Source organism: Rhinoderma darwinii, chromosome 1, assembly GCF_050947455.1.
Source record: "Rhinoderma darwinii isolate aRhiDar2 chromosome 1, aRhiDar2.hap1, whole genome shotgun sequence".
In the NCBI taxonomy this organism is placed as follows: domain Eukaryota; kingdom Metazoa; phylum Chordata; class Amphibia; order Anura; family Rhinodermatidae; genus Rhinoderma; species Rhinoderma darwinii.
Window position 1 is genome coordinate 626,572,865 of NC_134687.1, and position 72,089 is coordinate 626,644,953.

Genomic DNA, 72,089 nt, shown 5'->3' on the forward strand with positions numbered 1-72,089 from the left:
AATAGAATAAAAGAAAGAAAGGTAGATAGATAGAAAAAAAGATAGATGGATAGATAGATTGTATAGATAGATAGAAATCTATCTATACAGAGAATGTTTTATAGTGTAACTGTTTGTTTTTTTTTCACTGTAATCTTGTGGCAGCAATTCTCCCGAGTCTCTTTTTCTCCTCAAACTGAAACAATATTTGAGGAGAAGAAAAGAGGCAGGAGATTTACTGCCAGAAAACTCAAAATAAAACAAATGTGGTCGCTGTGATTTTCACAGCGACCACATGTTCAGGGACCATCAGATTGGTCCCTGATACTCTGCCCAGTGCCCAGAGCTGTTGGTAACAGCGAGGGCACAGGGCTGTGTGCACGCGATCGCGGGCACAGGGCTGTGTGCACGCGATCGCGTGCACACTGTTTTATAAGCAGAAATGCATGTGATCGCTGTGATTGGTTGTCACAGCGACCACATGTTCAGGGACCATCAGATTGGTCCCTGATACTCTGCCCAGTGCCCAGAGCTGTTGGTAACAGCGAGGGCACAGGGCTGTGTGCACGCGATCGCGTGCACACTGTTTTCTAAGCAGAAATGCATGTGATCGCTGTGATTGGTTGTCACAGCGATCACATGTTCAGGGGCCAAAAGATTGACCCCTGACATTCTGCCCAGTGCCCATGGCTGTTAGCAACAGCCAGGGCATAGAGCTGTGTGCACGCGATCGCGCGTGCACAGTCTCTGAAGTGCGGCCGTATATATACTATACGCCGGACTTTAGAGACCCTGACCGCTGGCCGTATATTTACGGCCAGCGGTCGGGAACCTGTTAATTAATATTGTATTCTCCCATTATGGCATATCTCACTCGTCAGCTTTGCTATATAGACTGGGATAGCATGAGCAGAGTCCTCTCAATATGATTAGAGGGCGGGGGATTGAACTACTACTCTATTGTCCTGCTGGAGGCCAAGATAAGGCAGGAGAGTAACATTATAACACAGATAAGGCTCTGTATGCAGCTCCCCTGGTTTCTGGTGGAGGGGGATGTACTCTCTTCCTGAAATACTCTAATAATCTATGACATTTCTCTGACTATTGACTCCCATTCATTGCAGCTGCCATAGAGCGCATACCCCCTGCTGCTCTGTCTATACAGGAAAGAAGTGTGTGTCTTGGTTTATCCTATAGTTTATTAGGTTAGTTACAGCAGTTTCATGGATATTTATGGTGGACTTTTCCTTTAAGAAGGCAATGTTGTAGTTCAGCCTTCCAGGGGGGAGGAGTTTGTGGCTTCTCCCACCACACGCCATTACTACTTACAGGTAAGCGCTGGTGTGTTGTGTTCTACCTGTTCACGCTCTCGCTGATGTGTAACGCTTCTCTAGTCCTTACTGAGTTTTTCAGGTATGGATTAACTGCGGCAGTGTCTTCTGTGTAGAACAGCTCCAGGTCCGGCGGCGTCTCCTCCGCTCCAGCAGTTCGGCTGCCGTGTAACGATGATTGGGAGTAGCCGCTTCCTACTGGTGCTGGCCATAAAGCAGAATGTAGGAGCATGCAGTTCTCCAACGCTGTATAATGCATCACTATAGAAGACTTGTCCATGGATGCCTCAGGGTCGCTACTTCCCCATGTGTCCGGAAATAGAAGCTTTCTGTCTGCATTATCGTTTACATACGCTGCATGTAAAATATGGAGGTCTCCGGCATGAAGTGTCCCATCCGTCCGCACTGGCTCCAGATGCTGTACACCCTGGAGGGACGGAGAGAAGCTGTGTACAGTCGGAGTGCACCCCAAAAACATACAAACACTGTCCTTATTGACAAATTTTATTCTGTTATTTTTCTATAAAATGTGTGACAACCAAAATGGCCACCAGTCCCAGGGTTGTCACTGAGTTTTCTCAAACTACTAAGTAGGAAATGTCTAATTTTGCAGTAATGCATGATGTTGGGGATGTATATCAGTGAGTTATAGGAGTTAGATGCAATACCAGATGCAGCACATAGACCAGAGTGGCGCTGTTCCACAGATTTGAAGTTTTAAAGGCAGCCATATTGGTTGTCACCCAGTTTTATCGGGAACCGCTAAAACCCGGGGCTTATGGGTGCAGAGGTAGTGGTCAGATCCGGGCCCTGGTGCTTGAGGGGAACAAAAGATCTTACTACTATATAAGAAAACCCCAGTATTATAATGGTAGGTTGGGTGGGAGGGGGCTGGGCTTAATACATAACATTCCATATCTATAATGCTGGCAATGGTGTACTCGTGCTATGGGGCCCACGATTAAACGGTTTCCCAACACCATCATTACTTCCTGCAGCCACCACTAGGGGAAGCTCGCTGAATAGAGGTTTATACAGTTTCCATTGAGTTCAATAGTAGATGTATAAATCCATGTGCTCCCCCTAGTGGTGGCTGCAGGCAGACAAAATTTCATCATATAACTCTATATCTTTGCAGGGGATTTGGAGCTGTCTATCAGAAATACTCCGGTCCATATAAAGATAGGATTACTTAGAGCAGATTATAATTACTAGTCCCCTAACAACAAAAACGCCCAGAAATACCTGCAACCAGTCTGACGACCATTCTGATACGCTGCTGTGTGACGGATCAGGTACGTTTGGCCAAAATAGATTTTTGATCCTGCAAAATAAAACAGTAGCCTGTCAGGGCATGATAGTAGTTGTCGATTTGCAACAGCTGGAGAGCCACAGGTTGGAGACACTTGCTGCACATGTACATTCAATACTCTACACACAGGATAGCTCATCAGTATATGATCGGTAGGGGTCTAACACCCGGAACCCGCACAAATAAGCTGCTCCGGCTGCCTCCGGGCATCGGATGTTATGCGCATGTGCAGTATTCGGAGTTGGAAGCAGATGGCTCTGTACATTACATAGCGGCCGTGTTGCAGACCACTAACTCTGCTCCTATTCGCTTGAAGAGGAGCAGAGCTGCAGCTCGGCCGCTATACTGTGACCGGATCCATCTGCTTCCGGCATGGATATTCGGTTCCCGGATGCAGCCAGAGCAACTGATCGGTGGGGGGTCCGGGTGTCGGACCCCCACCGATCATAAACTGATGACCTATAGGTCATCAGTTGTCAGTGCCTGGGCAACCGCTTTAAAGGGGATGGGGCTTTTGCAAACGTACACAAAAGTGGGCACTTCGGTGAGGTTTTTTTTAAGATGATCCTGGGCAGATAGGGGGCAATATGTTCTACTTTGAACAATCCCTTTTTATTAGAAAGCCCAATGAAAATAGCCAGATCACAGGATATCCTTTGCAGGTAATCTCTTGGCAAGTGTTCAATTCTCCTCTAGCACCACCACAGGAAAAATTAAGTATTACCATGTCTGATTAAAAACAATGTGCTGTACATGTAACCCATTGATAGGCTTGGTGCTCCAGAGAGAGAGAGAGAGAGAGAGACGCAATGTGTAGTCGCTCTACACATCAGTTTTCCAAAATATAAGCAGTTTTATTATGGTAAAGTATGAACTATTAGGGTATGTGCACACACGAAATAAAAAACTTCTGAAAATACGGGGTTGTTTTCAAGGGAAAACAGCTCCTGATTTTCAGACTGTTTTTTTTAGCAACTCGCGTTTTTCGCGGTCGTTTTTGGAGCTGTTTTTCTATAGAGTTAATGAAAAACGGCTCAAGAAGTGACACTCACTTCTTTTTCGCAACCGTTTTTTTACACGGCCGTTTTTCAAAACGGCCACGTAAAAAAACGGCCCGTCGGAACAGAACGCCGTTTTTCCCATTGAAATCAATGGAAAGATGTTTGGAGGCGCTCTGCCTCCGATGTTTATTGCCCGAAAAATGGCCAAAAATAAGCCGTGTGAACATACCCTTAAGATGATGCTGCATTCTGGAGCACCTCATAGTAAGGATGAAATTCTATATGAAGCATCGGTCAAGTGATCACTTACTTGTCTTTCTTATATTTATATGTAAGGCCGAGCACCAACATCAGAAACAAACATGTCCCCAATATTCCAGCCAACGTGCCAATATACTCACTGCCTGTATAGAAAGCAAACAACAAAATGAATCCCTATAACAATATGTAAAGAAATCAATCAGCACAGAATTGTGACCCTATTAAAATATATTTTAAAAAAATGGGTGTTCTTGGACGGTACTGATTATCCTTGTGGAGATCCAGCTCGTAGGGAGTCTTAAGAGCAATGCTCCCTGGGAAAAGTATACAAATCTCTCTGCTGCCACCTGTAGGATTTTCAAAATAAAGTTAGTTTAATGACTGGGATGCAAAAGGCTTAAAGGGAATTTCCATCCAAATCATAAAATAGTCCATATATCAGTAAATCAGCAGTGAGAGCAGTGGTTACAGCCCGGTCATTATGGATCTTCTACTTACTAGGAGATTGACAATTTTCTGTTTTGTTGCTGAGGCCATTTTGGCAAACGTGATAAGAGGAGGTGCCGCCATCTTTGTTTTTTTATTTTTTAGATCTATCTTCTTGGCAAGCGATGGTAAGACTGTCACTATGTTACGGATAGAGGATACTGACTTTTTATCAAAATGGCCGCTACTACCAATAGAAACATAATGACGGAATAGCAGCTTCTGCTCGGACTGCCTCATATCAGGGAGCTAAGGAGTATTTATCCACCGGTAACATGTAAAACACTCGGTATCAGGTCCTGACTTACTCTCGGCCAGAGTGAGGAACTGAATGTGGTTTCCGCTTTTGTTCCCGGCGCTGGTACTTGCTACGACATAGGCGCTGTAAATAGTGCTTGGCATCAAGGAGCGCAGAGAATATTCATAGACGTCACTGTCCACTGTAACAACTAGAAATTGTGAATGAAGTTTATTTCCAGTCGTCACATCATATAATTATCGATCTACTGTCCTGGTCTTCTAGAAGTAACACATTGAAGACTCCTCATAAGACACCCCCTTCCCCCTCATCGTGACCTGGTCCTTCTGTAACCAACTCACCGAACACATTACAATATTCATCCTGCGAAACTATGTACAACATAATACAGTGCAGTACTTTATACGTTACCTGTGTCTCTCTTGCTGTTGTTAAACTACAACTCCCAGCATGTCCTAAAAGTCATTGGGAGTTGTGGTTTTCCTTGCAGAAGAGCATTATTACATGTTACAGCGCTAGGTAGGGCAGGGTCGCCCAGATGCAGAATATAATACAGGATGTAATAAAGACAAGTTGTATTTTCCCCAGCGGCAATTACAGACTCCAGGATCCTCCAGGGATGGGATGATCAGTGGGGTCCCTCCCCTGAGGATTAACTGAATGAGGCTAAGGTGCAGTTCCATTTACAGCCACATGTATAAATGCGGAGCTGTGTCTGTAACAATATGGATGGGCCCTTCATCCTGCTGATCAATAGGGGGTCCCGGGGGTTATGCTATGTGAACATGGCCTTACATTAAAAGAGAAATCCCATGTGTCAGTCTACATCAAGAATTCACTGCTGGAGTTTTTTTTATTTTTACTTTACTTTTTTTTTTACCTCTTCGGAATATTTAACTAAAACTGCCTAAATGTCTACAAGTCATTGATCAGGAAGAGGTTAAAGAGTCCGATAATAGATGTCAGACAAGCTCATTGAGGCTTTGTTCACATTGTGCCTTTTTGTTGCATTATTTTCAATGCAAATGTGTTTTTACAAAGAGTTTCAGCTGTAATCTGTTTTTCAATTTACCCATCTTTTTTAATGCACCTACATTTTGTGGGATGAGTTGTATTATTTAATATCACCACAAGTATGTCGACGATTCACAGTACGAGCAGATAAGGAATGAAGGGGAAGCAGCGCCCGTACGAACTCCGCGGCCCTTCAAAACAGCTGATCGGCAGAGGTGTGGGACTTGCACCTCCACTGATCAGATATTGATGGCCTATTCTGAGGATAGGCCATCAATTTCTTAGAGTACAAAATAGGAGAAATATTACAAAAAGTTCGCTCACCACATATCCACTGCGCTTCCACTGCGCTTCCACTGCGTTTAAATGATGCAAGTTAGTATAAGTGAATCCAAATACTGCAGGTGCTTGTAGATATTCCCAAACTGGTCCTGTGTCGACAGCAGGTAATTGAGGCAATAGTGGTGTATAGTGTAGGTATATCCAGCACTCAGGATAAAAGTTATAAGGTTTATTGGGTCATATTTAAAACAAAAAGGTTAAAACAAAAGATCCCGGGACCACGCTTACGCGTTTGACCAGTGAGGTCCTTAATCATAGCTTGCTATTTTACAAATGAAATCACATATATATAGTGAGTAGCATTGGTCAGGTGACTTCCTATGGGTGGGCTTAAGAATTTAACCATTTACTGCATGTAGTTAGTTGGATGACGCAGACATAATATCGCAATTATAGTATAATAGGTTACAAGGTTTTTTCACCGGGGTGGTACAAAATCGACATTCCAATTGTTGAATATCAAGTAATTTAAATCATTTAATCTAAAACAAAAAAATGTTCCGTTTATTAGAAGGAGCTAAACATACAAACTAATCAGTTAGTGTTCAGATGTGTTGTGTGTTCGGACCCAATTCAGGAACGGCAGCTGGTGTGTTGCGCGTGTATCTTGATGAAAAAAGATGGTTTATTTCTTTGAAGATTGTATAATGAATAGTCTGTTTTAGAGTATGTCAGATGTATGTTTTAAACTAATATTGTTATTAGTTGATTTGTGAAGTTTTTATATATTTGTATTGTATCCGTGGTGCTGAAGAACATCTCCACTCTAAATGATAGTCAAAAAGTATTGTCTGGTGCTGAAGGACAGCTCCCCATTGAATAAAGCTTACGTTGTTATAAATTAGCTACTTGATAGAGAAGTATATTAATAATAAACATTGGTTCAGTGAATATATATTTAATTATGTTTTTATTAATAAGATTACTTTATCTCTATCAAGTAGCTAATTTATAACAACGTAAGCTTTATTCAATGGGGAGCTGTCCTTCAGCACCAGACAATACTTTTTGACTATCATTTAGAGTGGAGATGTTCTTCAGCACCACGGATACAATACAAATATATAAAAACTTCACAAATCAACTAATAACAATATTAGTTTAAAACATACATCTGACATACTCTAAAACAGACTATTCATTATACAATCTTCAAAGAAATAAACCATCTTTTTTCATCAAGATACACGCGCAACACACCAGCTGCCGTTCCTGAATTGGGTCCGAACACACAACACATCTGAACACTAACTGATTAGTTTGTATGTTTAGCTCCTTCTAATAAACGGAACATTTTTTTGTTTTAGATTAAATGATTTAAATCACTTGATATTCAACAATTGGAATGTCGATTTTGTACCACCCCGGTGAAAAAAACCTTGTAACCTATTATACTAAAATTGCGATATTATGTCTGCGTCATCCAACTAACTACATGCAGTAAATGGTTAAATTCTTAAGCCCACCCATAGGAAGTCACCTGACTAATGCTACTCACTATATATATGTGATTTCATTTGTAAAATAGCAAGCTATGATTAAGGACCTCACTGGTCTGAAACGCGTAAGCGTGGTCCCGGGATCTTCTGTTTTAACCTTTTTGTTTTAAATATGACCCAATAAACCTTAACTTTTATCCTGAGTGCTGGATATACCTACACTATACACCACTATTGCATCAATTTCTTATGACTGGAAAACCCTTTAATAAAATCCTGGCTGCATTATTTAACCATCAGCTATTGGGAGTCGAGGAAACCCTCATTCCTTTATTCCCATCACTTCGATGCCACGCTTAGTAATGACTGCGGCATCTAAGAGGCTAAACAGTCAAGATCGGAGTGTACCTTCGATCCCAGTCGTTACAGCAGGAGGCCGTCTGTCAATCACTGCCGTCCTCCCACGTAGGATGGTGTGGGCAGTGTCTTCACTCTGTTGTACATTTAGCAGGCTTCCAGCTTCGTGAAGTATGGCACGTGGCATTAAGGAGTTAAAGGGGGCTTTCAAGTCAGTTTGTGCCCACAACAGAAACCGCAAAATATCCCCGATTATAACGAATTTGCTAACTTCCTACATAAATGACATTATACACTTTTACATGGGGAGGTTTTGGCGTTAGTGGTAGTATTCCTGTCATACTCCTGGTGGTCTAGATTGGTTTTGTGGTTAATACCTAATAGCTCTGGAAGTTGAAGAAGGAGTTACTACTGATAAAGATTATACATGGTAGTCATGGGTTAATATAATTGTATTTATTACATAGGTCCAGAATTATTTTAAATGTCAAATTTCTGTTTGTTTTTTCATAATTTGTTCCAAATCCCCTGGTTTCTTTCACAGATCCGTAGCCTAACATGATAAAATTATTTCTTCCTGCATCTGCCACTAGGGGGAGCTCACTTCATAGGGATTGTTACAGCTCTAATTGAACTCAACAATTAATTCATATACATATGTTTGTAGAAAAAATTACAGCCTTCAACTGGATTTTTTTTTTCCTGACCTACTCAGATGGGAGTTCCAGGCACTGGGTAACCCCCTTTAGTGCACCCCTTAGAGCTACAAATCCCCTTCTTCCTTTTACATAGACATAGATTTACATGATAACATTTTGTTTGCCTCCATCCACCACTAGGGGGAGCTCACAGCATATAAATTTATACAGATTCCATTTAAATACATAAGAGATGTATAAATGCATAATATATGGTATGTTCCTCCTAGTGGCACATGGCAGCAGACAAAATGTCTAAAGCAAATGAGTGAGAGTGGGTGTTGTAACCCTGTAAGCCCCCTTGTGTACTACCTTGTTTGAAAATCTCTTTAAAAAAAGTGCATATTCATGTACTTACCAGATTCATATCCATTAGGAGGCCCATAAACGATAGTAAACGCAGTGATAAAGCCATTCGTATCTTCTGGTCTGAGCGGATCCCATCTTATTGTCGCCTCAGTAGTTTTTCGATTCTCTAGTTTAACATTAGGACCATAAAGGGGAGCTGTGCCCAATACAGAATACATAAGAATACAATCATGAGCAGAGCCGGTTTTATTTAAAAAAATTATGCCCTGGTCAACAAGCAAAATATGGCTCCTGAACTATCGTTTTTTTATAATTTTTTTTCTTGTAATTTCAGCCCATATAGTAACACCATACAACCATATCGTGCCTAGATAATATTGTTATGTACAGCCCCCATAATTCCCCCATATAGCATCAAGATAATAGTGTTATGTACAGTGCACATTACACCGCCATATAGTGCCAAGATAATAGTGTTATGTACAGCCCACATAAAACCACCATATAGTGGCAAGATTATACGGTTATGTACAGCCCACATAACACCTCCATCTAGTGGCAAGATAATTCTGTTATGTACAGCCCACATAAAACCACCATATAGTGGCAAGATTATACTGTTCTGTACAGCCCACATAATACTACTATATAGTGCCAACATAATTCTGTTATGTATAGCACACATAATACCACCATATATTGCCAACATAATTCTGTTATGTATAGCACACATAATACCACCATATATTGCCAACATAATTCTGTTATGTATAGCACACATAATACCACCATATATTGCCAACATAATTCTGTTATGTATAGCGCACATAATACCACCATATAGTGCCAACATAATTCTGTTATGTACAGTCCACATAATACCACTATATAGTGCCAAGATAATACGTTATGTACACCCCACATAATTCCAAAATATAGTGCTAAGATAATTCTGTACAACCCACATAATACCACTATATAGTGCCAAGAGATAAGTGTTATGTAGAGCTCAAATAATACCACTATATAGTGCCAAGAAAATACGGTTTGTACAGTCCACATATTACCACCATATAGTGCCAAGATAATACCGTTATGTACAGCACACACAATACCAAAATATAGTGACAAGATAATATACAGTATACAATTAATACTTCCTTAAAGAGGCTCTGTCACCAGATTCTCAAATCCCTATCTCCTATTGCATGTGATCGGCGGTGCAATGTAGAGAACAGTAACGTTTTTTTAGTTTTTTTTAAAACGTTCATTTTTGGCCAAGTTATGAGCTATTTTATATATATGCAAATGAGCTTTGAAATGGACAACTGGGCGTGTTTTTTTTTGTATGTCCAACTGGGCGTGTTTTTTTTCGTATGTCCAACTGGGCGTGTATTGTGTTTTTAACTGGGCGTGTTTACTTGTTTCACTAACTGGGCGTTGTGAATAGAAGTGTATGATGCTGACGAATCAGTGACCAATCAGCGTCATGCACTCCTCTCCATTCATTTACACAGCAGCATCACGTTCTTACTAGAACGATGTGCAGCCACATACACAAGTGTCCTGATAATGAATACACATGACCTCCAGCCTGGACGTCATGTGTACTCAGAATCCTGACACTTCTGAATCTTTTCTGTGAGATTTCCAGCAAGGGAAACGAAATCTCGTTTACCTCGTAATCTCGCGAGGTTACGCGTGGCTTGCTGGAATCTCACAGAAAAGATTCAGAAGTGTCAGCATTCTGAATACACATGACGTCCAGGCTGGAGGTCATGTGTATTCATTATCAGGACACTTGTGTATGTGGCTGCACATCGTTCTAGTAAGAACGTGATGCTGCTGCGTAAATGAATGGAGAGGAGTGCATGATGCTGATCGGTCACTGATTCGTCAGCGTCATACACTTCTCTCCACAACGCCCAGTTAGTAAAACAAATAAACACGCCCAGTTAAAAACACAATACACGCCCAGTTGGACATACGAAAAAAAACAGGCCCAGTTGTCCATTTCAAAGCTCATTTGCATAAATATAAAATAGCTCATAACTTGGCCAAAAATGAACGTTTTAAAAAAAAAAAAAAACTTTACTGTTATCTGCATTGCAGCGCCGATCACATGCAATAGGAGATAGGGATTTGAGAATCTAGTGACAGAGCCTCTTTAAAGCCCACATAATGCTGCCGTTTAATTCCCAACTAATACCACCATACACCTCTAAGGGTATGTGCACACGATAGCAGGCCTTTACGGCTGAAATGACAGACTGTTTTCAGGAGAAAACAGCTGCCTCGTTTCACACGTAAATGCTCCTCGTATTATGTGAGGCGTCTGTGACGCTCGTAAATCTTGAGCTGCTCTTCATTGAGTTCAATGAAGAACGGCTCAAATTACGTTGCAAAGAAGTGTCCTGCACTTCTTTGACGAGGCAGTCATTTTACGCGTCGTCGTTTGACAGCTGTCAAACGACGACGCGTAAATTTCAGGTCGTCTGCACAGTACGTCGGCAAACCCATTCAAATGAATGGGCAGATGTTTGCCGACGTATTGTAGCCCTATTTTCAGGCGTAAATCGAGGCATAATACGCCTCGTTTACGCATGAAAATAGGTAGTGTGAACCCAGCCTAAATATTACTGGGTGGTTTTAGTTTGCTTATGGAATTCCCACCCTCAAGGGCCCACTAGTAAATGGGGACCTGGGCCTTTAACCAGTTTGCCACCCCTGACGCTATCCCTGTTTACAGGTCAGCATTTGTATGGTGCAGATTAGATACCCTTACCTCCTTCTTTAGTATAGAAATGTGTGGTAAAGGGAGCTCCCACTCTATCCTCTAATATAGGGTAAACTGAAATCTTGTACCGTTTATATGGCTCCAGGATTCCTATGGGAGAAAAAAAAATAACGATATTTTAAGATGCATATTAAGAAATGATGATTGAAATACAGTTTAATCTTATATATGTATTCGGGAGCTCTGTTTTTTTTTAATTTGATGAATAATATGATTCTGTTTGCCTGCAACCACCACTAGGGGGAGCACACTGCATATGGATTAATACATTTGGTATTGAACTCAATGAGAGCTGTATAAATCTTTGTGCAGTGTGCTCGCCCTAGTGGTAGTCACTATGACATTGTCAGGGGATTCAGTTCAGTGCAGCGCTCCCCTCTCACCACAGGCATTATAGTCGCATGTCCTACCCCTATAATAGGTGCACCACTGGATATACGGTAAGCTAAATAAAAAGTTCAGTATAGTAATGTTGTAAGTACATTACTTGACTTATCTTGTACTGGCCTTTTCAGTTGCAGCATAGCATTCTACATACTGCATGAGCTGTGAGCAACCATATTGCAATATTTGCTGCTTGTTCAGTGTCTGCACTGTGCTCTATTGATTTGCATTGTGACTAGGAGAAATCAGAGTGCTTTGTATCATAGGGGCTCAGATGTTAGTCGTGCTCCTGTTGTCAGATTCCAACAGCAAACGGCAGAATTGTGATTGCAGCTCTGGAGTATAGGACTGGTTATAAATCAGAATAACAAATAATGTAAACTATCTGAAAATGTACTCAAGTTATCATGTAGATTATACCTATAAACTGGATGAACCTACACCAGGATTCAGAGGTGTATGAAAAGTAAGCCCGGGAATTTGTAGGAAATAGAAAGAGCGAGCGTATCTTGAATATATTGACGATTTGTTTAGTGCATATAATGGACCTGCTCCCGACCTCAGTTGTGCATGTTCTATATTCTCATCGTACAATAATCTGATACCTTTCTTGATTGTGAAGTTTGATAAATTCTCCACGTATTGAAATGATGTATTGCAGAGGCCTGCTCCCAAATCAAGGCACCAGTCCACCACAAATCTCTGGAAGTGGGAATGAGTAACGGTCCAGGTCACAGTAGTGTCTTCAGCTGCTGTGGATACCTGGACACCGGAGATTACTGCCTGAGCTGTAAAATAAGATTTGCAGTCAGTACTTAATTGGGGAATTCTGAGTTAAAATAGGGGGGGTTCCCTCCATTTAGGATCCTCATTGATTAGTCCGAGTGATCGTCTCTTCCTCTGGAGGGCAAGTTACACAGACAGACCATTGATTTAAATGGCAACTATATAATACCTAATTTCTCCTGTGGTGGCGCTGCAGGAGAATTGAACAATTGTTGCTGGGTTGCCTCAAAGATTACATGTGATCACTGGAGATCTCAGCAGCAGGACAGATGTTTCTGCTGCAGATTTTTGAATCAGCAGCATGTCTATTATGTTGCAGATGTATATTGGGATCCATATTTGCTGGATTTTTCTGCAAATTATATGGCGGAAAAATCATGTATCTGAAGGTATTTTTTTTACCAGACTGAGCCCTCTGCTGAAATAAATGGAAACTGTAGGAGTACAAGTCTGCATTGCTAGCTCCCATGCTGTGCATTAGGGCAGGTGAAGATACTACTACTTCAGTGTGAGTGCCTTCACCATGTGAACAAATTCATGCCGATGCAGGGGCATGACTGACAGACATGGAGGGAGAAGAGTGTGTGTACACTTGTGTGCAGGTGGGTGACTGGGTGATCAGAACACTCCGCTCCATAACAGCTGACTATGGGGCAGGTGCCGGCTTGCTTCTACTACTTACTGTGCTCCCCAGTGACTGGGATTCTCAAAGTGGCCTTCGGGGACCATCCCGCAGAGTTGAAATATACCACAGATATTATATAAGCCTCATCAGATATATTTATCATCATCTCATTGTTATTTGTGGTTTTATTCCTGGAATCAAAAGTTCTGTCCTCAGGAAACCATTGAATGTTGTAGCCCTGTGTAATTCCAGTGGACCTTATACTAGATCTTTCCTATGGAAAAAAATGAATAGTGATCAGAAACCACTTTATTTGGAAGTTGAATAAAACATTACATGAAAGCATCAGTGTTCCATACACAGCACCCCGTCTAGTCATTATTAGCCAAACATAATTTCCCTATCTCAATCAATCTGGGATGGGGGTGTAACAACCATACAGCCAGGGCACACAACTGCTATAGGGTCCATGGTAGGAGGGGTCCGACACTGAACAGCTTCCCCTACTTGCCATGACACTTTCATAGCATCTTCCTGCAGCAGCCACTACGGGGAGCTCACTGCATACAGATTTATATAGCTACCATTGTGTTCAACACTAGTTGTATAAAACCATATACCATTGGCTCCCCTAGTGGTGGCTTAAGGCAGCCAGAATTATATAATTCCTCTGATTTCTGGGTATACCCTTGGGTGAATGCAGGAGGTATACTGTTAGCTGGACCATTAATGGCACCTCCTTTATCTCGTCTTCTTTTTTACTCTCTACGCCTTTTCTTCCCTGTTTCACTCTCTTTTCAACCTATTCTATGCCGTCTACTGGGATCCCTTTCCTATATCTGTTCAGTAGAGTACATGCCCTTCCATCGTTTGGCCTCTTTTATGCCCAGGAGGTCCCCCTGGATGTTGGCTGGCTGACTGATCAAATCCTCTTATTAGTCAGCGAGCATCCTCATATAGCATGATATTTTGTCGGTAAATTTTTCTAGCAGTATAGTGTCTGACTGTGCACTTACTGTTCTATGGTATATAAGGGTAAATGGCCCGGATTAGTTTGAATTGTGTCATTTGGATGCAGTGTTTTTCCCTTTTTCCTAGTTCTTTATGTATTATTCCGAATACCTATCATCAGTTGCGTAACTACCGCTGTAGCAACCACAGCGGCTGCTATGAGGCCCACGGCATGAGGGGCCCCTGCAGGGCACGGGCCCACCCCCCCATGGCCGGAAGCTCCGCTAGCCGCCGCTATGGCTGCTACAGTGCGATGCCACTGGACACTACGGCAGAGCAGGGAGGTTTCTCCCCGCTCTGCCATTAAAAGGGTTATTCATACAGAACACATGTATCCCCTATCCACAGGATAGGGGATACATGTGTGATCACTGGGACCCCCAGTGATAAGGAGAACGGGGGACCGAAAGTCCCCTGAAATTCTTCATGAGAGACCTCGGACTTCCGGGGACTGTGTCCAGCAGCTATGTAGAAATTAATGGAGCGCCGGTCGCGCTTGTGCGCATGGGTGACCGGCGCTCCTTTCATTTTTATTGAGCTGCTGGACACAGACCCCGGAAGTCCGAGGTCTCTCATGTAGAACTTTGGGGGGACTTTTGGTCCCCCGTTCTCCTTATCGCTGGGGGTCCCAGCGAACACACATGTATCCCCTATCCTGTGGATAGGGGATACATGTCTTTTTGGGACAAACCATAGGCTAAAGGCCATTTTTTTTTTTGGGGGGGTTGGGGCTGTATGGCGTTATCTACAGGGGGGCTGTATGGTGCTATATACAGGGGGGCTGTATGGCGTTATCTACATGGGGGCCTATATGGCATTATCTACAGGGGGAGCTGTGTGGTGCGATATACAGGGGGCTGTATAGTGCTATATACAGGGGGCTGTATGGCACTATATACAGGGGGGCTGTATGGCGTTATCTACAGTAGGCTGTATGGCGTTATCTACAGGGGCGCTGTCTGGCGGAATCTACAAGGAGGCACTATCTACAAGGGGGGGTTGTGCGGCACCCACGGGAGGAGGGGCCCAGTCAAAAGCTTGCTATGGGGCCCAGTCTTTCCTAGTTACGCCCCTGCCTATCGTTATGTAAAACCTCGGCTTGTGTGACCTTTAGGCCTCATTCACACGGCAGGGTTTCCCGGCCGGGTGCCGGCCGTTCATAAATCGGCCGGCACCCGGCTGCATTAGGAATAATAGACCCCTAATGGGGCTATTCACACGACCGAGTTTTTGACGGCCGGGAAATCCGGCCGTCAAAAAATAGGACATGCTCTATCTTTGCCCGGGTACCCGGCCGCCCGGCTCCCATAGAAGTCTATGGGGCCGGGTATTACACGGCCATCACCGGAATGTGTTCCGAGTGATGGCCGGGTTTCCCGGCGCTTGCGCTCTATCTCCTCCTCCTCACAGCGCAGAGTGCATGTGAGGAGGAGGAGTTGATGCCATTCTGACGAATGGCATCGCTGTACACGGTGTGGCAGGGCCGGGGTGTACAGCAGGTGGAGGGAGCGCTGCGCTGGCTCCCTTCCCCTGCTTGAAAAGCACCCTGGCCCGGCGACACCTTCGATGGCGCCGCTAGCAGCTGCAGCTGCTGCTGCTGCGGCTGCTACTACTGTAGCAACGCCACTATAGCAGAGCAGGGAGGTATCTCCCCGCTCTGCTATGTGCTAGCCGCACTTTAGCTCCTTGAAGGAGCGGAATCCCCGTGTTTTCGGGGATTCCGCTCCTGGACAGAGCGCTTGATGTCTCTGTCCATATCTGGGCAGTGACATCAGGGGAAACTCCTGAAGCGGAATCCCCGAACACATGGGGATTCCCCTTCAGGAGTTGCCGCTGATGTCACTGTCCGGATCTGCCCGGCCCGGCACGGATGCAAAACTTTATGCAAACCGGCCGGGCAGAATGGCCGATTTTACCGGCCGGTACTCGGGCTCTGGAACGACCCGTTCGTGTGAATCCCGCCTAAGGCTTAGTTCAGACGTGAAGGATTCTTCTACCGTGGATTTATCGCAAGTATGCTGCAAAATATTTGCAGCAGATCTCACTCTCTCCTTATTTGCATTGCTGGCAAGTTTGTGGCAAAATTTGCTGCAGATTTTTGTTGTCGATTGCAGCAAATTCCTTGTGTAATGTTCAGACTTACCCTCCATCTCAGATACACGAGCCTTGTGTGGTTTGTGCAGCTGATCACTCTCCAAAGTTCAACATTGTGAGTCGGTGCTAAATAGGGAACATAAAGGAATTATTTCCCAGCAAAAATTCATCAGGGCAGTGCAAATACTTATCTAATTCCTTGCAAATAAACAAATAAAATATGAATAAATAATATAAAGTAATATAATATGTTTTATTGATTTAAGTCCATGTTTAGTCTGGGCTTATGAATCTGGGGCGCGGCCCTACTTGATTGACAGATATCTCTACAGGCCTACTAAACTGCTTGTATATGCATGTGCAAACAAGGGAGGCTATGGACCCAGTGGTCATATGACGGCCTCCATCACTGCGCCACCATTGTTGACAATCTCCTCCGTCCCACAGCTTATGTTACAAATCGGACGGTGAAGCACAACTTATGAAGACCACTTATGAGTAAGTGATTTTAAATTATAAGTCATATGCCAAATATACCTAGAAAGGGGTCAACCCTTAAAGGGGTTATTGTGGGACCATAAAAGATTAGCAGGGTACTCCCTGCAGTATGTGAGTACACTCGCTATTATACATTACGGTCCCCCGTCGTGCTGATTCTGAGATTTTCATAGATTTTTATAGCGCTGTCGGGGGACCGGAGGTCTAGTTGCACAGTCTTCTTTGATGACGATACGACTCTTCGTCATGTGACCGGCTCCGCTGTACTCTATGTACAAGCAGGAGCAATAGTACAGCGATTACATAGAGTTCAGCGGGGTCGGTCACATGATGAAGAGTTGGATCGTCATCAAAGAAGAAGGGGTTAATCAAGTATGAACCCAACCTTGGATGGCTCAGTTATAATATTACATTATTTTTGCACTTATTTGTTAAGGCAGATAATATATTCTGGGAGAAGATGGCAACAAGGGGCAGGGTGCTACTTTGCTCCTAGGGGCAGCTTGGTTGTCTTGGCTATGAGGACACTGTCATGTAATAGGGCACTACATTTGACATCTCAAACATTTGCCGATGCATGCGCTGCCATAGAGAGGGGGGGGGGGTCATATTGCCAGGGAGGATGGAGATATGCTGCCGGAGAGGAAAAAAGGAAAGAGAACGGCTGCCATCAGAAAAGTAGACCGAGAGTAGTTGGATTTAATGGTTTATTGCACTTTCCGCTGCATTTGATCAGTGCCGTATTCTGTATTTATGCCTCATGGCTAGCAGTTATATCGTATGAGAACTGGAGGCAGTAATCTAATCACAGTATGTCTTGTACTATTTGAATTGGAGTTATTTCTATGAATGTACTTGGTTTTAGACCAGTTGGCTCTAGGGACGTAAGTATGGCAGAGGCAAAACCTGGTAACTTGCAGCTGTACTCTGAGCATGCTGTATATCGATCCTGCCACAGCCAGAGGCACACCCCAACAAAACGGGCTGCATACATCTATGCTTAGTACATCGATTTTGTAACAAAACCAAGCTAGTGTATATATATATATATGGTACCAGATCCAAACCTATGGATATATGTATGCTCACTACATACAAGCACGCTCACTACATACATGAATGCAATTTTGCCATAACACACACCAGTACTATGCCCAACTTCATATATTGCTACTGCCTAGTGGTATTGCTTTTAGGGGTTTAAAAATGAAGATATCTGGGCTTGCATATTAAGGTGTGTTAAGGTAGATCAAGAACTTCTTATGCACATGGCTATTAGGGTATGACCATGGAAATAACATACACAAGACTGACAGACAAAGTGTGAGGAGACGGGAAAAGATCAGAAAATACATAGTATTTGGCAGAGATGATGACAGGTAAAAATGTTGCATTTATTCCAAGAACAACCCCAGCTGCCGTACCATGACCAGAGGCCATAATGTTTTCGTTCTCCTCTGCAATGACTTACCCTGCTCTGCTGTCCTTCCTCTGCGCTCTCCACTCCACTCACTCCAGAACAACTGACCGCTGTCCCCAATGCATCTGAGAGAAACTGCATACTCTGTGTAGGCAAGAAGTCCGGAAAGATTGTGGCTCATTTCCTTCTCTTTTTCCATGTACAGGTCAGGAGTGTAGTTCTGAGAATACTGAGATGTTACACTGACATTTGCCATGGTAATATTAAATAACATTCAAACAAGATGCCACATATAAGATTCCTATCATATCAGTGTTTACTACGCAGTGTCTGTCCCATGTCTCTCAGCAAAATACACAGCACATCTTTTATAACAGGAGTCCTCAACTGGCGGACTGCTGGTGGAGTCACCGTGTACATACATCACATTACTTATCCTGTACTGATCCTGAGTTACATCCTGTATTATACTCCAGAGCTGTACTCACTATTCTGCTGGTGGAGTCACCGTGTACATACATCACATTACTTATCCTGTACTGATCCTGAGTTACATCCTGTATTCTACTCCAGAGCTGTACTTACTATTCTGCTGGTGGAGTCACTGTGTACATACATTACTTATCCTGTACTGATCCTGAGTTACATCCTGTATTATACTCCAGAGCTGTACTTACTATTCTACTGGTGGAGTCACTGTGTACATACATTACATTACTTATCCTGTACTGATCCTGAGTTACATCATGTATTATACTCCAGAGCTGCATGCACTATTCTGAAGGTGGAGTCACTGTGTAGATACATTACGTTACTTATCCTATACTGATCCTGACTTACATCCTGTATTATAGACCAAAGCTGTACTCACTATTCTGCTGGTTGAGTCACGTTGTACATACATTACATATCTTGTACTGATCATGAGTTACAGCTTATAGTTGACTCCACAAACAGAATAGGTGAAAAGGTTAACTGTAAATTGGGTTCAGAGGTGAATGTGCACCTCACATGATCTCTTTGGTACAGAATATTCATTAGTCTTTGTAATACTGACCCACTGATCACTCTGTAGCGGTTTGTACTGTAGGCTACATTTTAGATCTAGTCCATCAGGAGCCAGAGTAGGTCGTCTCCATGATATTAAGAATGATGGATCTTTTGCTGGTAGTGGCTTCAAAGACAGAACCTCAGGAGGATCTATTCCCACTAAAGAATTTATATATGAGAAATAATAGATATATGTCACATTAATAGGTTATTAAACAGCAGTTTCAGACACAATAGGCTAACACTTACTTTCTGCAGCTCACATATCAGCTTTGCTGTATGGACTGGGGCAGAATCACCAGTCATTTCATTATCCCTAAGCGCCTCAACAAGCGGCAAGCCCCCATTTATACGCAAGCGCAATTCACAGCTTACAACAGTCCCCAGCACTGCTTAGTGTCTGATGAAGGTGAATGTGACTGAAACGTCGCACCGCACATAGCCTCGGGCATCAAAAATTAATTAGTGACGTCATTGGCTTCTCCTGGAGTGGAATCCCCAGTCATAGCGTCTACAAAGCTGTGGACGGGGATTCCGCTTCAGGAGTTTCCCCTAATGTCACTGTCCATATATGGACAGAGAAACCAAGCAGAGCGCTACAGGAGCTGACACTGTCCTCTAATAACATATATTACAGGGAGGCTGCAGGCAGGGAGAGGGGGATACAGGCTGCTGGATGGTGAGGAGATGACACTGTCCCCTAATAACATATATTACAGAGAGGCTGCAGGCAGGGAGAGGGGGATACAGGCTGCTGAAAGGTGAGGAGATGACACTGTCCCCTAATAACATATATTACAGAGAGGCTGCAGGCCGGGAGAGGGGGATACAGGCTGCTGGAAGGTGTGGAGATGACACTGTCCCCTAATAACATATATTACAGAGAGGCTGCAGGCAGGGAGAGGGGGATACAGGCTGCTGGAAGGTGAGGAGATGACACTGTCCTCTAATAACATATATTACAGAGAGGCTGCAGGCAGGGAGAGGGGGATACAGGCTGCTGGAATGTGAGGAGATGACACTGTCCTCTAATAACATATATTACAGAGAAGCTGCAGGCAGGGAGAGGGGGATACAGACTGCTGGAAGGTGAGGAGATGACACTGTCCTCTAATAACATATATTACAGAGAAGCTGCAGGCAGGGAGAGGGGGATACAGACTGCTGGAAGGTGAGGAGATGACACTGTCCTCTAATAACATATATTACAGAGATGCTGCAGGCAGGGAGAGGGGGATACAGGCTGCTGGAAGGTGAGATGACACTGTCCTCTAATAATATATATTACAGAGAGGCTGCAGGCAGGGAGAGGGGGATACAGGCTGCTGGAAGGTGAGGAGATGACACTGTCCTCTAATAATATATATTACAGAGAGGCTGCAGGCAGGCAGAGGGGGGTACAGGCTGCTGGAAGGTGAGGAGATAACACTGTCCTCTAATAACATATATTACAGAGATGCTGCAGGCAGGGAGAGGGGGATACAGGCTGCTGGAAGGTGAGGAGATGACACTGTCCTCTAATAACATATATTACAGAGAGGCTGCAGGCAGGGAGAGGGGGATGTAGGCTGCTGGAAGGTGAGGAGATGACACTGTCCTCTAATAACATATATTACAGAGAGTCTGCTTGCAGAAAGAGGGGGATACAGGCTGCTGGAAGGTGAGGAGATGACACTGTCCTCTAATAACATATATTAAAGAGAGGCTGCAGGCAGGGAGAGGGGGATACAGGCTGCTGGAAGGTGAGGAGATGACACTGTCCTCTAATAACATATATTACAGAGAGGCTGCAGGCAGGGAGAGGGGCATACAGGCTGCTGGAAGGTGAGAAGAGGACACTGTCCCCTAATAACATATATTACAGAGAGGCTGCAGGCAGGGAGAGGGGGATACAGGCTGCAGGAAGGTAAGGAGATGACTCTGTCCTCTAATAACATATATTACAGAGAGGCTGCAGGCAGGGAGAGGGGGATACAGGCTGCTGGAAGGTGAGGAGATGACACTGTCCTCTAATAACATATATTACAGAGAGGCTGCAGGCAGGGAGAGGGGGATACAGGCTGCTGGAAGGTGAGGAGATGACACTGTCCTCTAATAACATATATTACAGAGAGGCTGCAGGCAGGGAGAGGGGGATACAGGCTGCTGAAAGGTGAGGAGATGACACTGTCCCCTAATAACATATATTACAGAGAGGCTGCAGGCCGGGAGAGGGGGATACAGGCTGCTGGAAGGTGTGGAGATGATACTGTCCCCTAATAACATATATTACAGAGAGGCTGCAGGCAGGGAGAGGGGGATACAGGTTGCTGGAAGGTGAGGAGATGACACTGTCCTCTAATAACATATATTACAGGGAGGCTGCAGGCAGGGAGAGGGGGATACAGGCTGCTGGAAGGTGAGGAGATGACACTGTCCCCTAATAACATATATTACAGAGAGGCTGCAGGCAGAGAGAGGGGGATACAGGCTGCTGGATAGTGAGGAGATGGCACTGTCCTCTAATAACATATATTACAGAGAGGCTGCAGGCAGAGAGAGGGGGATACAGGCTGCTGGAAGGTGAGGAGGTGACACTGTCCTCTAATAACATATATTACAGAGAGGCTGCAGGCAGGGAGAGGGGGATACAGGCTGCTGGAAGGTGAGGAGATGACACTGTCCTCTAATAACATATATTACAGAGAGGCTGCAGGCAGAGAGAGGGGGATACAGGCTGCTGGAAGGTGAGGAGATGACACTGTCCTCTAATAACATATATTACAGAGAGGCTGCAGGCAGGGAGAGGGGGATACAGGCTGCTGGAAGGTGAGGCGATGACACTGTCCTCTAATAACATATATTACAGAGAGGCTGCAGGCAGGGAGAGGGGGATACAGGCTGCTGGAAGGTGAGGAGATGACACTGTCCTCTAATAACATATATTACAGAGAGGCTGCAGGCAGGGAGAGGGGGATACAGGCTGCTGGAAGGTGAGGAGATGACACTGTCCTCTAATAACATATATTACAGAGAGGCTGCAGGCAGAGAGAGGGGGATACAGGCTGCTGGAAGGTGAGGAGATGACACTGTCCTCTAATAACATATATTACAGAGAGGCTGCAGGCAGGGAGAGGGGGATACAGGCTGCTGGAAGGTGAGGAGATGACACTGTCCCCTAATAACATATATTACAGAGAGGCTGCAGGCAGGGAGAGGGGGATACAGGCTGCTGGAAGGTGAGGAGATGACACAGTCCTCTAATAACATATATTACAGAGAGGCTGCAGGCAGGGAGAGGGGGATACAGGCTGCTGGAAGGTGAGGAGATGACACTGTCCTCTAATAACATATATTACAGAGAGGCTGCAGGCAGAGAGAGGGGGATACAGGCTGCTGGAAGGTGAGGAGATGACACTGTCCTCTAATAACATATATTACAGAGAGGCTGCAGGCAGGGAGAGGGGGATACAGGCTGCTGGAAGTTGTGGAGATGATACTGTCCCCTAATAACATATATTACAGAGAGGCTGCAGGCAGGGAGAGGGGGATACAGGCTGCTGGAAGGTGAGGAGATGACACTGTCCCCTAATAACATATATTACAGAGAGGCTGCAGGCAGGGAGAGGGGGATACAGGCTGCTGGAAGGTGAGGAGATGACACAGTCCTCTAATAACATATATTACAGAGAGGCTGCAGGCAGGGAGAGGGGGATACAGGCTGCTGGAAGGTGAGGAGATGACACTGTCCTCTAATAACATATATTACAGAGAGGCTGCAGGCAGAGAGAGGGGGATACAGGCTGCTGGAAGGTGAGGAGATGACACTGTCCTCTAATAACATATATTACAGAGAGGCTGCAGGCAGGGAGAGGGGGATACAGGCTGCTGGAAGGTGAGGAGATGACACTGTCCCCTAATAACATATATTACAGAGAGGCTGCAGGCAGGGAGAGGGGGATACAGGCTGCTGGAAGGTGAGGAGATGACACTGTCCTCTAATAACATATATTACAGAGAGGCTGCAGGCAGGGAGAGGGGGATACAGGCTGCTGGAAGGTGAGGAGATGACACTGTCCTCTAATAACATATATTACAGAGAGGCTGCAGGCAGAGAGAGGGGGATACAGGCTGCTGGAAGGTGAGGAGATGACACTGTCCTCTAATAACATATATTACAGAGAGGCTGCAGGCAGGGAGAGGGGGATACAGGCTGCTGGAAGGTGAGGAGATGACACTGTCCTCTAATAACATATATTACAGAGAGGCTGCAGGCAGAGAGAGGGGGATACAGGCTGCTGGAAGGTGAGGAGATGACACTGTCCTCTAATAACATATATTACAGAGAGGCTGCAGGCAGGGAGAGGGGGATACAGGCTGCTGGAAGGTGAGGCGATGACACTGTCCTCTAATAACATATATTACAGAGAGGCTGCAGGCAGGGAGAGGGGGATACAGGCTGCTGGAAGGTGAGGAGATGACACTGTCCTCTAATAACATATATTACAGAGAGGCTGCAGGCAGGGAGAGGGGGATACAGGCTGCTGGAAGGTGAGGAGATGACACTGTCCTCTAATAACATATATTACAGAGAGGCTGCAGGCAGAGAGAGGGGGATACAGGCTGCTGGAAGGTGAGGAGATGACACTGTCCTCTAATAACATATATTACAGAGAGGCTGCAGGCAGGGAGAGGGGGATACAGGCTGCTGGAAGGTGAGGAGATGACACTGTCCCCTAATAACATATATTACAGAGAGGCTGCAGGCAGGGAGAGGGGGATACAGGCTGCTGGAAGGTGAGGAGATGACACAGTCCTCTAATAACATATATTACAGAGAGGCTGCAGGCAGGGAGAGGGGGATACAGGCTGCTGGAAGGTGAGGAGATGACACTGTCCTCTAATAACATATATTACAGAGAGGCTGCAGGCAGAGAGAGGGGGATACAGGCTGCTGGAAGGTGAGGAGATGACACTGTCCTCTAATAACATATATTACAGAGAGGCTGCAGGCAGGGAGAGGGGGATACAGGCTGCTGGAAGGTGAGGAGATGACACTGTCCCCTAATAACATATATTACAGAGAGGCTGCAGGCAGGGAGAGGGGGATACAGGCTGCTGGAAGGTGAGGAGATGACACTGTCCTCTAATAACATATATTACAGAGAGGCTGCAGGCAGGGAGAGGGGGATACAGGCTGCTGGAAGGTGAGGAGATGACACTGTCCTCTAATAACATATATTACAGAGAGGCTGCAGGCAGAGAGAGGGGGATACAGGCTGCTGGAAGGTGAGGAGATGACACTGTCCTCTAATAACATATATTACAGAGAGGCTGCAGGCAGGGAGAGGGGGATACAGGCTGCTGGAAGGTGAGGAGATGACACTGTCCCCTAATAACATATATTACAGAGAGGCTGCAGACAGGGAGAGGGGGATACAGGCTGCTGGAAGGTGAGGAGATGACACTGTCCTCTAATAACATATATTAAAGAGAGGCTGCAGGCAGGGAGATACAGGCTGCTGGAAGGTGAGGAGATGACACTGTCCCCTAATAACATATATTACAGACAGGCTGCAGGCAGGGAGAGGGGGATACAGGCTGCTGGAAGGTGAGAAGATGACACTGTCCCCTAATAACATATATTACAGAGAGGCTGCAGGCAGGGAGAGGGGGATACAGGCTGCAGGAAGGTAAGGAGATGACACTGTCCTCTAATAACATATATTACAGAGAGGCTGCAGGCAGGGAGAGGGGGATACAGGCTGCTGGAAGGTGAGGAGATGACACTGTCCTCTAATAACATATATTACAGAGAGGCTGCAGGAAGGGAGAGGGGGATACAGGCTGCTGGAAGGTGAGGAGATGACACTGTCCTCTAATAACATATATTACAGAGAGGCTGCTGGCAGGGGGAGGGGGATACAGGCTGCTGGAAGGTGAGGAGATGACACTGTCCTCTAATAACATATATTACAGAGAGGCTGCAGGCAGGGAGAGGGGGATGACACTGTCCTCTAATAACATATATTACAGAGAGGCTGCAGGCAGGGAGAGGGGGATACAGGCAGCTGGAAGGTGAGGAGATGACACTGTCCTCTAATAACATATATTACAGAGAGGCTGCAGGCAGGGAGAGGGGGATACAGGCTGCTGGAAGGTGAGGAGATGGCACTGTCCTCTAATAACATATATTACAGAGAGGCTGCAGGCAGGGAGAGGGGCATACAGGCTGCTGGAAGGTGAGAAGAGGACACTGTCCCCTAATAACATATATTACAGAGAGGCTGCAGGCAGGGAGAGGGGGATACAGGCTGCAGGAAGGTAAGGAGATGACACTGTCCTCTAATAACATATATTACAGAGAGGCTGCAGGCAGGGAGAGGGGGATACAGGCTGCTGGAAGGTGAGGAGATGACACTGTCCTCTAATAACATATATTACAGAGAGGCTGCAGGCAGGGAGAGAGGGATACAGGCTGCTGGAAGGTGAGGAGATGACACTGTCCTCTAATAACATATATTACAGAGAGGCTGCAGGCAGGGAGAGGGGGATACAGGCTGCTGAAAGGTGAGGAGATGACACTGTCCCCTAATAACATATATTACAGAGAGGCTGCAGGCCGGGAGAGGGGGATACAGGCTGCTGGAAGTTGTGGAGATGATACTGTCCCCTAATAACATATATTACAGAGAGGCTGCAGGCAGGGAGAGGGGGATACAGGCTGCTGGAAGGTGAGGAGATGACACTGTCCTCTAATAACATATATTACAGAGAGGCTGCAGGCAGAGAGAGGGGGATACAGGCTGCTGGAAGGTGAGGAGATGACACTGTCCTCTAATAACATATATTACAGAGAGGCTGCAGGCAGGGAGATACAGGCTGCTGGAAGGTGAGGAGATGACACTGTCCCCTAATAACATATATTACAGAGAGGCTGCAGGCAGGGAGAGGGGGATACAGGCTGCTGGAAGGTGAGAAGATGACACTGTCCCCTAATAACATATATTACAGAGAGGCTGCAGGCAGGGAGAGGGAGATACAGGCTGCTGGAAGGTGAGGAGATGACACTGTCCTCTAATAACATATATTACAGAGAGGCTGCAGGCAGGGAGAGGGGGATACAGGCTACTGGAAGGTGAGGAGATGACACTGTCCTCTAATAATATATATTACAGAGAGGCTGCAGGCAGGGAGAGGGGGATACAGGCTGCAGGAAGGTAAGGAGATGACACTGTCCTCTAATAACATATATTACAGAGAGGCTGCAGGCAGGGAGAGGGGGATACAGGCTGCTGGAAGGTGAGGAGATGACACTGTCCTCTAATAACATATATTACAGAGAGGCTGCAGGAAGGGAGAGGGGGATACAGGCTGCTGGAAGGTGAGGAGATGACACTGTCCTCTAATAACATATTACAGAGAGGCTGCTGGCAGGGGGAGGGGGATACAGGCTGCTGGAAGGTGAGGAGATGACACTGTCCTCTAATAACATATATTACAGAGAGGCTGCAGGCAGGGAGAGGGGGATACAGGCTGCTGGAAGGTGAGGGGATGACACTGTCCTCTAATAACATATATTACAGAGAGGCTGCAGGCAGGGAGAGGGGGATACAGGCTGCTGGAAGGTGAGGAGATGACACTGTCCTCTAATAACATATTACAGAGAGGCTGCAGGCAGGGAGAGGGGGATACAGGCTGCTGGAAGGTGAGGAGATGACACTGTCCTCTAATAACATATATTACAGAGAGGCTGCAGGCCGGGAGAGGGGGATACAGGCTGCTGGAAGGTGAGGAGATGACACTGTCCTCTAATAACATATATTACAGAGGCTGCAGGCAGGAGAAGGGGTACAGGCTGCTGGAAGGTGAGGAGATGACACTGTCCTCTAATAACATATATTACAGAGAGGCTGCAGGCAGGGTGAGGGGGATACAGGCTGCTGGAAGGTGAGGAGATGACACTGTCCTCTAATAACATATATTACAGAGAGGCTGCAGGCAGGGAGAGGGGGATACAGGCTGCTGGAAGGTGAGGAGATGACACTGTCCTCTAATAACATATATTACAGAGAGGCTGCAGGCAGGGAGAGGGGGATACAGGCTGCTGGAAGGTGAGGAGATGACACTGTCCTCTAATAACATATATTACAGAGAGGCTGCAGGCAGGGAGAGGGGGATACAGGCTGCTGGAAGGTGAGGAGATGACACTGTCCTCTAATAATATATATTACAGAGATGCTGCAGGCAGGGAGAGGGGGATACAGGCTGCTGGATGGTGAGGGGATGACACTGTCCTCTAATAACATATATTACAGAGAGGCTGCAGGCAGGGAGAGGGGGATACAGGCTGCTGAAAGGTGAGGAGATGACACTGTCCCCTAATAACATATATTACAGAGAGGCTGCAGGCCGGGAGAGGGGGATACAGGCTGCTGGAAGGTGTGGAGATGATACTGTCCCCTAATAACATATATTACAGAGAGGCTGCAGGCAGGGAGAGGGGGATACAGGCTGCTGGAAGGTGAGGAGATGACACTGTCCTCTAATAACATATATTACAGAGAGGCTGCAGGCAGGGAGAGGGGGATACAGGCTGCTGGAAGGTGAGGCGATGACACTGTCCTCTAATAACATATATTACAGAGAGGCTGCAGGCAGGGAGAGGGGGATACAGGCTGCTGGAAGGTGAGGAGATGACACTGTCCTCTAATAACATATATTACAGAGAGGCTGCAGGCAGGGAGAGGGGGATACAGGCTGCTGGAAGGTGAGGAGATGACACTGTCCTCTAATAACATATATTACAGAGAGGCTGCAGGCAGAGAGAGGGGGATACAGGCTGCTGGAAGGTGAGGAGATGACACTGTCCTCTAATAACATATATTACAGAGATGCTGCAGGCAGGGAGAGGGGGATACAGGCTGCTGGAAGGTGAGGAGATGACACTGTCCTCTAATAACATATATTACAGAGAGGCTGCAGGCAGAGAGAGGGGGATACAGGTTGCTGGAAGGTGAGGAGATGACATTGTCCTCTAATAACATATATTACAGAGAGGCTGCAGGCAGGGAGAGGGGGATACAGGCTGCTGGAAGGTGAGGAGATGACACTGTCCTCTAATAACATATATTACAGAGAGGCTGCAGGCAGGGAGAGGGGGATACAGGCTGCTGGAAGGTGAGGAGATGACACTGTCCCCTAATAACATATATTACAGAGAGGCTGCAGACAGGGAGAGGGGGATACAGGCTGCTGGAAGGTGAGGAGATGACACTGTCCTCTAATAACATATATTACAGAGAGGCTGCAGGCAGGGAGAGGGGGATACAGGCTGCTGGAAGGTGAGGGGATGACACTGTCCTCTAATAACATATATTACAGAGAGGCTGCAGGCAGGGAGATAAAGGCTGCTGGAAGGTGAGGGGATGACACTTTCCTCTAATAACATATATTACAGAGATGCTGCAGGCAGGGAGAGGGGGATACCGGCTGCTGGAAGGTGAGGAGATGACACTGTCCTCTAATAACATATATTACAGAGAGGCTGCAGACAGGGAGAGGGAGATACAGGCTGCTGGAAGGTGAGGAGATGACACTGTCCTCTAATAACATATATTAAAGAGAGGCTGCAGGCAGGGAGATACAGGCTGCTGGAAGGTGAGGAGATGACACTGTCCCCTAATAACATATATTACAGAGAGGCTGCAGGCAGGGAGAGGGGGATACAGGCTGCTGGAAGGTGAGAAGATGACACTGTCCCCTAATAACATATATTACAGAGAGGCTGCAGGCAGGGAGAGGGGGATACAGGCTGCAGGAAGGTGAGGAGATGACACTGTCCTCTAATAACATATATTACAGAGAGGCTGCAGGCAGGGAGAGGGGGATACAGGCTGCTGGAAGGTGAGGAGATGACACTGTCCTCTAATAACATATATTACAGAGAGGCTGTAGGAAGGGAGAGGGGGATACAGGCTGCTGGAAGGTGAGGAGATGACACTGTCCTCTAATAACATATATTACAGAGAGGCTGCAGGCAGGGAGAGGGGGATACAGGCTGCTGGAAGGTGAGGAGATGACACTGTCCTCTAATAACATATATTACAGAGAGGCTGCAGGAAGGGAGAGGGGGATACAGGCTGCTGGAAGGTGAGGAGATGACACTGTCCTCTAATAACATATATTACAGAGAGGCTGCTGGCAGGGGGAGGGGGATACAGGCTGCTGGAAGGTGAGGAGATGACACTGTCCTCTAATAACATATATTACAGAGAGGCTGCAGGCAGGGAGAGGGGGATACAGGCTGCTGGAAGGTGAGGGGATGACACTGTCCTCTAATAACATATATTACAGAGAGGCTGCAGGCAGGGAGAGGGGGATACAGGCTGCTGGAAGGTGAGGAGATGACACTGTCCTCTAATAACATATATTACAGAGAGGCTGCAGGCAGGGAGAGGGGGATACAGGCTGCTGGAAGGTGAGGAGATGACACTGTCCTCTAATAACATATATTACAGAGAGGCTGCAGGCAGGGAGAGGGGGATACAGGCTGCTGGAAGGTGAGGAGATGACACTGTCCTCTAATAACATATATTACAGAGAGGCTGCAGGCAGGGAGAGGGGGATACAGGCTGCTGGAAGGTGAGGAGATGGCACTGTCCTCTAATAACATATATTACAGAGAGGCTGCAGGCAGGGAGAGGGGGATACAGGCTGCTGGAGGGTGAGGAGATGGCACTGTCCTCTAATAACATATATTACAGAGAGGCTGCAGGCAGGGAGAGGGGGATACAGGCTGCTGGAAGGTGAGGAGATGACACTGTCCTCTAATAACATATATTACAGAGAGGCTGCAGGCAGGGAGAGGGGGATACAGGCTGCTGGAAGGTGAGGAGATGACACTGTCCTCTAATAACATATATTACAGAGAGGCTGCAGGCAGGGAGAGGGGGATACAGGCTGCTGGAAGGTGAGGATATGGCACTGTCCCCTAATAACATATTTTACAAAGTTTCATATATTCACTGGTACTGCTTTTTTATTAAAAATAAAATGTTGCAACGATTATATACTTTCAGTAATTTCCAGTCTTGTATTATGACTCGGTAAGAAGTAGATTTCAGATTTCAGCAAGATTACCTAATTTTGCTGTATTCACTGTGAATTTGCTTGCTGCTTTTCCCAGTCCATTCTCTACCTGCAGTTGTACATTATATTCACTTCCAAATTGTTCACGGCCAACGAGGAAGAAGCAGGAATTTGTCATTGTTGAGCAATTTTGTTCTGTACTATTGGACCTGACAATCAGAAAGTGAGTACAGTGAGAAGAGTGACCATAAAGTTAGTAGCACAGAGTATAATCACACTTACACAGTCAGGTGAAAGGTTGTGGGAATTTTGGTGTCTTTTGCAGGGATCCATTTACAGGTGACATTTTGCTTGTAAAAATAAATGCAGGAAATATTTTTGGGAGTTTCTGGTGGATCTGTAAAGAGAGAAAATAATCAGATCTGACCTACACTTCATTGAGTGTACATTAAAGGAATTTTCCAGTTTAGAAAGCCCGGAAGGGGTCCTTTGTTCAGGATCCTTATCTCTTGGCCAGAGTGGGGAGCGGTTATAGGGAGCGTCTCTCTCTTTGGAGGATCTATCCTGTCCTGCATTACCCAGACAACACATTGATGTGAATGGACACGGTGTAATGCTTAATTTCCCCTGTGGTGGCGCTGCAGGGAAATTGAACACTTACTGCCAGGTTTCTCCACAGATTGCAGCTGATCCCTGAGGGTCCTAGCTGGGAAAAACGGTGTGATCACCTTCTATCAAGTAGGGAATGTCCAAAGTAGAGAACCCCTTGCTCGCACAAGGCAGAATACTTTAAAAAAAAAATTTGTCTACATCGAGTACAAAGGGGAAAACCAGAACGCTGTTAAGATATGGTTTCTAAGCAATGATTATTTTCCCAAAAAATTCCAATTTAACTGGTTGTAAAGGATTAGAAAAACATGGCTGATCCCTTCCAGAAACAGCGCCAGGAAAGGGGAGAGAATAGAGAGGAGAGAGGGACCCCGGATACACCGATCCACAATACACCGGATATATAGACACTGGAAACACAGACACTGGATACACAGACACTGATTTAAACAACTAATGACATACAGTAGGTTACAAGTTCTCAAACATGAATAATAATGTACATGGACGATGGAGCACAGACCCTCAGATGTACAGACATTCATTTTCACAACCAATAAACAGGGGCGTAGCTAGGAGGGCAGGCAGGGAATGTGCCCCGGGCACAACTAGGTTGTAGGGAAAGGGGGGGCACCGCAGAGCAGCTACTGATAGGCGCCCTGTATGTCGGACACTTGCAGCAGCAATCAGCATTAGGAAGATCCAGGAGTTCATGCGGCGGCATTCTGACTGGGGTCGGTGACGGCCCAGGAGTGGACCAATCCAGTCACCTGACCTGTCACCTGACCTCACGCCAGTGACATGAGGTCAGATGACTCAGGTCAGGTGACTGGACTGGTCCACTCCCGGGCTGTCACCGACCCTAGTCAGAAGGAACTCCTCGGCTCCTTCGGTGAGTCACGCCAGGCAGAACGGAGAGTGGTAGTGGTAGGCTGTGTGCCGCTATCTACAAGGGGGGCTGTGTGGCGCTATCTACAAGGGGCTGTGTGGAGCTATCTACAAGGGGGGCTGTGTGTGGCATTATCTACAACAGGGAGCTGTGTGTGACACTATCTACAAAGGAGGGTGTGTGTGGCGCTATTTACAAGGGCGGCTGTGTGTGGCACGATCTAGCACTATCTACAAGAGAGGGGCTGTGTGTGGCACTATCTACAAGGGGGGGTGTGGCACTATTTACAAGGGGGGCTGTGTGTGGCGCTATCTAAAAGGGGGGACTGTGTGGTGCTATCTAAGGGGGATGGGTGTGGCGCTATCTATAAGGGGGGATGTGCAGCGCTATCTACAAGGGGGGCTGTGTGTGTAGCTATCTAAAACAGGGGGGCTTTGTGGCGTTATATACAAGAAGGGGGCTGTGTTTGGCACTATCTACAGGTGGCTGTGTGTGGCGCTATCTACAAGGGGAGGGCTGTGTGGCGCTACCTACAAGGGGGGCTGTGTGTGGAGCCATCTACAGGGGCTGTGTGGCACTATCTACAGGGGGGCTGTGTGTGGGGCTATCTACAGGCGGCGGTGTGTGGCTTCTTTAAGGAGATGTTGGGAAATAATTTGGGGGGGTGCGCCAACCTGAATCTTTGCCCCGGGTGCAGGAGAACATAGCTACGCCTCTGCAATAAATTACATTAACAATGTGTGGGATTGCTGGTAGCGTTGTTATTACATAAGAGCGCAGCCTCTTATCACTGAATACTCACATCCACTTATAATGTCTATTTCATCCAGTTGCTGCGGATTAGATGTATGGATCAAGCATGTTACCTTCACAGTGTCAGCTGACAGGTTGGGTATGGTGACCTTAATGACTGTGGCATTGACAATCTCATTGCCCGATCCTGGAGCCACGTCTGTACTCAAAGTCCAATATACATCTTCTATCAAACCAGTGGTGTTCAACTTACAGTAAAAACTGGAATTTGATCCTTTCAGAATAAATGTCACTTTTGGAAATATGCGGCCGTATATCGCTGCGCCGGCATCTGCAAAGTGTCAAATACATCAGTAGTACAATGAACGAGTCGTGATCTGTCTTTAATAAAGTCTTACAGATAAGACGGGACAAGGGATAAGTATAGTAGGTGGCCAGCTACGGTGCCATGGGGGGGCAAATGTATGGAATTAAAAAAAACAAAAAAAAAACAATGCACTGCCTTTAACCCCTTAAGAACCGAGCCTATTTTAGCGTTAAGTAATGCAGGAATTCAGAGCTATAACAATTTGAATTTTCCCAGCGTGTGGCTGTATAAGTCCTTGTTTTTTGAGGGACCAGTCATTTTTTAGTGCACGGTTTTGGGGTACATATAACGTATTGATTTACTTTTAGTATTTTTGGGAAAGCAATTTAACTATTGTTTTTTTTTTTCCCGCCATGAAGTATGAATAACGTGTTACTTAAATTCTGCAAGATGTTCTCAATGTGGTGATACAAAATATGTATTTGCTTAATTTTTTAACACTTTTGCACAATAAAACAAATGGTTTTATTTTATGTTTACTCTGAATTTTTTATTTTTTTCTATCAACTACCGTATTTTTCGAACTACAGGGCACAGTTTTTTATTAAGAATAAATCTTGCTAAAAAAGTCCCTGCGTCTTATAGTCAGCAGTCAAGGGACCCGGCTGCGTCGGGCCCCCTGACCGCTTCTTACTTAACCACTTCCTGACCCATGATGTGCCGGCACATCATGGAGTGGGGAGGGGATGATGTTTGGTGAGGGCTCATGCTCTGAGCCCGCTCCATACACTGCAGGTGTCAACTGTGTTTTACAGCTGACACGCTGCTCTAACAGCCAGGAACAGCGGTGGCGCTGTTCCTGGCCATTTAACTAGTTAAATGCCGCGGTCAATAGCGACCGCGGCATTTATAAGGGTCTTCCCATGAAGGACATTAATGACATATCCACAGGATGTCTCTAGAACGGGGCTCCCTAAACCCCGTTCCAGCTTACTCGGCTCCGTTGTCTTCCAGCCAATTCCTGGTTAGGTGGTCGGGGGTTACGGAAATAGCCGAGTGCTCGCTCAGCTACGCTGTTTCCGTAACTCCCATAGAACTGAATTGTAGTTACGGAAACAGCGTAGCATGCTACGCTGCTTCTGTAACTGCCATTCACTACTATGGAAGTTACGGAAACAGCGTAGCTCAGCGAGTTACGCTGTTTTTGTAAGTCATCCATGTATTGCAGTGTATTGTACCAGCGATCTAATAAACGCTGGTTCAAAGTCCCTTAGGGGGAACTAATAAAATGTGTAAAAAAAAAAAAGTTAGATACATTTTCAGGAGTGTGAAAAAATATTAAAAGTTAAAAAAAAAACTTTTCCCATTTTTCCACAAGCACAATGTAAAAAAATAAAAAATAAATTTGGTATCGCAGCGTCTGTAAAAGTCCGAACTATTAGGCTGGGTTCACACGACCTATTTTCAAACGTAAACAAGGCGTATTATGCCTCGTTTTACGTCTGAAAATAGGGCTACAATACGTCGGCAAACATCTGCCCATTCATTTGAATGGGTTTGCCGACGTACTGTGCAGACAACCTGTCATTTATGCGTCGTCGTTTGACAGCTGTCAAACGACGACGCGTAAAAATACAGCCTCGTCAAAGAAGTGCAGGACACTTATATACATTATATGCAGGACACTTGTATACATTATATGCGGGACACTTATATACATTATATGCGGGACACTTATATACATTATATGCGGGACACTTATATACATTATATGCGGGACACTTATATACATTATATGCAGGACACTTATATACATTATATGCGGGACACTTATATACATTATATGCAGGACACTTATATACATTATATGCAGGACACTTATATACATTATATGCGGGACACTTATATACATTATATGCAGGACACTTATATACATTATGTGCAGGGCACTTATATACATTATATGCGGGACACTTCTATACATTATATGCAGGACACTTATATACATTATATGCAGGACACTTATATACATTATATGCAGGACACTTATATACATTATATGCAGGACACTTATATACATTATATGCAGGGCACTTATATACATTATATGCAGGACACTTATATACATTATGTGCAGGACACTTCTATATATTATATGCAGGACACTTATATACATTATATGCAGGACACTTATATACATTATATGCAGGACACTTATATACATTATATGCAGGACACTTATATACATTATATGCAGGACACTTATATACATTATATGCGGGGCACTTATATACATTATATGCAGGACACTTATATACATTATGTGCAGGGCACTTATATACATTATATGCGGGACACTTATATACATTATATGTGGGACACTTATATACATTATATGCGGGACACTTATATACATTATATGCGGGACACATATACATTATATGCAGGACACATATACATTATATGCAGGACACATACATTATATGCAGGACACTTATATACATTATATGCGGGACACTTATATACATTATATGCGGGGCACTTATATACATTATATGCAGGACACTTATATACATTATATGCGGGACACTTATATACATTATATGCAGGACACATATACATTATATGCGGGACACTTATATACATTATATGCAGGACACTTATATACATTATATGCAGGACACTTATATACATTATATGCAGGACACTTATATACATTATATGCAGGACACTTATATACATTATATGCAGGACACTTATATACATTATATGCAGGACACTTATATACATTATATGCAGGACACTTATATACATTATATGCGGGGCACTTATATACATTATATGCAGGACACTTATATACATTATGTGCAGGGCACTTATATACATTATATGCGGGACACTTATATACATTATATGTGGGACACTTATATACATTATATGCGGGACACTTATATACATTATATGCGGGACACATATACATTATATGCAGGACACATATACATTATATGCAGGACACATATACATTATATGCAGGACACTTATATACATTATATGCGGGACACTTATATACATTATATGCGGGGCACTTATATACATTATATGCAGGACACTTATATACATTATATGCGGGACACTTATATACATTATATGCAGGGCACTTATATACATTATATGCAGGACACATATACATTATATGCGGGACACTTATATACATTATATGCAGGACACTTATATACATTATGTGCAGGGCACTTATATACATTATATGCGGGACACTTATATACATTATATGTGGGACACTTATATACATTATATGCGGGACACTTATATACATTATATGCAGGGCACTTATATACATTATATGCGGGACACTTATATACATTATATGCAGGACACTTATATACATTATATGCAGGACACTTATATACATTATATGCGGGACACTTATATACATTATATGCAGGACACTTATATACATTATATGCAGGCCACTTATATACATTATATGCAGGACACTTATATACATTATATGCAGGACACTTATATACATTATATGCAGGACACTTATATACATTATATGCGGGACACTTATATACATTATATGCAGGACACTTATATACATTATATGCGGGACACTTATATACATTATATGCGGGACACTTATATACATTATATGCAGGACACTTATATACATTATATGCAGGCCACTTATATACATTATATGCAGGACACTTATATACATTATATGCGGGACACTTCTATACATTATATGCGGGACACTTCTATACATTATATGCGGGACACTTCTATACATTATATGCAGGACACTTATATACATTATATGCGGGACACTTATATACATTATATGCGGGACACTTCTATACATTATATGCAGGACACTTCTTTCAGACGTAATTTGAGCCGTTCTTCATTGAACTCAATGAAGCACAGCTCAAAATTTACGGCTGTCAGAGAAGCCTCGCAAAATGCGAGGAGGAGCTTTTACGTCTGAAACGAGGCAGCTGTTTTCTCCTGAAAACAGTCTGTCATTTCAGACGTAAAAGCCTCTCATCGTGTGCACATACCCTTACAATATAGCATTATTTGACTTGCACAGTGAAAAGCGTAAAAATAAATTAATAAGAATCGTTGTTTTTTGGTCACAAGGCGCTAAAAAGAATGTAATAAAAAGTGATAAAAAAATCGTATGTACCAAAAAATGGTACTAATAAAAACTACAGCTCGTCCCGCAAAAACGAAGTTCTCACACCGCTCAAACAATGAAAAATATAACAGTTATGGCTCTCAGAATGTGTTGAAACTGAACTTTTTTTTTTTTTAACCAATAGCTTTTTCTTTGTAAATGCAGTAAAATATGATTTTTTTTTTCCTATTTTCGGTTGTCTAAAACCTGGGTGCGTCTTATAGTCAGGTGTGTCTTACAGTCCGAAAAATACGGTATATTTATTTAACTTGTTATTTTAATCCCACCACTGCCTTCACAAAGCGATCATTAAAAATAAAAAAATAATTGAGCATGGAAGGACAAAAGGGAAATTAGGCATTCCATAGGATACGTCATAAATGTTTAATAGGTAGGGGTGTAACCTTTCGGACCCCTATTTTTTGGGAAAACAGGTTCGGTGACCCCAGTAAAAGCCAAGTAGAAGTAGCTGCAAAAGGGAGGCGTAGCAGAGGAGAGTCAGCCATGTGCGCATCTCTCACTGTAAGGCTATGTTCACACGGAGTATTTTGGGGGAGGAATATCTGCCTCAAAATTCCGTTTGGAACTTTGAGGCAGATATTCCTCTCCCTGCACGCCGATTTTCGCGGCAATTATCGCGCCGTTTTTCGCCCGCGGCCATTGAGCGCCGCAGGCATAAAACAGCGAGATATACGCTTTCTCCTGCCTCCCATTGAAGTCAATGGGAGGTCCGAGGCGGAAGCGCCCGAAGATAGGGCATGTCGCTTCTTTTTCCCGCGAGGCAGTTTTACTGCTCGCGGGAAAAAGACGCCGACGCCTCCCATTGAAATCAATGGGAGGCGTTCTCGGGCCGTTTCTGCCGAGTTTTGCGACGCGGTTTCCGCGTCAAAAAACTCGGCAAAATACCCCGTGTGAACATAGCCTTATTTATAGGAGTAGTGGAAACAGTGAATGGGGAACCCTTTTATATACTAGTCCTTCCCAATTAATTAGAATATCATCAAAAAGTTAATTTATTTCAGTAATTCAATAAGTGAAACTCATATTGTATATTATATAGATTCATTACACACAGAGTGATCTATTTCCAGCAGTTTTTTCTTTTAATGTTGAAGATTATGGGAACAGTTAATGAAAACCCAAAATTTAGTCTCTCAGAAAATTTAAATATTGTGTAAAAGTTTATGATTGTAGACTCATGGTGTCACACTATAATCAGCTAAACAACACAAAACACCTGCAAAGGTTTCCTGAGCCTTTAACCCCTTCCCGACATTTGTCGTAAGTATACATCATGGGAAGCTAATGCTTCCCGCAAAATGTCATAGTCTTACGACAAATGGATGGCATCGGCTCAGAAGCTGACTCGGTGCCATCATCCCCGGATCTCAGCTGTATCTTACATCTGACATCCTGCTGTAATGGCAGGGACTGAAGTTCGCTTCGATGACCGCCATTGACCCCTTAAATGCAGCTGTCAAAAGCGATCGCTGTATTTAAGATGTTTGCAGCTCATCGGCACCCCAGCAATGAAATTGCCGGGGTGTCGGTGGCTTCAATGGCAACTGGAGGCCTAATAGTGGCCTCCCGGTATGCCTAGTATGGAAAATTTCCAGCCCCCACTCAGGGGCGGGGCCTAAAAGGCTTCCATAGCCGTCGTTGAGATGGCGCCGGCTCAGCAGATGAGCCAGAATCATCAGCGGTGGATGTCAGCCGTATGTTACAGCCAGGGCCGGCCTTAGGGTAGATGGCGCCCCGTGCGAAATTATCTTTCGGCGCCCCACGCCATTATAAAAAATGCCCCATAAAAAAGCATAATTCCTCCCCACAGTATAATGCCCTATATAGTGCCCCCACACAGTGTAATGCCCCTTTAGTGCCCCACACACAGTATAATAATAATATTTAATAATGTAATATATTATAACGCCTTCAAGGACACAGTATTTTGTCCTCTAATTATGCCCCCTAAGTGCCACACACATTATATTGCCCCCTGTAGTGCCCCTACACAGTATGATGTCCTCCACAGAGTATAATGCCCCCACAGCCCCCCTAGTAGAAAGTGCCCCCTGTAGATTGTGCCGTACAGCCTCCCTGTAGACAGTGCAATAATCCCCCACCTCCTCCTTGTAGACAGTGCCATACAGCCTCCATCTGCCCCTTGTAGTGTCATACAGCCCCTATCTGCCCCTTGTAGTGTCATACAGCCCCACCTCCCTCTTGTACACAGTGCCACCCACCGCCCCCTTGTAGACAGTGTCATACAGCACCCACCTCCCCCTTGTAGAAAGTGACATACAGCCCCCACCTCCCCCTTGTAGAAAGTGACATACAGCACCCACCTCCCCCTTGTAGAAAGTGACATACAGCCCCCACCTCCCCCTTGTAGACAGTGCCATACTGCCCCCCACCTCCACCTGACAGGATCCTTGCGTAGGCCGGCTTGATCCAGAGATGTCATCACACCGACTGCGCAGGGATTCTGTCCCTGCGCCTCATAGGCTGCAGGCGCCTCTGTAGCCTGTTACAGAGTTTCCCAACCTTTTCGGACTTGAGCCACCCCTGGAAAAAAAATAATTCCTCAGGGCCCCCCTACCAAAAATTGTTTAGAGAAAGACAGAAAATAGCTAAAAATAAGAACTACATTCTTAGTGTATGTTCACACAGCGTTTTTTGTAAGGCAGAAAAAATCTGCTTTTGAATTGACAGCGTTATTTGATGGGGTTTTTTTTGCGTTTTTTTTTTAAGCCGTTGAACCGAATGCAAAAGACGCAGCAAAAAAATCTCCAAACGAGCGCTGCAGGTATTTTCTTCCTACTATTAATTTCAATTGGAGGTCAGAGGTGGAAACCACTTGAAGACCATCAGCCCCCCACTCACAGTAAAATGACCATCAGCCCCCCACTCACAGTAAGGCTGGGTTCACACACACTATTTACGGACGTAATTCGGGCGTTTTAGCCCCGAATTACGTCCGAAAATGCGGCTCAAAAGTGTCGGCAAAGATCTGCCCATTCATTTGAATGGGTCTTACGATATTCTGTGCCGACGGTCATTTTTTTTACGCGGCGCTGTCAAAAGACGGCGCGTAAAAGAGACGCCCGCGTCAAAGAAAAGCCTGTCACTTCTTGAGACGTAATTGGAGCCGTTTTCCCTTGACTCCATAGAAAAACAGCTCCAATTACGTCCGTAATGGACGCAGCGAAAAGCGCCTGCACTTGCCATTACGTCTGAAATTCCGGAGCAGTTTTCTCCTGAAAACAGATCCGTAATTTCAGCCGTAATGGACGCTGCCGTGTGAACATACCCTAAAATGACCATCAGCCCGTCCACTCACAGTAAAACGACCATCAGCCCCCACTCACAGTAAAACTACCATCAGCCCCCCACTCACAGTAAAACTACCATCAGCCCCCCACTCACAGTAAAATGACCATCAGCCCCCCACTCACAGTAAAATGACCATCAGCCCCCCACTCACAGTAAAACTACCATCAGCCCGCCACTCACAGATGCCCCCTGTAGATAGTACCACACAGCCCCTTGTAGGTCATGCCACACAGCCCCCTTGTAGGTCGTGCCACACAGCCCTCTTGTAGGTCGTGCCACACAGCCCCCTGTAGGTCATGCCACACAGCCCCCTGTAGGTCATGCAACACAGACCCTTTGTAGGTAGTAGGGATGTCACGATACCTGAATTTGGACTTCGATACCGATACTTTGTGTAGTATTGCAATTTCGATACCAAAACGAGACTTTGCCAACAGTAATAAAAAAAAGTTCTTCCGTTTTCTGATATGAGGCGCGAGGTGCGATGATGAATTTAACCTCCACGTGCCGCACATTAATAGTAATTAATCCCATCATGTTTCTCAGTCATAATGGGTTAATGTGTGAGGTACATGATGGGGTTAATTACTATTAATTTGAGGCACATGGAGGTTAAATTCATCATCACACCTCGCGCCTCACATTAATAAGTGAAAGAAGTTTTTTTTTATTTATTTTTTTACAGCGCACACATCATAAATGACGCAGGTTATTACGGCCGCGCCAATACCGAATGTGTAGATGATATGTATTGAGACTTATTTTAAGGTTTATTGTAAAAAAAAGGCGTATGTGTATTTTTTTAAATTTAACATTACTTTATGTTTTTACTTTATTTTTAAACTTTAATATACTGCATATATCAGATTTATGCCAGTACATTAGCCTGTGGACGGATAGTACACAGGCAGTTGTTAGGACATACCTAAGTATGCCCTAACAACAGGAAATATGGTAAGACGGCCCTGGGGTCCTTCAATAGACCCTGGGCTGTCTGCCCATATATGGTATGGCCCTCAATCGCGTCACAGGAATTTCCTGTGACGCGATTCAAGGGGCATCCCCCTCCTCACTTTCCCCTGAATGCTGCATTCAGCTTTGATCGCAGCATTCAGGAGAATAGCGGCGGAGATGAGCGGTTTCTCTGATCTCCGCCGTTATAGAGCGGGGCTGTGTAATACAGTCATTGCCCCGCTCCTGACAGAAGTGCGTGCGCGGTCAGCATGAGGTAATGCGGCCGGCGCTGCACTAATGAGCGGCGGCGCAGACACCGAAGACAGAACATGGGGGTGTTTTGCAGTGCGGCCGCCATGTTCTGTTTTCAGTGCCACCGCTCATTAGTGCAGCGCTGGCCGCATCGCATCATCCTCGCGGCGCGCTCTTGTCAGGACTCAGGAGCGGGGCAATGGCTGTATTACACAGCCGCAGCCCCGCTCTCATTCATCATGTATTACTATACTTACCGGTGTGGCTCGAACCATTTGGGGATGCACAGCATCGAAGTTTCGATGCATTGTGCATCCCTAGTAAGTAGTGCCACAAATCCCCCCCTTGCCGCACAGCCCCCTTGTAGGTAGTGCCACACACACCCTTGTAGGTAGCACTCCCTTCCTGTAGATAGCGCCACTTTAGTTCCCTGTGGCTGGGACTGCATGTACTAATGTTATCCCCATATTAAGTGTCGCTGATGCATCATTACCCCATTTAATAAACCAATAAAGCAACGAAACCTGTTTCTTGGAGAATGTGGGAATGGCCACAGCTTTATTTAACACAACCAAACATTTTTGTATCACATGGCCCTGAAGTAACCACTTAATTTATTCACATCTCCTGTGATGCCGCCCACTGTGAAGCGGCGCGCATGTAGGTTCTTCTCCGGATTTTACTCTTCAGAGCCTATCTCCGCCTGCTGTGACATCTGAAAAACAAAGAAAAACCACAGAAACACGCCTACACAAAGAAAAAGGAAGCAACTGACGAGCCATAATAGACATGGCATAGAAAAGCAAAGAAATTAAAAGACAGAGAAAACACCATAACTACACACCCAAATTTTCCCAAAGAGGGAGGGCGGGAGGGACGTTTGCAGCTCCAGCAGGTAAGATAGTGAACTGCCCTTGACCTCAACTATTTATCTGCTCCTAACCCCTCCTCTATCCCCTTGTCCAACCAATCCCTGCTCCTGATTTCTTCCCGCACTTTTTTCCCCCCTTCCATCCCCCTATCACATACAGTCCCAGGCACTTTCTCTATTTGATTTAGTGCCTCAAGGATTCCGCTCCTTGACGGAGTGCTTGATGTCTCTGTCCATATATGAACAGTGACATCGGGCAACTAACTCCTGAAGCGGAATCCCTGTCCACAGCGTTGCCGACGCTGTGACCATGGGATTCCACTCCAGGAGAAGCCCCTGACGTCTCTGTCCATTTAGTCGGGGGTGCCTTCTACAGGGGTTCTGCAAAAAAAATCTCCTCCTCCTCCTCACATCCACATTGCGCTATGAGGAGTAGGAGAGAAAGTACGTCCGTGGCCGTTGTCCAGAGGAGTGTCACGGCACCCCTGGAGGGTTCTCATGGGAACCTCATGTTGGGAACCACCAGCCTAGTAGATCACAGAGCAGTGAGATACCTCCCTGCTCTGCTATAGTGTTCAATAGTATCTGCGTCTTTAGCACGGCTGTATTTACAACTCACGCTGCCCTAGGCACTAAGCCTGAATATACCCCCATTAAAGGCCTATTTAGTTTAGCCAATTATCATAATGATTCGCTAGTTTCTGACCAATTATAATGATATTTGGTGAGTGTTAACAAAGGGGAAGATCAATGATAAAAACTTTGATTATCGTTAATCTCAAATGAGGAAAAAAAAAGGGTAATACACCCGGCCGTAGTCATAGCGATGCGTATTCTGTTCGGAGCGTAGCCCGGCCTCCAGGGATGACGATGCATCCCATGTGACAGCTGCAGCCAATCAAAGGCTGCAGCGGGCACATGGACTACAGCGTCATCGCAGGAGGCGGGGCTACGCTCAGAGAGAGCGAGGGACTACGGCCGGGACTATTACCTTTTTTTAACATTTATTTCTGCAGTCTTTCCGCCCAAAAAACTGCACCAAAATTTGGTGCTGTTTTTCAGGTGAAATTCCCTGCGGTTCTCAGACGTATACACTGTGTAGTTTTACGTATCCGCCCTGTGTGTTCCTACCCTTATAATCAAGTTGCTCTCCCCACAAATATTATCTCTAAGGGCTTATTCAGACGAACGGGATATACGTCCGTGCAACACGCGTGATTTTCATGCGCGTTGCACGGACCTATATTAGTCTATGGGGCCGTGCAGACATGTGCGTGATTTTTATGCTGCGTGAGTCCGCTGCGCAAAAGTCACGACATGTCCGTTCTTTGAGCGTTTTTTGCGCATCACGCACCCATTGAAGTCAATGGGTGCGTGAAAACCATGCATGCCACACGGAAGCACTTCCGTGCGACCAGCGTGATTCGCGCAATAGCTGTCAAAAGGATGAATCAAAACAGAAAAGCACCACGTGCTTTTCTGTTTACAAACATCCAAATGGAGTGTCATAATGCATTTTGAGCAGGCAAAACGCCGTATTTTTTGCGTGCGCAAAAGGCACACGCTCGTGTGAATCCAGCCTAAGGGTAAGGCCACACGGAGCGGCCCTGACACGGTTGCAACGCAGCTAACAACCACGCCGGCACCATGTTCAGTGCGGCTGTCAAACAGCCTGTTAGTGGCTGCACGTATTCCGGTTACATTCGCATGCGCACTGCCGCTCCATTCATTCTCTATGGGAGCGCCGGAGATAGCCGAGTGCAGTGTTCTGCTTTTTCCAGCGCTCCCATAGAGAATGAATAGGGGGTAAGTTGTTGTAATTTGCAAAATCGTGCGGCCATAAAGGGTGTATTAATTCATGGCCACACAATTTTGCAGATAAAGGGACAGTTTACCCGCGTTAACGTGCGGCCATGAATTAATACACCCTTTATGGCCGCACGATTTTGCTAATTACAACAACTTACCTCCTATTCATTCTCTATGGGAGCGCCGGAAAAAGCAGAACACTGCACTCGGCTATCTCCGGCGCTCCCATAGAGAATGAATGGAGCGGCAGTGCGCATGCGAATGTAACCGGAATACCCCTTAACGAGATATTTGACAGCCACTCCTCCATAGTGCCAGCGCGGTTGTTGGCCGCGTTGCGACAGTGTGAGGGCCGCTCCGTGTGGCCGTACCCTAAAGAATCCTTTCTCCCCATACATAACGCTAAGTTCCCCTCCCCCATGATTCATAATAAGCTCCTACACCAGAAAATAAACTATACAGAAGTCCCCCTCCCCACAAAATACATTTATAAAGAATCCACCCACACTCCTATAGCATTTAGGGCAATGTCCCCTCACCCTCAAAATCGATCTGTAAAAAATACACACTCAAAGTACCTCTAACCTAGTCTCCCCTCCCCCACAAAATCGATCTTTAAAAAAAAAAACAAAAAAAAAAAACATCCTGTTACACATCACTTAACCACTTCCCTCTTTCCTCCTCCCTCACACTGCACATAAATAACCATAGATTAACCTAAAGCTGCTGCTCTTCTTACCTGACTCTGGAGCTCCGTGGAGGAGTCTTCACTGGGGCAGTAGCACAGCAGGAAGGAGCTGCGTGAGGTGCTGAGTGTGTGTGACACTGCAGTACAGGCTGTGCCGATTGGTGGAGCAGACAGAAGCACCTGCTGCTCCTCCAATCAGCGCTCACTTCACGCAGCAGTGCAGAGGAAGGAACATTTCTCCTCTCTTCTGCTCGTACCCACTGGCGCCCCCCTTGCAGCATGGCGGCCGGCGCCCTGTGCGACCGCACGTGTCGCACATAGCTAAGGCCGGCCATGGTTACAGCTGACATCCACCTGTAACGGCAGGAGCCGGAGCCAAGTCCGATCCCTGCCATTAACCCCGAAAGAGATCGCTGCATCTTTGTGGTTGTCAGCAGATCGGCAGCTCTGTAGGAGGGCTGCCGAATGCTACTATGGCAACAGGAGATCTAACAATGGCCTCCTTCTCTGCCATTACAGAAGCAGATTAGGCCCCGCCCGGAGGCGAAGCCTAATCGGCTTCCTGTCAGTGAATGACTGACAGATCTACTACATTGCACTACATAGGTAGTGCAATGTATTAGAAAAAAAATCTGACAGTTGGACCTTCAAGACCCCTTGTGGGACTAAAAAAAAAGTGTCAAAAAAGTTCAAAAAAAGTTGTAAAACATATAATAAAAGTTTCAAGTAATAAAATAAGACAAAACACAAAATCGCCCTTTTTCTCTTATCAAGTCCTTTATTATTGAAAAAAATATTTGGTATCGCCGCATCCGTAACGGCCTGAACTATAAAGATATTCCGTTATTTATACCGGCGTAAAAAAAACACCACAAAAAACAATGCGAGAATTTCTGTTTTTTGGTCACTTTGCCCTACAAAAATTTAAATAAAAAGTGATCAAAAAGTCGCCCTCATACAGCTCCGTAGACGAAAAAATTAAAAAGTTATCGTTCTCACATGGCCACAGAAAAAATACATTCTTTTTACAAAAGTAATTGTATTGTGTAAAAAGTTGTAGAACATAAAGTGCTATCAATTAGGTATCGCCGGAATTGGACTGACCCGCAGAATAAAGTTAACATGTCATTTATGACGTGTGGTGAGCGCTACATAAAAAAACAAACTAAAAAATATGCCAGAATTGCTGTTTTTTTGGTCACCTTGCCTCCCAAAACAAAGGATAAAAAGTGATCAAAAAGTCGCATGTACCCCTAAATGGTACCAATAATAACTACAGCTCGTCCTGCAAAAAAACAGCCCTCATACCACTACGTCTATGAAAAAATAAAATTAGTTAAGGCTCCAATAAGTCAGGAAATAAAAATATGCAATTGTGCCGACCCGAGGGGAACATTTCTTCTGTTTCAAGAGGCGAATTATTGAGGCCCTAAAATTAGGGAACCAGGAAGGGGAGGGCCCAAACATATCCGCTGGAAGCGACGGTGGCCGTATTACACCAGGAAGACACTTTCCAGCTAAATTCCCCAAACTGCAAAGGTGCCGAGTGTGGACCAAAAGGGGGATAAGAAAGGACATTTATCAGTGTGACACCGGCCTGTGCAGAAAGGATTGCTCCACAGCGTAACACACAGCTATGGATTATTTTATTGTTTTTTTTTTACCCCATTATTATACCACCTGACTATGCCCCTGATGTACTATGCCCCAGTTTACATATACCCCCACATTATAAACTGAAATACCAGCAATACTCAAACAAAACTACTACCAAGGAAAATCTATGCTTCAAAAGCCAAATGGCGCTCCCTCCCTTCTGAGCCCTACAGTGTGCCCAAACAGCAGTTTACTTTCACATATATGGCATCGCCAAACCAGGGAAAACACTTTTAACAATTTTTAGAGTGTGTGTCTCCAGTGGCACAACCTGGTCATGACATATTTGCCACTGAATTGGCATATCTGGGGAAAAATTGAAATTTTTACTTTGCACCATCCGCAGTGCAATCATTTATGGAAAAGACCTGTGGGGTGAAAATGCTAATAAATGCCTTGAGAGGTGTAGTTTCCAAAATGGGGTCACTTCTCAGCGGTTTCTTTTATTATTTCACATCTGAGCCCTGCAATTGTGAACCAATACTTTGTAAGTCGCCAAATGGCCTAAATTTCGCATGCTACTCTTTCACTCCTGAGCCCTATCAAATGTCCAAGCAAAAGATTAGGGCCACATGTAGGGTGATTCTAAAACCGGGAAAATCAGCACAATAATTAGAGAGCTGTCTTGTTATGGTGGCACAAGCTGGGCACCACATATTGGCATATCTATGGAAAAAATCCCATTTTCACCCTGCAACATCGAGTCCACACTAATTTCTGCAAAACACCTGCGGGGTTAACATGCTCACTACACCCCTAGATGAATACCTAGAGGGGTGTAGTTTCCAAAATGGGGTAACTTGTGGGGGGTTTCCAGTGTTTTGGTCCGACAGGAGATTTGCAAATGCGACATAGCAACCAGAAACCAATCCAGCAAAATCTGAACTCCAAAAGCAAAGTGGCACTCCTTCCCTTCTGAGCCCTACCGTGTGCCCAAACAGCAGTTTATGACCACATCTGGGGTATTGCCGTACTCGGGAGAAGTTGCTTTACAAATGTTGCGGTTCTTTTTTTCCTTTATTTGTTGAGAACATTAAAACTTTTGAGCTAAAGCTACGTCTTATTGAAGAAAAAGGATTGTTTTTATTTTCACTGCCCAATTCTAATTAAATCTATGAAACACCTGTGGGCTCAAAATGCTCACTACAACCCTAGATGAATTCCCCATGGGTGTAGTTTCTTAAATGGAGTCACTTTTTGGGCATTTTCACTGTTTTGGTCCCCTAGGGGCTTTGTAAATGTGACATGGCCTGCGCAAAACATTCCTGCTAAATTTGAGCTCCAAAAGCCAAATGACGCTCTTTACCTTCTAAGCCCTGCCGTGTGTCCAAACATCCATTTATGACCACATGTGGGACATTGTTTTACTCGGGAGAAATTGCTTTACATATTTTGCAGTGCTTTTTCTCCTTTAGTCCTTGTGGAAATTAGAAAAAAAATAGCTAAACCTACATTTAATTTGAAAGAATGTAGATTTTCATTTTCACGGCCTACTTCCAATAATTTCTGCAATAGACCTGTAGGGTAAAAATGCTCACTATACCCCCAGATAATTTCCTTGAGGGGTGTAGTTTCCAAAATGGAGTCACTTTTGGGAGGTTTCCACTGTTTTGGCACCGCAAGAGCCCTGCAAACCTGACATGGTGCCTAAAATATACTCTGATAAAAAGGAGGCATCAAAATCCCCTAGGTGTTCCTTTGCTTCTGAGGCCGGTGCTTCAGTCCAGTAGCACGCTAGGGCCAAATGTGGGGTATTTATAAAAACTGCAGAACATGGGCAATAAATATTGAGTTGCGTTTATCTGGTAAAACTTTCTGTGTTACAAAAAAAATGGATTAAAAATTAAATTTGTGCAAAAAAATATGAAATTTGTAAATTTCACCTCTACTTTGCTTTAATTCCTGTGAAACGTCTAAAGGGTTAAGAAGCTTTCTAAATGCTGTTTTGAATACTTTGAGGGGAGAAGTTTTTAAATGGGGTGACTTATTTGGGATTTCTAATATATAACGCCCTCAAAGTCTCTTCACAACTGAACTGCCCCTTGTAAAAATAGCCTTTTGAAATTTTCTTAAAAATTTGAGAAATTGCTGCTAAAGTTCTAAGGCTTGTAACGTCCTAAAAATAAAAGGATGTTCAAAAAACAATGCAAACATAAAGTAGACATCTGTGTTCTAACTGCCTGTCTTACAAGCAGATACATTAAAATTTAGAAAAATGCTAATTTTTTCAATTTTCACTCAATTTTGATGTTTTTCCACAATTAAATACTGAATGTACTGAGCAAATTTTAACAGTAACATAAAGTCCAATGTGTCACGAGAAAACAATCTCAGAATCGCTTGGATAGGTAAAAGCATTCCGAAGTTATTACCACATAAAGTGAAACGTGTCAGATTTGAAAAATGAGGCTCTGTTAGGAAGGTCAAAAGTGGCCAAAGAGGGAAGGGGTTAAAGGACCAGTGTCACGAAAAAAACATTTTTTAGATCAATTTGATTTTAGTGTTTTATTAAAACATTTTTTATTTATTTGTGTGTTTGTGTTTTACTTTTTTTTATTTTTTCACTTTTTCTTCCCTATGGGGGCTGCCATATTTTTTTCCATCTCTGTATGTGTCGATTAACGACACATACAGACATGGAATACGGCACATACAGTCCCATAGTGAATGCGAACGGGGCCCGTTCCATCCAATATACTGTACGCCGTCTGTGTGGGAACGGCGCATGCGCCGCTCCCACACAGTCCAAATTGAACTGTGCGACGTCCGGCGCCATTTTCTTGTGGACCGGAAGTCGTGGCCGAACAGTAAGATTACTACTTCCGGTCGCGGCTTCCGGACTTGTGCACTTGGAGCGGAGGTAGCAGACGGAGCGGAGGGAGCGGCGGCGGCAGGAGCAGGTAAGTTAGGTCTGTGTATGTACGTGTTTTACTGTGTGTTTACTACTGTATGTAAAGCTACTACACTGTGTGTTAGCTCAAAAAATGGCAACACACAGTGTAGGAGGTTTGACCGTTCAATCCCCTCGTTTCTCCCGGCACTAGCCAGGATAAAGGAGGGGGGGATTCTGAGAGCTCACTAGAGCGAGTGAGTTTTCTAAAATTTTGCAGCATAAAGCAATGTGGTTGCTTTACCACATGCAATGCTGCAATTTTGGGAATTGCTCCATCTAGTGACCAGCACTGGGAAATATTATAAATTAGAATATAATTTATAATATTTCCTGACTCCTGAAAAAAAAAGTAAAAAAATTTGAACAATGTTTAATCATCTATACACTAATTGTTTAAATTTGCTCAGTGTCCAAAGTCCAGTTTTCAGATTAAAGTAAATTTTTAATTTCATTTGGAAATCTTGGTCCCAGAGTCTGGAGGAAGAGTGGAGAGGCACCAATCCAAGTTGCTTGTGGTCCAGTGTGAAGTTTCCAGTCAGTGATGGTTTGGGGCCATATCATCTGCTGGTGTTGGTCCAGAGTCAGCGCAGTCGTCTAGCAGGACATTTTCGAGCACGTCATGCTTCCCTCTGCTGAGGAGCTTTATGGAGATGCTGATTTAATTTTCCAGCAGCACTTGGCACCTGCCCACTCTACCAAAAGTACCAATACCTGGTTTAATAACCACACTATCACTGTGCTTGATTGGCCAGCAGACTCACCTGACCTAAACCCCATAGAGAACCTATGGGGTCTTGTCAAGAGGAAGATGAGACACCAGACCCAACAATGCAGACGAGCTGAAGGCCGCTATCAAAGCAACCTGGGCTTCCATAACACCTCAGCAGTGCCACAGGCTGATCGCCTCCATGCCACGCCACATTGATAACACCTCAGCAGTGCCACAGGCTGATCACCTCCATGCCACGCAATATTGATGCAGTAATTAATGCAAAAGGAGCCCCGACCAAGTATTGAGGGCATATACTGTACATACTTTTCAGTAGGCCAGACATTGGGCTTATTTAACCGCTTCACGCACCAGGACGCATCGGTACGTCCTGGTGCAGGTGGAGAAGTATGGAGCGCGCTCTATAAGCTGCGGATGTCGGCTTCCAGCTTACAGTATTTTACAGCCGACACCCGGGACAAACTGGCAGGAACAGCGATCACACTGTTCCTGGCTGTTTAACCCCTCAAATGCTAAGGTCGATCGCAACCGTAGCATCTGAGGCGTTGAAAAGAGAGTTCGACCCCCTCTGACAGTTCACACCCCCCCCCCCCCGCAGTGAGATCGCAGGGTGACGACGGTTGTCATGGCAGCTCAGGGCTGCCTTCACTCTGCCTCTGCTAGGCCCTGCCTGCGGCAGGGCTTAACAGATGTCTGTAAAAATGACAATATACTGTAATAAGTTAGTATTGCAGTGTATTGTACCAGCGACATAACGATCGCTGGTTCAAGTACCCTAGAGGGACAAATGAAATGTGTAAAAAAGTGAAAAATTAAAAAGTTAAAAAAACTCCCCTTTTCCCATTTTTCCTCAAAAGTAATGTAAAAAATTAAAAAAGTAAACAAAATTGTTAAAATTGACTGTAAACCGCCCAAATCGCTGTTTTTTGGTCAACTAAGCTCCCAAAATTTTTTGTACCAACAAATGGTACCAATAAAAACTACAGCTCGTCCCGCAAAAAATAAGCCACCACACCGCTCAATGCACAAAAAATTAAAACAGTTATTGCTCTCAGAATGTGGTGAAACAAAACAATTTATTTTTTTAACTAAGTTTTTTTTTTTTTTTTAAAGTAGTAAAATATAAAAAAAACCTATATACATTTTATATCACCGTAATCGTATTGAGCCACAGTTGTTGTTTTTACCACACAGTGAAAGCCGTAAAAACGAAACAAAAAAAACCAATTGAGGAATCACAGTTTTTTCCAATTTCAGCCCGCAAATAATTTCTTTTCAGCTTCCGAGTACATTATATAGTACTTTAAATGGTGACATTAGAAATGAAAACTCCCGCTGCAAAATATAAGCCCTCACACCGCTCTATTGACAGAAAAATAAAGGAGTTATGACTCTTGGAAGGCGGTGAGTGAAAAACGAAAATCAAAAATCAAACAATGTCTCGGACCTTAAGTGGTTAATATTCTAATTTTCTGAGATACTAAATTTTGGGTTTTCATTATCTGTTACCATAATCATCAACATTAAATGAAAAAAAATGCTGCAAATAAATCACTCTGTGTGTAATGGTAATGAATCTATATAATATGAGTTTCACTTTTTGAATTGAATTACTGAAATAAATTAACTTTTTGATGATATTCTAATTCATTGAGAAGGACCTGTAGATTTCTCACCTCCTGTATAACGTGCGGATAAGTGATAGATCACTAAAACAGGGGCCCTAGGACAGCCGGATTATGGAGGAGTAATATGGAGTTCTGCATCTGTCACAGACACTCAGGTAACTTCATGTCATAATATAAGATACCTGTTATCTGTGTTGCCGCTGATAGTATGGTTAAAAGCCATGGCAGATAGCAGAACATCTTCCAGCTAGCCACTAAAAGACAAATGAGAAACAAGCATTATTACACAGGAACGTCACTATTGGGGTATGTTCACACGGCCTATTTACGGATGTAATTCGGGCGTTTTTGCCCCGAATTACGTCTGAAAATAGCGCCTCAATAGTGCTGACAAACATCTGCCCATTGAAAGCAATGGGCAGACGTTTGTCTGTTCACACGAGGCGTAATTTACGCGCCGCTGTCAAATGACGGCGCGTAAATAGACGCCCGCGTCAAAGAAGTGACCTGTCACTTCTTTGGCCGTAATTGGAGCAGTTATTCATTGACTTCAATGAATAGCAGCGCCAATTACGTCCGTAATTTATGCGGCGTTCAAGCGCCTGCACATGCCGTTACGGCTGAAATTACGGGGATGTTTTCAGGCTGAAACATCCCCGTAATTTCAGCCGTTACGGACGCCCTCGTGTGAACATACCCTTAGGGTATGTTCACACGGCCTATTTTTGGCCATTTTTCAGGCCGTAAACGGCAAAAAAACGGCTGAAAAATCGGAGCATTTTTTGCATTTTTCGCAGCGTTTTTTTACAAGTAAGAAAACAGCCGCGAAAAAGAAGTGCAGGACACTTCTTGGGACGTTTTTGGAGCCATTTTCCATAGACTCGATTGAAAAAAGCTCCAAAAACGGCCGTGAAAATCGCGAGTGGCACAAAAAACTAGCTATTTTCTCTTGAAAACAGCTCTGTATTTTGAGACGTTTTTGACTCTGCGTGTGAACATACCCTTAGGCTGGATTCAAACGAACATGTTCGGTCCGTAATGGACGGAACGTATTTCAGCCGCAAGTCCCGGACCGAACACACTGCAGGGAGCCGGGCTCCTAGCATTATAGTTATGTACAACGCTAGGAGTCCCTGCCTCGCTGCGGGACAACTGTCCCGTACTGTAATCATGTTTTCAGTACGGGACAGTAGTTCCACGGAGAGGCAGGGACTCCTAGCGTCGTACATAACTATGATGCTAGGAGCCCGGCTCCCTGCAGTGTGTTTGGTCCGGGACTTCTGGCCGAAATACGTTCCGTCGTTTACGGACCGAACATGTTCGTGTGAATCCAGCCTTTATAAACCAGGTCTGACTGCTGTAAAGAATTCTCTTTTACAATTGTTGGAATATTGTCACACTATTTGAACCTGATTTCTGCATGGCTTCTTTATTTTAAATTCAGTATATTGAGAAAGCATATTATACAGCATCTAGTATTAAATACCAGGGTTTGACACTGGTAACCATGTACGAATAAATGGACAAGGACATTAGAAAAAGTAAGTCGCTGCGTAAGGACGCTCCTGGGATTCGCAAATGTGATGAGAGAGTATTGGGTTTGAGACGATCCACAAAATGTGCCCCACCCCGAATCTGAAAATGATCAAAACCCCCTATTTTTAAAGACTATATTTATTCATAAGGGATAATAGTATTCACCAAACACTTCCATTTTGATGGTGGGGATGTCTGATCCATCCAACTTATGGCATAATAAAATTATGGTAATGGTTAAGCCATAATTCCTCCCAAACAGGCCATCTTTAGGGGTTAAAGGAGTGGAGGTATGTGACGTCTCCAATACCGTGTCAATGAGTTTATTCCTTAGTGAGCCCCTTTATATGAGCTGGACCCACACATATGCCAAAAATCTGATTGAGGATAAGGGCATCGATCAGACATTGGGGAAGGACTCTTACCCATTCAATGTCCTTGGTGAGGTAGCTCTGCTGTATAAAAAATAATTGCATCATCTTGTTATTAGCAGCAAGGGAAACATGAAAGTGCAAAAATAATCTCACCCAAATCCTCAGAGGGGAGGGACAGAATGAGATCCTTCCATCTAGTTTCAGCAGGTATAAGCATCTACGTCAACTACTTGTATTAGGTGGGTGTACATAGCCGAGATGAGGCCTCTAGGCCCCTGCGATCTACAGTACATACTCTATACCAATAACAGGGTAATTGGCGCAGAACACGGATAATGTCACCTTCTATACCCGAGAGGATAACTTGTGAACTGGTTACAATTTCCCGGGTAGCCCAACATGTCCAAGGAAAACCGGTCATAGGGTGGAAAGTTCCAAATGAGTTGCTAAATGATGTTCCACATTAGGAAGCACATCATCCAGGACCCAAGATCTTAAATACTATGACCTGCCAAGTATAAGGTTAGGCCATGTCGGCCTGTGATTTGGGGCGGCCTAAGGTTGCCAGTTTTAGATCTTTGGACTCCAAATGTTGGAAGGGAACTGGGAGTGTAGGTCTTTGAAAAACTTCTTGGGAACCTGTACTTAGGCATATTCTAGAATAAACAGCCACTTCAGCAGTATAGTCTTCTCTATTAAATAAATTCGGCCCGCTATTACCCAGCAAGGGGTGTACATCGCTCTCCAACATCTGGTTGAAGTCTCTAGTAATAACTATGCATAGATATTTATATTCCTTAACCAGAGCCAGGTCGCACGACGCATTAGGCCAGCCCGCTGTGGTATTATTGCAGATTTTGCCCAGTTCACAATGAGGCCAGAGAAATGGCATTCATCAAGTGAATGGCATAGGGAGGGTCTTTCTGGGTCAGGCCATAAATAGCACCATGTCAGAGTAGAGGCCTATATAAAGTTCTCAGGATCCTACGTGCACTCCATGATACAAAGCATACTGGCGTATACGCAGGGCCAAAGACTCCATTGTCACTGCAAAGACTAGTGGAGACATTGGGCACTATCTGGTTCTTCAACCTAGCTGAAAATGGGCCAGAACTGACTTATTAATGAGGATCCTAGCTCTTGGGGATCTGTATAAAATGGATATAGAGCCTTAAATTGGCACATGAGCATCAGAACTGGAGCATGGAGCAATAAAGGAAGGTGCCTGGTCCTATAAATCACGTTTTCTTTTACATCATGCGTACGGCCGGGTGCGTCACTTACCTGGGGAAGAGATGGCACCAGGATGTATTATTGGAAGAAGACAAGCCGGCGGAGGCAGTGTGATACTCTGGGCAATGTTCTGCTGGGAAACCTTAGGTCCTGGCATTCATGTGGATGTGACATGTACCCACTACCTAAACATTGCTGGAGGAAAGGACCCCCTTCATGTCAGCGGTATTCCCTAATGGCAGTACCCCCTCTTCCAGCAGGATAATGCGCCCTGCCACATTGCAAACATTGAACAGGAATTGTTTGAGGAACATGACAAAGAGTTCAAAGTGCTGATTTGGCCTCCAAATTGCCCCAGATCTCAATCTGATCGATCATCTGAGGCATGCGCTGGAAAAACAAGTCTGATACATGGAGGCCGCACCTCACAATTTACAGGAATTAAAGGATGTGCTGCTAACTTCTTGGTAGAGATTAGAGATTAGAAATAGACCTGCTGTGTGTGAATAACACTGACCTGCCATGACTATAGATGTCTCTACACAGCTCAGGAGCTAGAAGTTAGCAAGAAGCAGGATAATAACACATGACAAGAAGGATCAGACCAGGGCCGCCATAAGAAATTTCTGGGCCCCATACAGCCAAGGAGTCTGGGCCCCCCCCCCTCATTATTGGGGCGGGCGCAAAGTAAAGGGGTGGAAGGTAGGGCAGCGGTGAAAAGCAAACTGGTAGGGTCCCTTTGGAGGGGCAGGGCAGAGACAGCTGGTGGGTATCAGGGGGCAAGGTGGAGAGACTTAGTGCCAGGGCTCAGTGGGGGAAGGAGGAGGGGATTTCTGGGAGAACAGAAAGTGGCATAGGTGGGAGGGTGGCCAGGGGGAGACGCAACCTGTCAGTGTCTCTGTGGAGGAACAGGAAAGAGACAGGGACTCTGCGGGGGGCAAAAATGGAAACAGTGTGTGTGGAGAGAATCTGGTTGCAGGGGGTCAACAGAAACAAAAATGATTGGACTGAAGCTGCTGCCTGTACACAGCAGTCACTCACCAAGATGTAGTTCTGGCTGCTGCAGTCCCTAAGATCTCCCACTGCCGCGACACACCTTGATGATTTGTTTTCGCCTTCTCTTCTCATGCAGCACACGTCATCTGTATAGACACCACACGACAAAATTAATTCATACACCAGACCTCTTAATAATTTCAGACCCCAAACCAGAAAAAAATTCCCCAGATCAGACCTCTTAAATGGGTATTCCGGTTACAACAAGTGACCCCCTATCCATAGGGTAAGGGGTAACTTGCTGATCGGTTGGTGTCTGACAGTTCGGACCCCCACCGTTTACGAGAACGGGGATCCTGAAAACCTAGCGGCAGGTCTCTCATACGCACTGACGCTCCATTCATTCTCTATAGCTGCGCCGGAAAAAGCCAAACACTGCACTAGGCTATGTCCGGCACTCCCATAGGGGATAACTTGTTGTAACCGGAATACCCCTTTAAGGAATTCAGACACCTTTCCACAGTTTAGCATTCAGGCTTTTATGGTCTATCTAGTGGATATGGGATTTGATAACAAAACATTTATTGATGGGGATTATCTGCTGAGGCTCTGTGGGGGAGATGTCCAATTCTCAATGGGTGCCTCTATATAACTACATGGGATAGCGTCTCTATGGTAAGCGAGGAGTGACAGTAGGTGGCTATGTGGCAGAGGCAGGGAGGAGGTGCGAGGTAACAAGGCCTCTGTAAGGGGAAGAAGGCTGTAGCAAGGGGGAGATACCAAGTGGCAGGGAGTAGAGCCTACGTGGCATGAGCAGGGGGCACATGGATCAAGGGGCTCTGTATGTGAGAGGGCAGTGAGGAGACTCATTTGCACAGGCTTTGTGTGGGGGCAGGTGGCACACAGTAGGTGACAGGGGCTTTTTTAAGGTAAAATAACTTGCTTGAGCTGTGTGTGGAAAGAGGCCGGGTCATAAAAGATGAGCTTACATTACAAAAATTATATGGATCATATCTTCTTCACCCCCGTAGGTATTATCTCACTACCCACCTCAGGTTTGAAGGCTATGTAAACCTTTGAATGTGTTTTTTTTTTTTTTTTTTTTAAAAAAAAGTTTACCAGTCTGTTTGGTGCTACTTTGCAAATACTTTTTACTTTATGAGATACAGCTGTATTGTTTCATGTATACAGAGCAGCTGTATCCTGCACTGAAAACTTTATCTGTCAGGTCCACGGGACTGACAGATTCAGTGTCAGCGGGTCCTTCATGTCTCTGTTCATAATTTAGATTTGATCGATAACAGGTGGACGTATTCAGGTCTCAGCGCACGATGCAGCTGCTCTGCATACAGGATACAAAGCAGCTGTATCTCAAAAAAGTAAAAATAAAAAGTATTTATAGTTCCATAACACACACTAGTAAACTTTTTTTTATTTAAAAAAAAAAACAAAAAACTTTTCAGAGGTATACATAGCCTTTAAGATCCCTCCCCCAGGTATCCTCTCCTTCCTCTACCCCCCCCCCTTCAAATATCCTCTTTTCCCCCAGTTATCATCCCCCTAGTATAATGTCTCCTTCAGTGTCGTCCACCCTCCATTATTATGTCCTACCCACTACACCATCATCTCCCTGCCCCCATTGTCAACAAACCCCCCCCCCCCTCTATAGAAAGCAAGTGTCTTACCCCGGTCTGTATGATATCCTCTGGACACTGAAGCACCGCATTGTATCTCTAGCAGCATCTCTATGACAGCTCTTATCTCCTGTGCTGTGTAACCTGACTATAAACCTGTCTTCTCCCTCTGGTTACACAGCACAGGAGATAAGAGCCAATGTAAGAACTGCTGCTAGTGATACAAGACCATGAAGCAGTGCCGAGAGGATATAGTACAGACATGGGTAAGGTATTGCTTTTTCTTGGGATATGATCTGAGGAGGCTCCGGGCAGCTTGACGCCTCCACTGGATTCAAACCTCCCCCCGCCTTCATGACGTCTCTCCTCCTTGTCTCCTCCACACACGCTGTCACGCCACTGTGGAGGGGGAGGGGAGGGCACTATGTGAACAGCGGGCCCTTATGATTTTACTTTGATGTAAGGAACGGACCCCGGCTCCGTGATGGGACCTGTTCACCAAAGTGAAATCATAACGGCCCCACTGCTGTGAGCAAATTAATTCCAACAGTGGAGAGCGGGCCCCTGTTTTTTCAAATGTATGGCCGGGCCCCTGACGGCAATACCGCCAGTACTGCCCTGATGGCGGCCCTGGATCAGACTACACACAGGGCTTGATTGTAGTCTGTGACCATGAAGCAGCAGCATCTCAAGAAAGATATTGATCATTTTTGCCTTCCAACTTTTGAGATATGTATTTAAAGGGCTTTCCAGGATTAGAAAAACATGGCTGCTTTGTTCCAAAAACAGCAAACCCAGTGCACGGCCCACATTGAAGTGAATGGGGCTGAGCTGTAATACCTCACACAACCTGTGGACAGAAGATACTGTAAGACAAAATTTTACTTTAAGAAACTGTTGAGCAAGAGAGTAGTTCCTGGAACACGTGCGTCTTCCTGAAGCTAAGGAAATGGATGAAGTTACCCATCTTAACTTATATGTATTCATTCTCCGTTGACATTTCTCTTCTCTGTCATGAATCGCATGAACTGTAATCTCCTTCTCATGTGTCAACCACTGATTAACTGACAAGTGGAGCTCCCCTCTTTAAGAGGTTCTTTAGCAGCTGCAGTGTGTATATAAGGAATAATGTACCTCCTGTCAATTACTAATAAAACTAGAAGTTACCTTAGAGTCCTGTGACCCATTCAAAGTATTCAGCCTGTGGCCTCCTACTCTATGATTGCCGAATATTCTTATAACGTACAGTAGATTATCACTTATAGAACTAGCACTATTTTATATTGGCACAGTAGTGGTGTACATGCATGACAGTCATACCGTGGTGTAAAGAAGAGAATAACATAAAAATTGTGCCAAAACCACACAACACGCTCATTTGTGTAAAGTGTTGTTCTCATGGCACTATTGATAAATGCGCCCCCATGGTGCAGATAGGTTGTAACACACAAGTCGCAGTTCAGACCGTGTTCCAACATTTTACACGCACATTTCAACTTTTACAAATAGGTCCCAACTGAATTTCCATAAAGTTTTTCAGGTTCTGTATCCAGAAAAATTGCGAGGTATCTTATCACAACCAACGGTCCAAAGCAGGAGATGTTTCTTGTAGCGGCTCTCCCATCCCAAGCCGGAGACCCACTTCTATGACACCCATATACCCCAACGGTCCTAACGTTACAAAGTAGCAATCAAACATTTCACTGTCAATAAACAGTTAATGCTCATCAGCAATACTAATATAGGACTAAAACAGGACTAACATATGGAAGGCACCACTCTTACCCTTCTCTAATCGAGCCTGTGATGAGGATCTTCTCATTTTCCAGAACACATGGCACTAGGACGTTATCCAGCAAACAGAAGCTTCTGCCTGGACAAGCCACACTGAAGGCATCTCTATTACAGTTAGCAATAAAATCGGAAGTTGTACAATTGTAATGTTTCAAAACATCCAGGAAACAGCAGCCGATTGCTGCAACGTCCCATATCCTGAAATGAGGACTCAGAATGGAATAAAAGCAAAACAATACAAAGCAGAACGTATGAGCAAGTAATCATTTGATGCCAATTGTGAATTGAAAATCAGCTCCGTACCACTACAGCTGTGAGATGCAATGGCCGCCAAGGTTTTTTTGGGGGGCACAAATTGCTGCAAAAAGCCGCATAACAACATACCTTAAATGGGCTTTTCTATATTGCAGTTTATAAGTCATTGACGTCACTAGAGCATGCATTATGCTCCTCAATAAACAACTTTCAACTGTCCACACATCTGCACTATGTTCTGAATGATCCTCTATCAGGTGGTCCATGGATGATGCACTACACAGGATACATATATGGGCTATATCATTCTACTGTACAGTCAGGGTCTACTGTGCTAGTATAAGAAAGGCATGTGAGCAGAACTCATATACTAGTCCTCAATGAATTAGAGTATCATCAAAAAGTTAATTTATTTCAGTAATTCAATTCAAAAAGAGAAACTCATATATTCTATAGATTCATTGCACACAGAGTGATCTATTTCCAGCATTTTTTTCTTTTAATGTTGAAGATTATGGGAACAGTTAATGAAAACCCAAAATTTAGTCTCTCAGAAAATTTGAATATTGGGTAAAAGTTGAAGATTGTAGACTCATGGTGTCACACTATAATCAGCTAAACAACACAAAACACCTGCAAAGGTTTTCTGAGCCTTTAAATGGTCCAGCAGTTTGGTTCAGTAGGCTACACAATCATGGGGAAGATGCTGACTTGACACCCTCCACGAGGAGGGTAAGCCACAAAAGGACATTGCTAAAGAAGCTGTTCACAGAGTGCTGTATCCAAACATATTAATGGAAAGTTGAGAGGAAGGAAAAAGTGTGGTAGAAAAAGGTGCACAAGCAACAGGGACAACCGCAGCCTTGTCAAAAGGCCATTCAAGAATCTGGGGGATTCACAAGGAATGGACTGCGGCTGGAGTCAGTACTTCAAGAGCCACCACACACAGATGTATAAAGGACATGGGCTACAACTGTCACATTCCTGGAGAGAACGTCAGAAGAGTCTTACCTGGGCTAAGGAGAAAAAGAACTGGTCTGGAGCTCAGTGTAAAGTCCTGTCTTCAGATGAAAGTACATTTTGCATTTCATTTGGAAATCTCGGTCCCAGAGTCTGGAGGAAGAGTGGAGAGGCGTCAATCCAAGTTGGTTGTAGTCCAGTGTGAAGTTTCCACAGTCAGTGATGGTTTGGAGAGCCATGTCATCTGCTGGTGTTGGTCCACTGTGTTATATCAAGTCCAGAGTCAGCGCAGCCGTCTACCAGGAAATTTTCAAGCACTTCATGCTTCCCTCTGCTGAGGAGCTTTATGGAGATGCTGATTTAATTTTCCAGCAGCACTTGGCACCTGCCCACACTGCCAAAAGTACCAATACCTGGTTTAATACCCACAGTATCACTGTGCTTGATTGGCCAGCAGACTCACCCGACCTAAACCCCATAGAGAATCTGTGCGGTATTGTCAAGAGTAAGATGGGAGACACCAGACCCAAAAATGCAGACGAGCTGAAGGCCACTATCAAAGCAACCGGGGCTTCCATAACACCTCAGCAGTGTCACAGGCTGATCGTCTCCATGCCACGCCGCATTGATAACACCTCAGCAGTGCCACAGGCTAATCGCCTCCATGCCACGCCACATTGAGAACACCTCAGCAATATCACAGGATGATCGCCTCCATGCCACACCGCATTGATAACACCTCAGTAGTGCCACAGGCTGATCGCCTCCATGCCACACCGCATTGATAACACCTCAGCAGTGCCACAGGCTGATCGCCTCCATGCCACGCCGCATTGAGAACACCTCAGCAATATCACAGGATGATCGGCTGTGTGTTACAGCACTTCTGTGTGTTACAGCACTACACCCAACACTTCTGGGTAACGAGCGGGATCCCGCTCGTTTAACCTGTTAAATTCCACGATCAAAAGCGACCACAGCATTTAAATTACTAAAAACCGGGGGGGCCGACCCCCTGTAACGTTTCAACGCACCCCCTGTGGCGAGATCGGGGGGGGTGCCACCGACAGGGCTTCATAGGAGACTGTCAGAATCACGATATACTGCAATACATTAGTATTGCAGTATATCAAGCAAGCGATCTAACTATCGTTGAGTAAAGTCCCCGAAGGGGACAAGTAAAAAAATGTAAAAGAAACAGTAAAATAGAGTTTTTTTAAGAAAGTTAAAAAAACAGCCCTTTTCCCTCAGGCACAATGTAAAATAATTCAATAGCTAACATAACTGGTAGTGACGAGTCCATAAAAGTCTGAACTATTACTGTAAAGGGAAGTGTCCATATGTATGTATATATATGTATATATATATATATAGTATGTATGTATACAGTGTGTGTGTGTGTATATATATATATATATATATATACACACATATATATAATATATATGTGTATGTATAGTACATATAATGTATCATGAGCCAGGGCTGTAACAACAACAGCCCTGGTCATGAATACAGTTGGAAGCAGAGCAGGACAATTAGCATGTCCCTGCTTTGTTAGGAAACCATGGAGACAAGGGATAGTTATCCCCTGTCTCCATTTCAAGTCTCCCGCGCGCACGGACTATCTCGTGCGGGCTCTCATGAGTCGGCTGTTGATACATTATCACCATGTTGACCCATGCTAACCTGGGGCAAGCGCCACACTCCCTGCTGCGAGCGTACCGACAAGGTTAAATAGCCCTGCATCGGTACGCTCAGGAGCCGAGCTGAGGAGCCGAAGCTAGCTGAAGAAGATCAGCTGAGAGCTGCCTTCACACACCACCGATGGCTCACCTCTCTCTCTCTCTCCTCCAAAGACCTGGGTTCCTGCTGCTGCCTCTGCTGCTCCACAAAGTCAGCTAAGTATCAAGTGTAGCAGTAGCTACACTTAACCCTGTCTCTCCCTGTCTCCTCCTGCTGTAACCCTTGCTTCCCTGAGTTAACCCCTTGATCTCCCTGAGTACTGTCCCTACTGTCCCTGAGTTAACCCTTGCTTCCCTGAGTTAACCCCTTGATCTCCCTGAGTACTGTCCCTGAGTTAACCCTTGCTTCCCTGAGTTAACCCCTTGATCTCCCCGAGTACTGTCCCTACTGTCCCTGAGTTAACCCTTGCTTCCCTGACATAACCCCTTGATCTCCCTGAGTACTGTCCCTACTGTCCCTGAGTTAACCCTTGCTTCCCTGAGTTAACCCCTTGATCTCCCTGAGTACTGTCCCTGAGTTAACCCTTGCTTCCCTGAGTTAACCCCTTGCTCTCCCTGAGTCCCTACTGTCCCAGAGTTAACCCTTGCTTCCCTGAGTTAACCCTTGCTTCCCTGAGTTAACCCCTTGATACTGTCCCTACAGTCCCTGAGTTAACCCTTGCTGTCCCAGAGTCCCTGAGTTAATCCTTGCTGTCCCAGAGTCCCTGAGTTAACCCTTGCTGTCCCTGAGTTAACCCTTGCTGTCCCAGAGTCCCTGAGTTAACCCTTGCTGTCTGTTTTACACAGTAACCCATTCCCCTTATTCCTCCTTATCACGTATTAACCCTTAGTGTATAGGGAAAGTTATATTAGGAGGGAGTGGGATAGAGATAGAGAGCGTGTGAGAATCACAAGTAACTTATGTGTATTGTGTTGTAACGTAACTGTATTCTGTGTATGTTTAGGTAAGTGGGTGGCGGTAAAATATTGTGATACCGTGTTTATACTGTACTGTGATTAGTTACTGTATTATACATAGGAGTGTGATTATTGTTAGTAATAAATATTACCTTTATTTACTATACGGTCTTATTCCCTTGAGTAGCCGCTAAAGCAATTAGATCGACGTTAGTATAAGGAAAAGGTAGGGGAACTAGGCATAACCCTAGTGACCCTGATTATAAAGACGGTAGTAATAGTGGGTGCCACTAACCAGTGAATCCCGTTATTACCCCACCCCCTTTAACAATTACAATATATCATTATTTAATATGCACGGTGAACGCCGTAAAAATAAAAAAATGAAATAAAAAGTGATCAAAAAGTCTCATGTACCCCCAAAAAAAATAAGCCCTCATACTGCTAAATTGACGGAAAAATAGAAAAATTCTGGCTCTCAGAATATGACGACACAGCTTAAATTTTATTTTTAACAATCAGTTTTTTCCTTGTAAAAGTAGTAAAACAAAACCATTTAAATTAAATTTGTTATCGCTGTAATCGTATTGACCCGCAGAATAACGTTAACATGCCGTTTTTACCACACGGTGAGCGCCGTAAAAACAAAACCACCCAAAAGATTGAGGAATCCCTGTCTTTCCCCTATTCCACCCCACATATATTTGTTTTCTCGTTGTGAAAATCTACAACTCGTCCCGCAAAAAACAAGCCCTCATACAGCAATATTGATGGAAAAATAAAAAAGTTACGGCTTTCGGAAGATGGGGAGAAAAAAACTAAAGTGAAAATCCGAAAAATGGCTGCAGAGGGAAGGGGTTAAAAGAAAAAAAATGCTGGAAATAGATCACTGTGTGTGTGTAATGAATCTATAATATAGGAGTTTCACTTTTTGAATTAAATTACTGAAATAAATTAACTTTTTGATGATATTCTAATTCATTGAGAAGGACTAGTATATTCATGTTACTCACCTCATGCTGAAAGTCGTGGTTCCCCAGCTCTCAGGTGCCAGCCGTGTCAGGTTGCCGTGGCAACTAGTGCACACTGATGACGTCAGTCCAGCAGCCCATTTAAAGAGGCTCTTTCACCACATTATAAGTGGCCTATCTTGTACATAATGTGATCGGCGCTGTAATGTAGATTACAGCAGTGTTTTGTATTTTTATTTTGACGGAGTTATGACCTATTTTAGCTTTATGCTAATGACTTTCTTAATGGACAACTGGGCGTGTTTTACTTTTTGACCAAGTGGGTGTTGTGGAGAGAAGTGTATGACGCTGACCAATCAGCGTCATACACTTCTCCCCATTCATTTACTCAGCACATAGTGATCTTACTAGATCATCTGGCGCACACCCGAAGACCGCAATCCGGTAAGGGCAAATCGTCGCTAAAGTCGGAGCTGAGAGATCTCAGAACGGATCTCAAGGAGATGCAACCGCTCTGTTCGACATCCAAGCCACGCCCCCAATCAGCTGTTTTGAAGGGGCCACAGCGCTTGTACGAGAGCTGCTCCCACACGGTAGGCTTATATACAGGGCCCCAGCACACAGTAATCTTATACTGTATAAGATTACTGTCTGCTGGGGCCCTGTATCTAAGCATCTTACATAACCACATGGTAAGCTTAGATACAGGGCCCATATGTGATATGGTTTTTTGGACCCTGTATCTAAGCCTACCACATGGTAGGCTTAGATACAAGGCTCCAGCAGACAGTAATCTTATACTGTGTAAGATTACTTTCTGCTGGACCCTGTAATTAAGCCCACCTTGTAGTAGGCTTAGATACAGGGTCCAATAGACAGTTTCACACATGGGCCCTGTATCTAAGCCTACCACATGTGTTACTAATCGTTTTTTTATGTTTGTGTTTTTTTACAGGTTCTGTCGGTAGACTACGTCGGATTCGAGGACTACTTCGATGACAGCTTTTTTTTTTATTATCAATAAAATGTTTAATGAGGGTTGTTTTTTTATTTCAATAAAATAGTTTTTCTATATCTTTGTGTTTTTTTAAACTTTATTACTACCGCCTTAGTAATGGCCGCCGGCTGATTGACAGCGTCCATTACTAAGGCAGCTTAGCGTTAGCCAGTGCAGAGGCTAACACTAACCCCCATTATTACTCCGGTACCCACAGCCACCAGGGGTGCCGGGTATGATCCAGTAGTTGACCATCTATAGTGATGGTCAGATACTGGGGCGGCGGCGGGCTGGTATTATCAGGCTGGGAAAAGCCAGAAACAGTCATGCTAGCCTGCTGCTGCTTTATTGTATCTGGCTGGATATGAAAAACCCACGCCATTTAAAAAAATAAAATTAAATTAAATAAGTAATTTGAAACAACGATGTGGGGTCCCGCTCAATTTTCATAATTTTCTGGTTTGCCAGATACAACATAGCAGCAGCAGGCAGCATTACCAGGGTGGGAAGGGCCACTGTTTTTTGGCTTTCCCAGCCTGATACTACCAGCCTGCGGCCGCCCCAGTGCCCGACCATCGATACAGATGGTCGGGTACTGGTTCGTACCCGGCTCTTCCCAGTACCCCTGGTGGCGGTGGGTACCGGGGTAATAATGGGGGTTAGTGTTAGCCTCTGCACTGGCATAACATTAAGCCCCGCCTTAGTAATGGACGTTGTCAATCAGCTGGAAGCTATTGGTAAGGTGGCAATAATAAAGTTTAAAAAAATACAAGGACATAGAAAAAATATTTAATTGAAATAAAAAAAACTACACAACCCTCATTAACCATTTTATTGAGAATAAAAAAACCGCTGTCATTGAAGTAGTCCCCGAATCCGACATAGTCCAATGACCAAACCTGTAAAATAACACAAACACACAAAAATAATTAGTAACACATAAAGAAGCAAAACAATTATTATTCTTACCTTTCCTGGGTCCAGCGCTGGAGCCGCAATGTCAGCGAGCTGGGCCCTATATCTAATCCTATAATGTGTGATACTGTCTGCTGAGCCACTGTATCTAATCCTATCATGTGTGATACGGTCTGCTGAGCCACTGTATTTAATCCTATCCATAGAATATAGGGTCGTAGTGCTATACAGTAGATATGCTGTCTCCTATACCCACATACATTTTCTTGCGTGGTAGCAGCTGCTACGGGGCCCGCAGCTTGAGGGGTCACTATCTACAAGGGGCTATGGGGGCACTATCTACAGGTGGCACAGTGTGTGTGTGGAACACAGTGTTTGGTACTAATATAGTCAGGGACACAGTGTATGGTACTATTATAATCAGGGACACAGTGTATGGCACTATTATAGTTAGTGGTGCAGTGCATGGCACTATTATATTTAGAGGTGTTGAGAATTTTAACTTCATATATAGGTGCAGAAATGTTTTCAAAGTGAGAAGCTGAAGACATTGAGCGGAAAACTGCAGAAATGGGTCGTGGCCGGAAGAAATCCATCAAAGAGGTCTGGACCGGAGGGAGAAGAAAATAACTAGAATCTGAGTCACTTTATGTAAATGTTTATTCTGCCTCTAATCAGTACTGTAGTCACTGTATTATCTGCAGCAAGATCATGGGTGGTATGATTTTTTTTTGGTGAAACATCATCTCCCAGCATATCCTTACTATTGTTCGGGCCATGCTGGGAGCTGTAGTTTTACGCCGTACAAACATATACGGCAGGTGTTGCACTAAATTGAGCGGTATTTGTTCTGGTGCTGTATATATGTACTGAGCTTGGTTCTGATGCTGTATACATGTATGAGCTTGGTTCTGGGGATGTATATATATGTACTGACCTTGGTTCTGGGGATGTATTTATGTACTGAGCTTGGTTCTGGGGCTGTATTTATGTACTGATCTTTCTTCTGGTATTGTATATATGTACTGAGCTTGGTTCTAGTGCTGTATTTATGTATGAGCTTGGTTCTAGTGTTGTATTTATTTACGGCACTTGATTGTGGTGCTGTATTTATGTACTGAGCTTGGTTCTGGAGATGTAATTATATTGAATATATTTCTAATAACAAAATTGCAGGGCAGATGGAATTCTTCTCAATTCATTGTATATTTCATGGGAATGTGTCTGGTAGTTTTAACCCCTTGAACCGCCACCATGCGCTAATACATGACCTGACAATATTTCCAAATGTATGTTTTTTCCAGATGCAGCAAAATCGTTAAAAACGGCGCACACTATATGCTAATTACTCATTAAAGGGTCATGGGGCGGTGCCGCTATCCTGAAGAGTCAAATAGTCCTGCCTCCAAACCCAACTTTCCATGTTTGATTGACATTCCCCTGGCTGATCCAACATTCTCAGATGCGCCATTGCCTTGTGGCACTATACACATAGGGGAGCTGTGTGGCACTATATACAAGGGGCTGTGCGGCACTATCTACTAGGGGGGCTGTATGGCACTATTTACAAGGGGAAGAGCTGTGGCTCTATCTACAGGGGTCTGTGTGTGGCACTTTATACAAGGGAGTGGGGCTGTGTGGCACTATATACAGTGGAAGCTGTATAGCGCTATATACTGGGTCGGCTGTATGACACTATCTACAAGGGGGAGGTGGGGGTGCTATCTACAAGTGGGGTGTGACACTGTCTACAGGCAGGGCTGTATGGCACATTCTAAAGGGGGCACTATCTATACGGGGGGCTGCTTGTGGCCCCAGTCTTCCCTAGTTACGCCCCTGCCCTAGATGAATACCATTAGGGAAAGATCCCCACCAAAAAATAATAATTCTCACTACACCCCTAGATGAATACCTTGTCCTGTAAATGATATATTTGTGAAAAAAAAACTAAATTTTATTTTTTACACTACCTTTGCATTAATTCCTGCAACAAAACGTGACCTTTAACTACTCACTACACCCCTAGATGAATACTTTAGGGGTGCAGTTTTCAAAATGGGGTTACATCGTTCTGCCACTCAAATTCTTTGTAAGGCCTGACTCACACGAACGTGTTAAACGTCCGTGGGACGGCCGTTGAAACAGTGGCCATCCCACGGACCAATGTAATACATGTCCTATCTTTTCACGCATCCCTCCATAGACTCAACTATGGTGTATGCGTGACGTCGCGTCCCACAGCGCTGAGCACGGAAGAACCTCGGACGTGAAAAACTGCAGTTTTTCACGTCAGAGATACGCAGCACTCGTGTGAATCAGGCCTAAAGATGGAGTGGGGCCTATAAGTCATTCAAGCTAAAATTATGTCCTGAAAACCATAGAGGGGATCCTGACATTTTGCCCCACTATGCGGCCTGGCTATGAATTACGTCCTAAGTGGGGATATTTTTGAAAACCATAGAAGCAGCGCAATAAATGTTAGGGTGCATTTTCTCAGTTTCATGTACTGTGTACGAAAAATATGTCCTATAAAATGACACATTTGTGAAAAAACTAAATCTAAATTTTATTTTTTACACGGTCTCTGCATTAAATTCAACAAAGAACTGTGGGGTCAAAATACTCACTACACCCCCAGATAAATACCATAAAGGGAATGTGTCGCTAAAATGTTTTATTTTTTTCAGTTAAACAATTAGTATTTGAGTGATTACACATAGTTTTAATTTTTTTCACAAGTCAGGAAATATTATCAATTAGATTCTAATTGATAACATTTCCATGTGCTGGGCACTAGAGGGAGCAGTTCCCAAAATTGCAGCATGGTCACTGTGGTAAAGCAACCTCATTGATTTATGCTGCAAATTTGGGCTGGACACACTCTCCTCTAGTGTCCCCACACAATCCCCCCTCCCTGCTTCTGGCTAGTGCCAGGAGAAGGAAGGTTTTGAATGTCGGACTCTGGGATTTTAATATGCCTATCAGGGGGTATACAGATATAACTACAGTACGAGGTGGGAATTGAGAGCAAAAAGCGTGGCGGAGCTGAAAGTAACGGTACCATTGTAAATGCGGGATGCCATGTAGTTCCTGCAACTGAAGCAAAGTTAGAAATGACCCCTCCCTAAACACATCTCCCACCGTCTTCACTCCCTGCCCCCGCCAAAACTGAGGATCGAGCACGGCTAATAAGAATGGCAGAGCAGGATTATGCCACAAAGACATACAGTGAAGGAAATAAGTATTTGATCCCTTGCTGATTTTGTAAGTTTGCCCACTGTCAAAGACATGAACAGTCTAGAATTTTTAGGCTAGGTTAATTTTACCAGTGAGAGATAGATTATATTAAAAAACAAACAGAAAATCACATTGTCATAATTATATATATTTATTTGCATTGTGCACAGAGAAATAAGTATTTGATCCCTTTGGCAAACAAGACGTAATACTTGGTGGCAAAACCCTTGTTGGCAAGCACAGCAGTCAGACGTTTTTTTTGTAGTTGATGATGAGGTTTGCACACATGTTAGATGGAATTTTGGCCCACTCCTCTTTGCAGATCATCTGTAAATCATTAAGATTTCGAGCCTGTCGCTTGGCAACTCGGATCTTCAGCACCGCCCATAAGTTTTCGATGGGATTCAGGTCTGGAGACTGGCTAGGCCACTCTATGACCTTAATGTGCTTCTTTTTGAGCCACTCCTTTGTTGCCTTGGCTGTATGTTTCGGGTTATTGTCATGCTGGAAGACCCAGCCACGAGCCATTTTTAATGTCCTGGTGGAGGGAAGGAGGTTGTCACTCAGGATTTGACGGTACATGGCTCCATCCATTCTCCCATTGATGCAGTGAAGTAGTCCTGTGCCTTTAGCAGAGAAACACCCCCAAAACATAATGTTTCCACCTCCATGCTTGACAGTGGGGATGGTGTTCTTTGGGTCATAGGCAGCATTTCTCTTCCTCCAAACACGGCGAGTTGAGTTAATGCCAAAGAGCTCAATTTTAGTCTCATCTGACCACAGCACCTTCTCCCAATCACTCTCAGAATCATCCAGATGTTCATTTGCAAACTTCAGACGGGCCTGTACATGTGCCTTCTTGAGCAGGGGGACCTTGCGGGCACTGCAGGATTTTAATCCATTACGGCGTAATGTGTTACCAATGGTTTTCTTGGTGACTGTGGTCCCAGCTGCCTTGAGATTATTAACAAGTTCCCCCCGTGTAGTTTTCGGCTGAGCTCTCACCTTCCTCAGGATCAAGGATACCCCACGAGGTGAGATTTTGCATGGAGCCCCAGATCGATGTCGATTGACAGTCATTTTGTATGTCTTCCATTTTCTTACTATTGCACCAACAGTTATCTCCTTCTCACCCAGCGTCTTACTTATGGTTTTGTAGCCCATTCCAGCCTTGTGCAGGTCTATGATCTTGTCCCTGACATCCTTAGAAAGCTCTTTGGTCTTGCCCATGTTGTAGAGGTAAGAGTCAGACTGATTCATTGAGTCTGTGGACAGGAGTCTTTTATACAGGTGACCATGTAAGACAGCTGTCTTTAATGCAGGCACCAAGTTGATTTGGAGCGTGTAACTGGTCTGGAGGAGGCTGAACTCTTAATAGTTGGTAGGGGATCAAATACTTATTTCTCTGTGCACAATGCAAATAAATATATATAATTTTGACTATGTAATTTTCAGTTTTTTTTTTTTTATATAATCTCTCACTGGTAAAATTAACCTAGCCTAAAAATTCTAGACTGTTCATGTCTTTGACAGTGGGCAAACTTACAAAATCAGCAAGGGATCAAATACTTATTTCCTTCACTGTATCTGGAAGGGTATCCCTAAAATGCAACACGGTCTTGGAAGCCCACCAAACCATCAATGCCACTCTATGCCGAGGAAGAACCTCAGTTAATCGAGTAAATGGAGGGTATTCCACTTAACTAATTAGACTATTACCAGCCACCAGGAAAGCCATCATGTGAGTCGAGTCCAAGGAAGGCACATCCAAAAACCAGTCCCGCAGTGCCCGCAACTGGCCCGCCAGGTAATACAGGTAGAGATCTGACAAAGCCATTCCACCATCTACTTTGGGACGCTGTAGGGTATCCAATTTAAGTTTAGATCTGGAAGAGCCCCATATAAACTTAATGATTAAGGAATTCATAGAGCGAGAGGTACAAACATTTAGGCTGAATGACCATCTTAATAGGAAAAAAGGGGGAGACGAAGCCTCCAGCTCACCTTATGTGTAGATTTGCACAAAAAGCCCCGCACGGATCCTCGTGTCGGCACACGATATATGAACAGTAGGAAAAGGAAGAAGGGTGGATCCAGCGCTGCTGTAGATAAAAAGGAAACTTGTTCCAAGTTTAATCGGTCATGTTTAACCCCTTAACGCTCCAGGACATACTATTATGTCATGGTAAGTGCATCGTTCGCGCTCCATGACATAATAGTATGTCATGGAGTAAACACGGCGCCGTTCGCGCGGGGCGCGTTCATGAGCTGTGATAGCTGCTGTTTCCGACAGCAGACCATCACTGCTCAATGTGCCGGGACCGATCGCGGAGCTCCCCCGCCGATTAACCCCTCAGAAGCCGTGTTCAATAGCGATCGCGGCTTCTTAGGGGTTAATCCGCCATCGCCGGCCTGCTACACGATAGCGGCCGGCGATGGTGACTAT

General features: G+C 44.6%; 1 protein-coding gene across 1 annotated transcript; it reads right to left on the reverse strand.

Moving 5' to 3' along the window:
* Window positions 1-835: 835 nt before the first annotated feature.
* On the reverse strand, window positions 836-59,740 carry IL31RA (interleukin 31 receptor A). The gene is made up of 17 exons (XM_075842490.1): window positions 59,658-59,740; window positions 56,284-56,384; window positions 52,282-52,353; window positions 32,824-33,105; window positions 30,806-30,920; window positions 30,575-30,732; window positions 19,461-19,612; window positions 18,455-18,623; window positions 16,535-16,611; window positions 13,438-13,654; window positions 12,575-12,757; window positions 11,574-11,675; window positions 8,838-8,984; window positions 4,679-4,819; window positions 3,934-4,027; window positions 2,556-2,634; window positions 836-1,737 (listed from the first exon to the last, which is right to left on the reverse strand). Exons 3-17 carry the CDS (start codon window positions 52,337-52,339, stop codon window positions 1,333-1,335), a joined length of 2,379 nt encoding a protein of 792 aa, XP_075698605.1. The 5' UTR covers window positions 52,340-52,353; window positions 56,284-56,384; window positions 59,658-59,740; the 3' UTR covers window positions 836-1,332.
* Window positions 59,741-72,089: the final 12,349 nt, after the last annotated feature.

Excerpts from the sequence above, each read along its gene's own strand:
- IL31RA (XM_075842490.1), bottom strand. The coding sequence starts at position 52,339 with ATGTTCTGCTATCTGCCATGGCTTTTAACCATACTATCAGCGGCAACA. Across the intron at positions 13,655-16,534 it reads TCGTGTATCTGAGATGGAGG|GAAAGATCTAGTATAAGGTC; the intron begins GTAAGTCTGAAC and ends TTTTTTCCATAG. Across the intron at positions 2,635-3,933 it reads TATAAATATAAGAAAGACAA|GATCAAAAATCTATTTTGGC; the intron begins GTAAGTGATCAC and ends TTTATTTTGCAG.